The sequence below is a fragment of the Scardinius erythrophthalmus genome, assembly GCF_964197995.2.
Source record: "Scardinius erythrophthalmus genome assembly, chromosome: 9".
Classification (NCBI taxonomy): Eukaryota; Metazoa; Chordata; class Actinopteri; order Cypriniformes; family Leuciscidae; genus Scardinius; species Scardinius erythrophthalmus.
This window is the reverse complement of record NC_138229.1, coordinates 43,081,437-43,153,525: the sequence shown is the minus strand read 5'-3', so window position 1 is coordinate 43,153,525 and position 72,089 is coordinate 43,081,437. Positions and strand designations below refer to the sequence as shown.

Here is a 72,089-nt window from a genome sequence, read left to right as displayed (position 1 = left end):
GGTGGACGAGCAGATGCTGAGCGTTCAGAACAAGAACAGTAGCTACTTCGTGGAATGGATCCCCAACAACGTCAAGACCGCAGTCTGCGACATCCCACCACGCGGGCTCAAAATGTCCGCCACGTTCATCGGCAACAGCACGGCCATCCAAGAGCTGTTCCGCAGGATTTCAGAGCAGTTCACCGCCATGTTCAGACGCAAGGCTTTCCTGCACTGGTACACTGGCGAGGGAATGGACGAGATGGAGTTCACAGAGGCCGAGAGCAACATGAACGACCTGGTCTCCGAGTACCAGCAGTACCAAGACGCCACTGCGGATGAAGTGGGCGAGTATGAGGAGGACGATCTTGAAGAGGAGGAGGACGCTCGTCATTGAGTCAGCTCCCGAAGCAATGCTCGCTGCAGAGCCAGATGACGTCCAGTAATGGGTGGAACTCGATCTAGTCCGGCTTCACCTCTGTGGAGCTTAACCGAATTAAGTTTAGGGATAGGGTTAGGGTGTGGCTGGACCTTCAAGCTCCACCCATTATGTCCAGAGAGATGGATCTGGACGTCAAGCTCCACCCATTGGCTCTGTGGTGAGCAGCCTCTCCAAACAGCTGATAGCCATGTGGTTTCCCATGTAGTTTTCAAAACCTTTGCATCTAGTTTATCTAAAAAAATTCCATAGCAATGCAAACAGTGCCGCTATATCATAATTCAAAAGGTGCTATTGTGTTTAATTGATGTTCAGAAAAGATACAAGTGAACGTTCAGTGAACAGCGATCAGTCCATCTTAGGTAAACTTACAATATGTTTTGTAACATATGCTTCAAACTGCAGTTGCCATGTTAAAAAAAAATAAAGAAGTCACTAATAAAGATTACTCAGTCTCTTGTCAAAAATGGTTTGATTCAAGTTTACACATTCATTCATTGCTCTCATTTGTGAAACTCAAATATAACAAATTCAACTCAAATAATTTACGGAAGAACCGGTTTACACAGAAAAAAAAGTTTAGCTCCAACTCACCTGGCTGGAAGTTTCTAGCGATCCAGAAAACCTTGATTAGCTGGTTCAGGTGTATTTGTTTGGGTCTAGAACTAAACTTTGCCGGAAGGTGGCCCTTCAGGAGCAGGATTGGACACCACTGTCTTAAGCTAAGAAAAACCTTAGTTATGTCACGACAACTCTTTGAGTGCTTAGCATGGTAATGGACAATTGGAATGTTTGGTCTTGGTGGAATAGAGCTGCTACTGCCAATACTTACACCTGTCTGCTGTGAGCAAGCAAGACATGCTGTTGAATTCCCCATAGCAGATCTATACAGGTGGAGCTGGGGAAGGTGGAGGGTTTCTGAAAGCACACTGCAACAGCAAATGCTGACCAGTATTTAAAGGTTGAGCTGCAAGCTCATTGGCTACTGATACAGAAGAACCAATCAGCTGTGCCTTATAGGGAATGACGTGATTGACTGCGCCATCTAGTTTCATGACAAAACTTTGTATTTATACTTACATTTTTTTAACCAGGTTCAGGTCCAAGCTGAAGGTTGTTACATTTTTCTTCAATTCCAGCATAATATGCAGAACTACCAGTTTGTTGACCAATGGCAAAAGGGGGAGGTTAATGGGAAAGCTCTTAATACATGCACACACCATACATTCAACTAGTTATGAGTTTCCCTTTTTACTGGAACAAAGTAGCAGTTTTGGTTTACCACCATATTATAAAATTTCCAAGTGATAAGGGCGAGGATTAAAATACACTATGACTTTCACCCAGATTTTCTGCCCCGTTTACAGTATAGAGTCGAAGGTAGAGCCATTCTGCAGATTTCGGCCAGTCTGAATTGACAAGATTTCAAAGAAAATCACAGTTTATGTTGGATACCATTTTTTTAGCTTCAGACGGCTGCATTCACATTGCACAGTTTAAGTGACCCAATTCCCACTTTTTCCTCCAATGTGGCACAGATCGGATATGGCCCATGAACGTGTAAGCAAGAAATATAGCCAATAGTGTACCAATTGAGGCTGCACAAAGGTAAATGGGATTTGGTCCAGCCTATGGAGGATTGCTATTGTCCTGACAGCTGACGAGCACCAGTAACGTTTGTTCTAGAAAGTTCAATTCAACTGTCTGAACACAAAACAAGGTTTGTTTATCTTGGTCCATTTATGCACATAAGGGTATAATCTCTAGAACGACATGTAAAAAAATGTAACCACTTTTTTTTTTTTTTTTACATTTGGATCACTAGATCTTAGAGTAAGTTGAAACCCAATACTTTCTAAAAGTGTTATCTGGCATTTTCTCTAAAAGAAAAAAAATGCTGTCATCATCAGCTCTCGATGAATCTTGGGATGGTCTGCTCTGTAAAGCATCCACTCCTTCTGTCCTTCTTGGCCCAGGAAACAAAGGATGCATTTGTAGGCTGCATTTAAAGGAGCCTTTGAATCGGGCCAGTCTTCATCACGCCACTGTGACGCACTCGGCCCGGGAATGCAGCCTTCGAAGGACGCAGCCTCTGAATTTGGACACAGCTATTGTTTATGTTATGCTTCTCCTAGCAACACGGCACATGCTCCTGCAGGAGTTTGTGTTCACTTAGGCCCTGTCTACATCTGGTATTAAGATGCATTTTGGTTGATCCGATCACAAGACGATGAGAGAGACACATTCCTGCTTACATCTTTTGTTTTAATCCGTCTCTTTTATCAATACGTTACCATTGACAAAATCATCTAGTGTTTTAAAATCTGATTTTAAAAGTTGTGGTGAATTTCAGCATTTTGACCAGTTGTTGATAGGATTGTGAAAAGTGAGCGTTGTACACCTAAATGAAGGCAGATCTGAATGTGATTGGCTCGACTGCAGATGTCAGCCATGTAGTATTGTGAGACCAGTAACATGCATTAAGAAAAACAACAGTCAATATCCATTTCACGCTAACTTTAAAAACACAAAAGATCTTTTTTTCTCTCTCTTTCAAACTTTATTGCATTGAAGTGAAGAAATCAGTCTTCAAGTGTGTAAACATGGATTCTAAAAGTATTTTAAACTCTACCAAAGACATTCTTGATTTTCTCAATATAAATATTCAACATTCAAGTGGAAAGTTTAACTAAAAACCCATTTCATGTTTTGCATTAAAAGAGATGCAATTAATGCATAGTACGTAACATCACTCAATTATGATAAAAGTACAAAACTGAGCAATTCTAAATGTGAAATCCAGCCCAAGACGAGATTGTTTTAGCAACAATATAATGGCAAATCAATATCCACTTATATTAATATTTAAAAGCTACATTAAACATTGCTCCTCTTAAAAGTGCTTTATGAACTAATGCAACATTCTCAGCCCTCACACACATCACACAATCTGACTGTTGTGTTCTTAAATTATTCTTGTTATTTCTACAATACAAAAAAACACATTGGCCACTTTACATGTTTGTCATTATGAAATTCAGAAGTGGAAAATGATTGTCTCGGAGATCAATTTGATCCAGCTAAGCACACCATGTGTTTTATTGAACCCTAAAGCACATCAGAGGAGCAGCAGGTGACAGGGATGAGGGACGACCCCTGTGACGCTGGCATGAGCAGTGGAGTGTGTCTTCAGTAGTGTAACACTGACGTACCGTCGTCAGATGGGGCTGTTCTCATCTCGGACCAGTGAGATGACGCTGCAGTCTGTAGAGCAACGGCGCAAACGTGACTTGCTCAACATCTCAGCGCTCTGACACTTCCCGTGGCCTCTGTGGGACACAGAAAACACATGTGGAGTTACAGTGGATACTTGCTCACTCACACAACACTTCTCCAACACCATCCTACATTCTCCAAAGCCATCATTTGGTCCTGTCCCTGTTCACACACTTGAGAGCATGTGTGTGCGCGAGTGTCTGTCTCGGGTCTGAAAACACCAAAGCTCAGAGCTCTTAACACACACTCTCTCGAAAATACCACTTCAGAACGGTATTTGAAGCCAAGCGTTTCCCATCATTCTTCATGTTCAGGAACTCCTGTGCCTCCAACACACAATATTTCAAGGACAACTTTCTAGTGTGCATTAAAGTGATTATGTTTTAACATATACTTTATTTGTAAAATGTAGTGTTGCACAATATATTGCTGCAGAGATGTGTATTTTGTAGGGCTGTGCAAGGATTAATTGTTTCCAAAATAAAAGTTTGTGTTTACATAATATATGTGTGTGTACTGTGTAGAGTTATTTTGTATATATAAATGCACACGCATCTGTATATTTAAAGGAGAACTCGGCAACTCTAGCGAACTCTAGTCACTTCTTCGCTGATTTTCCCTTTTGTTGTCGCATGTTTTCCCCACGAGCTCCCCCTACAGCTGTGGGGGGGCGTATATTTCACAACACTCACTGTCGTAAAAAACTCACTTGCGGCGTCCTCCTCCCTGGAGCTATGTTGGTAATCTGGTAATACATCATACATGCGTGTGTGTTTATGTCGAATTGCCGTAAAGCAATTCGTGTTTCGTGCTCGTTCTCGCTTCTCACAAGACTTCCAATTTCTATCTTGCCGGGACGGTAGTCCCAAGTTGCAAGGTTGGTTTTCCGCCTGGTAACGCTGGGGGGAGCGGGGAAAGTCACCAATATCACCAGAACAGGTTGTTTAACCATCCAAATGATTTCTAGACAGTTTTATTAAGTTAAAAAAGTTCTGCTCTAAGAAATATTTGCATTTATATATACAAAATAACTCTACACAGTACACACACATATATTATGTAAACACAAACTTTTATTTTGGATGTGATTAATCGTTGCATAGCCCTAGTATGCACCATAATTAAACTGAGTTGTTACATTAGACCTACTGAACACGTCCAGAAGTTTATTTGAACTTTATCAGCGTTTTAAGTTGCAAACACCTTACAAAAGTGAATTTTGCACAATAGGTGCCGTTTAAAGCTCACACGAGTACCTGCTCTCTGGAATGAGGTGTAGCGTGCGGTACAGGTCAGCAGTGGAGGGCACCTTCACCGGCACAGATTTAGGGGTGGAGAACGCGCTGTAGGACAGGGACTTGGTCTGGAGGGGTGGAGTGGACTGCAGTTTGGCCTCAGGCTCAGCACCTAAACACATTCAGATGATTCAAGATGATGCTAAATGAATGAACTTCAGGAACGGTCTACAAAATATCGGACGAGCTTCACAAGCAGAAAAGTGAAGCCGTGGGTCATTCTCACAAATCAATCAGTTGTTCACCTCGGAGGAAATATAGGACATGGGAGGTTCTGTCGGGAGATACTCACTGACTGATAAAGCACTGTGCGGCTCAGGCAACGCAGGTCTTTTACGGTCTACAAATGGAGTCATGTTCAGAAACTGGGTCTTCAGCCACGCAGCTCGATCCTCCTCGAACGATTTCCTCTAAAGAGGGAACACACAGCAAGTAGGTTAACCCTGCTGTGGCTAAAAACAGCAAGATAAAGTGCAAAAAAAGAGGACATGTGCTTTTTTCCCCCCATGTTCAACTTCATTATAATAATTGATGCTTTTATTTTTCAATACAAATTTGATTTCTGAAACACAGTATGTTTTTAATAGCACAATGATCTCTGATCTGTCAAAAGATTAAGGAAAATAAGATTTCTCAATTCATGACTACTTTAATGTTTTACTGTAATAGTTAATGCTTTCTGTTCAGTACCTCGTGTCCCAGGCGAATAGCAGCTTCAGTGAAATTCCTCCTCTCTCGCTCAAAGTTTCTTTTCTGCTCGTTGAAGAGCCTCCATTCCTCTTTGAGCCGCTCCTTCTCCTCCAGCGTGTAGCAGTCGTTCAGCAGAACTGCGGTCTCCTCGTCACATGGCACGCTCAGCTGCTGCTGTAAACACACACCGCCATCAAAATCAACACATCCACACATCTCACACAAGAGCAAACACACAATGTGATCTATGCTTTGGCCCAATTTATGGTTGGGACTCAGGTCTGATATTAGTAACCTCAGGTAATTTAAAATAAAAGTGGTTATACCGAATGACCCGTATCATTGTAAAATATGATCTACGTTTCAGCCCAGTTTATGCATGGGGCCAGACACTACAGGTCTTCACAGGTCTACTTGGATCTGAAAACCCGAGAGGTTCGGGTCCAAAACTTTGACAAATGGCTTGGACATGGGTCAGGTCTGATATTAGTACAGGGTTCCTACACAATTTTCATTTCAAAATACCATACTTTTCCAAACTCAAATTTCCAGACTTCCCCACAGATACTAATAGAAACCTCAGGTAAATTAAAATAAAAGTGCTTTTAGCGAATGACCCGAGGATACCCGAATTATTTTAAAATATGCCAACTTTCCACTATTTGTTTCAGGTGTTTAACAATCGGATCTAGCTGGGGTCGAAAAAAAATGACTTGGGTCTAACTTTATCGGGTTGGGTTTTTCTTTGGGTAAGGGTGCACACCACTAATGTTAGCATTTGCAAACTCTGCACACTAGTTACCCCCAATGAAAGACGATAGAATTACAGCGGCTCACGCCACAGCGTTCAGAGCTGAAGTGTGGACGCATTTTACGCTCCACCATAAAGAAACCACTAAGGAGATCGAGAACAGTTGTGTTGTTTGCAAAATAAGCCATTCCAAAACTCAAATCTAAAGAGCTCAATTAACATCCTGACGCCGCAAGATTGACGTTTAGATGAATATGTTCATATGTTCTGCGTGCTTTCTTTTCAATAACAAAATAAAACAAAAATAACAGCGGTGAGAAACAGCAGTTCAGAAAGCATCTGATCACAGCGATGTGGAGATGTCTGAACCAGCTTTACAATTCAGCACTCCAGTCAAGTCATGTTTATACAGCACTTTTACAGTATTAAATATGAAAAACAGCGTAAATGAGCCATGGAGTGGACTATGCACGTCAACTACCCCACTGTTCTGATTAAATAAGAAACTTTGCTCAGGTTTTATGCACTTTTATTAGTGTTAGATGTTGTTCACCTGCAGAAGCTGCTGCTGCACGTGAATGAACTCTTTACACTGTTGCAGCTCCAGCCGTATCCGCTGCATCTCCTCCTCATGATCCTTCCTGGACATCAGCTCCTCGGCCTCACGCTCCTGACACGCCACCAGTGACACTGCAACACACACGCAGAGATATTCATCAAGACCCATTACTGAAGAACTCACTCTGAAGAATGTTCAAGAACAAGAACAGCATTTACAGTGCCACTCCACCCGTTTACTCTCCCTCATGCCGTCCCCCATGTAGAAGACTTTCTTTCTTCAGATGAACGCAAACTAAGATTTTTAGCTAAATAATCAATCTCTGTGAGTCTATATAATGCAAGTGAATGGGTGCCGTATGACAGTAGACTGGAAGGAGTGATTTATAGTTAAAAAAGGGTTTAAAAAAAAAAAAGTATTTTTCCAACACACACTTGACTTCAGATGATCACATCCACTGTGGTTGTGTGGATGACCGTCATGAATGCGGTGTGTGGTTTTTCAAATGTGTCAACCAAGCGGCAGCCATTCAACAGCAGTATATGAACTCGCAGCCGTATACTATGTAACTTTGTTCAAAAGTCATCAATCCTACATCAGTCCTTCTTCCAAAACGTGTTTGTGTCTTACCCTGATTCACTATAGTAAGTCTATTATAAGTGTTTATATTTTAGACCTCTCAGGATGGTTTTGGCGGGAACTACATGAGTACAAGTGTACATGCGTCACTCGCCCGTGCACATCTTCTCATATCCGTAAATAGAGTAAAGTTGCTCCGGCTGCTCTGACGTGTGTCTGGAGTGTGTGTGTGAGATGGGTATGAGGTTTAGGGGTAGGGTTAGTGTCTGTCTGTCTGTGAGTGTGAACAGAGGAGAGAATTCTGGAGAAAAGACAACGAGACAGAGCTCGTAATAAAACAAGAATCAACATCAGCTTGGCTTTAGGAGATGGAGAGAACTGAGGGGTTTGAACTGTCGTAAAAATGACACGAATATGATGGTGTTTTATTACTCACCAGGAGAGTAAGTGTTTTATTGAGCAGATAAACTGTCATATGTATCTCTCTAACAGAGTAAAGCATTATCTATTGTGAAGATCATCTTATGTTAGTTGTGCTGGAGTTCATTCAAGGAAGTCCAGTGTCTATTAATGGGTAAAGCTACAGTAATGTCTTCAGCCTGAGATCCTTTCATCTAAACTGGTCATTTCTCTGAAGCCTAGAAGTGAATGATTTATGAGCAGCAAGATAACCATATTCATCTGCAGTCACACAGAGCCGAAGCACAGCCAGAACAACCTTCTTATGCAAAATGCATGCAGTTTTGTTTTTAAACCACTAGAGCAGGGGTTTTCAATTAAAGTTTCAAGAGGTCCGGTCTCTACATTTCCTTCCCAGCGGAAGTCCGGATAATACTTTTAGGAACATTTATACATTTCCATCAAGGCAGCCGTAGAACTTTATAAAAAAACAACAACAACAACACACTAAACACTCAAATAGTCATTAAAGATGAGAATCTTGGGTCAAAACAATGATGTCTAAGAATCTTTACCAAAACTTTATCCCAAAAAAGTAAATATTTCTTCCAACTGGATATGAATATAAAAAGGTTAGATCAGATGTTTTAATAGGCTATTTTTCTATTTTACATTTAGACACCTTTGTGTTCGGCCCAAAGAAGGCCTTGGGACTAAGTATGGTAGTAAAATAATGCCAAATGTTCTTGAAACAAAAAGCCTGTTGAATTGCACTACTTGAAAAAAAATAGGCATTGCATTAACCATGCTTGCATTTTAATAGGCTGAAATTCAGCATGGTTGAATATTTAAGCTGTGAATATTTCAATTCAAAACATTTCAAACACATTTTCATTATTAAAAATTCAATAATCCATATTCACCTTTCATATTTCACTTCCAAAATATTCAAACTGTTTAAAAATACAACCTATAATATTCAACAGGCAATTTCCGGTCCATTTTACTTCACTTTGAAAATTCGCTTCCACAAATACAGTGGTTCAAATTCGACAGTAAATTCAACATTGACATCCAGGAACTGCAGGAAAAGCAGTAGATTGCCGAGTATACTCTCCATCTGCTGTTAATCGACCTCACCAGCAGGAGGTGCAAAAGCACGTGTTGTTGACGAAGACCAGCAACAGTTAGAACAAGCCATTCATTCATAAAATGAAAATGATTATCTGTGTCAGTATATGCGGAAAACATGATAAAGACACGAAAGCTGTGTCTATGTTTCATTCAATAACTTCATTGTTACTTTCCCTGTGTAGCCTACATGTTACCAGCTTTCTCTACCATGAACGGATTATAATCGGTTTCGTTCCCTCAATACCTCATACTCAAGGATTCCCCTTCCGTCGGGACAAAACACGTAGCTTAATGGACTAATACAGTGATATAAAAGTGTGTGAGTGAGTGAGTGAGTGAGTGAGTGAGTGAGAGAGAGAGAGAGAGAGAGAGTGAGTGAGTGTGTGTAATGGACATAACTGATTAAAAAAGTATTTATTTTTTGCCTACTTTTTTACTTGGCAGTTAAATGATAAATCTCATATTCACATTTTATGCAAAATCAGTTTTTTTTTTTAACTCAAGGTTGGGAACTTCATGAAAACTATGTCAGTGCAAGTATTTTGTCCTCAGAGGCGATCGCTGTGGTTGCCAATGTTAATTTGACTCCGGCTCAAACACACATGACTCTATCGCCGTGTCCTAAACTCGCTCGAGTACGTGCATACGTGTGTACCTTGGCTGTCGAGTCTCTCCATGTGGCTCTTGAGCTTCCTCCACTGCAGGCGGATGCTGTTGGTGAGCTGCTCGCGCGCCTGTTCACACGACTGCTCTAGCGTCTCTCGACTGGAGTCAGCAGTGTCCTCCTCGCCCTCAGACACAGCCTGAGGACACACACACACACACACACACACGGAGAAACAGGCCATCACTCACCTGCATGCCCTTCCAAAACAATAGACTTTTCACAACACCTGAAAAGTTTGTGTGCCTCCATTAACAGTTCATAAAGTCATTGTCAAAGTAATCCATATGAATATAGAAAATGTATTTTATATTTCTAGTTTTCATGTTTAGTTCAGTAATTGCAATGTGCTTTTGTCATTTATTAAAATATTGCTATTTTAGGTTTAATTCAATTTTTATTTCAGTTTTAGCTTTATTTCCAGTTAATAATTTTAGTGCTTCAACTAACTTATTTCAACATTTACAATAAGGTGCATTAATTAACATGAACTGATAATTAACAACACTTCTACAGCATTTATTACAGTAATAAATGTATTTGCTCACTGTTAGTTCATGATAGTAAATACATTAATGTTAACAAATGAAACTTTATTGTAACTAATGTTACTGCAACATTTCTATTATACGTTACATTTATTTTAACAGTTTAAGAGGACAATAATAGCCCTGATTCAAGTAATATAAAGAGACATATTTGCATTTGTTTGGAATTATTGGAGAACATTATTTCCCACCAATACACACACACGTATATATATTTTAGTCCCTGTGGTGAAAATCCAGCTTTTAATGTTGTTTATGTGTCTATGTGGTGTTTTTAATGTGCTTTAAGACAAACCATGTGTAAATTCATAAGTCGACACCATTGCTGAGTATTTCCTCCTTAAAACTGCAGTGAACCAAAGACAGTCTCAAAAACACGCTTTGAAATCGCTGGTGTTTCTGACTTCACAAACTACCTTGTAACCAATCAGATCAACGTGTGATCGAGTGGAGGCGGGGCTCATTTGCATACTAAATGAGGCAAGGGTATCGAGTAACATTCAAGATATTTTAAGGCACAAATAAATCTTTTTCAAGGAAAAAACTTAAATATGTAATATTTAATTTCTGTGATCAAAGATGAGTTAAGAAATAAAATGATTGACTACAGGGGGACTTTAAATATAAATGAATAGAAACAAATCTTAAATATATTTATTTATTTAAATATATTTATTTAAATATATTAAATACTTTAAACAATGCATTATTTACTTTTATCCTGCCAATAGTTGACAGTAGTTTAATGTACAAAAGTAGTCTGCCTTTTGTCTTTTTAAGCATTGTTTTTAAAGTTGTTTCAGTGGTGGAAATAAATCTTTAGTATATCGAGCATTGATGAATTTTGAGTTTCATAAAATCTTATATATTTTTAAAGTTGACAGACTCTTGTGACTGACTGAGCTCAGACCTGCTCTAGGCTGTCCTCCGCCGGCTCCGCCTCGACGCAGAGGCTCTTGGGACTCAGGATGGCCATCATGTCCTTCTTCATGTGCTGCAACACTTTCTTGAGCTCGGAGTTCTCCAGCATCAGAGATCTCTGGCGCGCCTCATAATCACTCAGCAGAGCCCTGTACATCTCACCCTCATGTCTGACAACACAACAGCAAACGCTCACATGTCTGCAGTGTAAGAGATGACACTGGTGACACACACACACACACACACACGTGAGCGTTACCTGGCCTCCATCTTGCCCGTCTTCCAAAGGCCTCTCTTGCCATCGGACCTTCCCACATAGTTGGACAATTCAATGGCTGAACACATGAGGACAGAGAAGAGAGAGATGTTTCTGGATATTGTGGATTAATTTACTTGACTTTTTTTAATTGTTAGGTACTTATTGTGTTGATGTTGTGTTGTCTAACACTTGCGCTGCTATTGAGGTGGATGCGGGTCAGGACAGGTTTGGTGGTATGGGGAGATTTAAGGGTGGGTTAAAAGGGAAGGGAAGGTCAACAGTGTCATTATAGCTGGAATCACAAGCAGGTCATTTTATATTTTACTTATATTATAAGCATGTATGTACACAAGTGCATCATATCAAATGATTAATTTAAATGTTAGTACAGAGTAGTTAAAGACACCTAATATAAAGAGTGACTGAAATCTCAAAGCTATAATTTCTTTCAACAAGCTAAATTGATAGATGATACATTATATTACACATGGAATATATAAACAGGCTCTAATTTTTTTTTCTTCTGATATACATTTTTTTTTTTTTTTAAAAATCGAATAAAAGACTTGCTGTTCTATTATGTTATTTACAAGAGTTTCTGTTATGGTTTTGTCAGAAGGTCTTCAAAAGTACTGGACCACACCAACAGAACCACAACTTATACAGTAGAACTCGCTATAACAGTTCCTTGTTTATAGATTTTAAGTCAGCTTTTAATACAATTAAGATTATCACCAGCATGTTTTTGAAAGAAGTCTCTTCTGCTCATCAAGGCTGCATTCATTTGATCAGAAATACAGTAAAAACAGTAATACTGTGAAATATTACAATTTAAAATGTATATTTTGTATGTGAATATATAGTAAAGTGTAATTTATTCCTGTGATCAAAGCTGAATTTTCAGCATCATTACTCCAGTCTTCAGAGTCACATGATCCTTCAGAAATCACTCTAATATGATGATTTGAGGATCAAGAAACATTTATGATTATTATCGTTGTTGAAAACAGGGCTGCTTCATATTTTTGTGGAAACAGTGATGCGCTTTATTTTTCAGAATTCTCTGAATAGAAAGTTCAAAAGAACAGCATTTATTTAAAACATAAATCATTACATGTAACATTATAGTCTCACTGTCAATCAATTCAATGTGCCCTTGTTGTCAAAAAAAAAAAAAAGTGTGTATGCTTTATTATAGGAGGAACTGCAATTATCAGCTGCCGGTTGTGAGGAGCTAATAATGGCAATATTTTTCATTTATCTTGTAAATGTCGTCTCTAAAGCCCAATGTATACTTCTGCGTCAAACTCCCGCTGTCGGCTGTGTGTAGCACACGTCCCCTTCGCCGTACCCTGACGTGCACCTCTCCAAAAACGTAACAACGCATCAATTATGCACGGACACAAGCGCTGTGATTGGTCTGCTAGAGCCCCTCCCTCGGGTTTGTGTGTAATTGCACATCATTGCGGACGCGAGCAGAAGTATAAATGAAAACCTAAGCGTAGTTTACAGCGTAGAGGCTCCAGCGTACAGTAGGTCCGACACAGAAGTATAAATCAGCCTTTAGTCTGTAATTTCTGCACTACACGCATCACTCAACAGAATGGTGAAAACTATATTCAAATATTAAGGCCAAAAGAAAATAGTCGCTAGTGACCCGAGGTATGCAAGTATATTTTTCTGCCCAACAATAATTGAATCTCTGACTTAAATTAAACTCACCTTTATTCCTCAAGGAGGCAATGCACTATGATGACGTGATGTTTCACTCATAATTACGGCAGGCAGAACACAAAACATGAAATGGCTCAGCGATTACTGTAGAGCGAGTACTGAGCGAATCATATATTAGTGGCGCGGTCACTTGATGGAGAAGCTGTCAGCGATCAAAACACTGATTTTGAAGAGAATCTGTCTGAGACGGTGAACATGAGCCAGATGCTGAACGTCCTGGGAAATGAGCTCTGACGAGGACAGTGATGATGGGAGAAAGCATCTGCTCAAAATTAACTCCTCCGAGTAACAAAAGGGAACAAAATATGCTTTATTGTATTATTTTTTTAATAGTTATTAAAATATCAGGAGAGTTATTATCGCAACAGTTAGAGATCCATCTGTGTTAGATATAGATCCGGGGCACTAAAGACCAGAATATTTAATAAGGATTGGCAAAACATTCATGCATTTAAGTGATATATAACCTTTTAAGGGTTCCATCAGGGGAACATTTTATGGATTTAGCTTGAAGTATTTTGTTTTATTCCATTTTCAATTTGAATTTAAATCTGAATTAAACAGCTGGTAAACATACTTTATCACTAGAAAAATTTAACTAACCCATTAAATATGAAGGAATTATGGAATCATTAAGACATTTCTCTTTATATAGAACCTTTTTTGGCATTAAAACGTAATGGCAAGTGTTAAGTTTAAGTTGTTTGCACTAGGCAAACTAGAGCAGAAGTGCAGAAAAAGAGAAACGTTAGAAAATGTGTTTGTAATATAGGCTTGGGCGGTATTGGAATTTTGATACCGTCAAACCTCCTCCCTATTTTACCGGGGTATACGGTATTACCGTGACTAATTAAAAATTATGACATAATGGGCTCAGATGGCGTCACCAAACTGTTGGCTTGTGCCTACACCGTTCAGAAACTGAATGCCAGATCAAAAAAAAATAAAAAAAAAATAAAATCAAGCCGTGCACGTTGTGTCTGAGTCCGGTCGACGGCATTAACTGTTATGAGCCCGAGCCCACCATTATTCAACATAATATCTGTGTGCGTGCAACAAGCAAGAAGTGCCTTTGTAATCCGGTGACGCGTGTCCATTGGTTTTTATTAATAAAACTTTTCTGCAAAGATGGAAGTTGACGATCGCCATCTCTGTAGTGAACGCGCCTATAGAGAGAAATGCACATCATTGATCAATCAGATTTATTTTCGTTTTGAATTGTTTCGTTTAAAGAAATTGACGATCGCCATCTCCATAGTGAACGATAGAAAGAAATGCACATCATGGATTACAGAGAGTAGGCTAGTCTATTTCTTTTCTTTTCGTTTTGTATGGTTTTGTTTTCTGAAATTGATGATCGCATCTATGTATGAACGCACCTAGAGAGAAATGCACATCATGGATTAAATAATCAGAGTGGGCTTTTTCTTTTCGTTTTGAATTATTTCGTTTAAAGAAATTGACGATCGGCATCTCTGTGAACGCTATAGAGAAAAATGCACATCATGGATTAATCAGAGAGTAGCCTACCCTATATTTCTTTTCGTTTTGAATTGTTTTGTTTAAAGAAATTGACGATCGCCATCTCTGAGTTTCGGTTAATTTATGAGATTTCAATGCAAGTGACCGTGGCATGCCAGCGCCCATCATGTCATGATTATATTAAATCCAGGCAATTTGGTTGATGAAAAATTGATTAAAATTAAGATACAATTTATACAAAACGAAATTCGTTTTAAAGAGGCCTTTTACAAAACGAAATTTATTGAAGTGGTCAAATCGTCTGACTCCCGATGCATCCCATCTTATTTGTGCTGTTCACTTTTCATAATCAACAAAGATGGAAACAATAACATTATAATATTTTAACAAATACGAAAGTTAATGCGCTTATTTAATGAACTCGAGAACAAAATGCATCCTGGCAGTAGTGAGTGGGTGGTAGTTTCGGAGATGCGACTTTAGGTTAGAGGTGTTTACATCTCTCGCGGTCACCTTAATGGCACAATTTACAAATTGCCTCGTCCGTATTTACCGCCTCTCCCTTCTCATTTGGCTGGAACCAGAAATATTACCAAACTGCAACCACACAAGCATTTTTAGGCAATAAATAAATTATATATATTATAAGTGCCGGTAATGACGGTATTGAAACTGATACCGGTGCTATTTTAAGATCCCGCGGTATCCGATATTACCGTAATACCGCCCAACCCTATTGTAATATGTCCCCATGTTACTGTAAAGTTCAAACTAAACTTGCATTATGTTTTTCTTTTCCAGATAAAAAGAGAACAACACAACAGGTGCTCACCGAGCTTCTTGTCCCTCTTGTCCACGAGCAGCTGGTTGAGCCGCTCCTTCAGCTTGGAGCACTCCCTCTCTTTCCGCTTGGCATCATGGTTGTACTGTGTGGCTCGACTGGAGATGATGCTCTGCAGTTTCTGCACCTGCAGAATATTAAACACACACAGTAGCAGTGAGGCGTGATTGTGAGTCTAACAGTTTTCAAACGAATGAACAAATCAACCAACAGACAAAAAACAAATAGCAGCAAAAATGTACTTCACAAACTTACTTTATAAACACACAACTAGAATATACCGTGACAGTAAACAACAGTTTTAAGTTGAAAACAGTAAAAAGCTGTGCCAGCATTTAAAGGGGACTAATAAGCCCTTTTACGAAGTCTTAATTTTGTTTTTGGGGTGTACTAGAATGTTTTCATGCTTGACTGAACAAAACACATTTTTCACATTATTACAGCTCCTCTCTCCCCAGTCTGGTTTAACACGTTGATTTCGATGAAGTATGAAATATGAAAATGTGCTGTGATTGGCTAGATGACCCAGTGTGTTTTAATTGGCAGCACTTGGCGTGTAAATTGTCCCACCCCTTCATAAACACAAGTTCTTCTCTAATGTAAATATAAATAACAATGGCGTCAATTTCAAACCATTTTGCGCCTGATTCAGACCCTGACAATGTTAACGGACAAGAGGGTCGTGCATAAAAGATTTCATGCACAGACTTTACAAGCACGGATTTCAGAGTGGTATGTTTTTTGTAATTTTATTATACATTATAGATACGGTGTTATCCACTAATGATGCGCGGGTCGTCTCATAACCCGCGGGCCCCGCGGGTAGCCCGCGGGTCGGGTTGGGGCGGGTAAAGAAATTGTCACTTTATTTGCGGGGCGGGTTGGGGCGGGTCATTAAAAACAAAATAAAATAAAAATCCATATATGTTGCATGCAATGTCCAGCCCATATTAAATATTTGGGAATATCAATCTAATCATATTTTTTAGTAGGTTCTTTGATAACGCCGTAGCAATGCAACTTGCGTGATTTCCCCAAACCTTTGGCGTCACGTGACACAGCTCGCGCAAAGCAGCTCGCGCCAAGCAGCTCCCGCCGCCAGCCACAACAACAAAGACGGAGAAATAAAAGTGAAGATGGAAGATGAGGTGCGGGAGAAATTGAGGTCGGGATTTTACATAATTAAAAGAAAAAAAGGTGAATGATGAATTAGATGAATACAAACGCTGCTTTGTAAATATTGAAAATGTTTAAATCATTATCTTATTAATATGACCTGATTTATGGTTCATATTCAGAATCGTCTGTTATTGCCAGTTGGCGATGTTTCCAAGCACTTTCAGGCTGAAATAAAGGCTGTTTTCATTTACATTACAATGCCTAATATGTCTATTTAATGTTCGCGGGTGCGGGGCGGGGCGTGTTGTAAAAATAGATACAGTAGTGCGGGGCGGGCTGGGGCGGGCCAAATAATTTCATAAAAGCGGGACCCGCGGGTTGGAAAAAAAGCCGACCCGCGCATCACTATTATCCACCATTTAATCGTGATATTAGTCGAAAAACTATGGCAATACTACGGTGGCCGAGAAGTGCAATATAAACACGCGAATCGACTTTCTCCTGCCGCAGTCTGCTGCACTTTCTGCATGTCTTGATTGACAGATGTCTCGTCCAATCAGCGGTCAGTATTCCATTCGCCACATATACCTACCTTTTCCGTTTTGTCTGACTTGCTAATTTGTTTTCAGATTTGTTGTTGTGTTTTTTGATTTGTTATGTTTTTGAAATTGTTGTTGTGCTTTCTAACTTGTTAATTTGTTTTTAGTCTTTCCATTGCCTTTATAATTTGATGTTTTGTTTTCGGAATTGTGATTTGTTTTGCACTTCTCGGCCACCGTACAATACTAACAGTAATCGATTACAAAACCATGGTTAATTTTCCTAAGGAGGTAAAGTAATTTTCCTAAAGCTACAGTAAACAAGCTGTTCTCCATAAAATGTGCTGATAAACGTTGATGTTATAATGTTCAGGAACAGTTTAAAATAAAGGTTAACCTCTCTAAGTTAGGAAGGTCAAACAAATGAGTTTTGGGAATGTGGAAAAAACAGCATCTCTTTGACAGAGACAACAGTGTCTTCTCTAATGCAGCTCATCCAGGCCTCCTTACTTTTTAGCATATTCCGTGGGCGGAGATTATTTAAATGAGTAACATTATGACTTCATAAGATCCGGAAAAATCGCGCTGTAGTCCAAACGAGCCGTTCGCTGTAGTTCTTGAAAAGCAGATTCTGTTGAATAAAATATCTCCCTTTGGAGTGGATTCTGAGCTTTGTAAGCTTGCAGATCTTTTAAACGCTCGAACAGCAACACACTAACTAAAGTTGTAAAAGTTAAAAAGCATAATAGGACCCCTTTAACTATTAATGATTCATTTAATAATAGAGACACATTACAATGCAAAGAAATTTGAATGTTTTGCATCCCATTTTCACCTTTTAAGCACTGAACGGTATGGAAGCTCGTTTCAGCCCAAAAAAAAAAAAAAAGGTTAAAGGTGCCGTAGAATGGATTATTTTATTATTTTATAATGTTTCCTGGGGTGCCCTTATAATGTTAGTATGTTTATTAGATCAAAATTTGTTATAATTTAGAAATAAAAGGCATATTTCCTAGCCTGATTTCATACCCTGATCTGGACACTCTGTTTGAAGGGGCGTGTCTGCTGTGAGACTTCAGTGTAAACGCCCACTGCTGTGATTGGCTGACATGCTTGCATATGAAATATCTGGCATTACATGTAGAGCTATCTGGAAAACATTTACTATTACAGCGATTATACGTTTTTACTATTACAGCTATCGGGATTAACGAATCATGGTAAGTTTTTTAAGTATTTAGATCTATTCCAGCATTGAGCAGATGACAGCCTGTCGATCGCGTGAATGAAGATCTTATCACTGCAACGCGATTTACTGATGCATAAACAGTGTTGAACGACTTTGAGAGAAAGATTATCTGTCTGGACTTGAACAATTACACATCAGAAATTCACATAACCCACTGGTTCTCCAGAGGCTCGGATGAAGGAGCTAAAAAAATATTTTTGTGTTCATTTGTAGTTACATCCAAACACTGAACAACTGCCATGCTTCGTTCGCTCGTCTGCAAGCCACGATGTCTCTCGAGGAAAAAACAATATCGCGCTGGATCTAGATAACACAGTGTAAATTATCGTTAATAAAATCACTACTTACCGCTTGCGGGAATATAACGTTAGTTGAAATTGCCCCCTTCGTCCGTTTGATACGCCGAGAGAAGCCTGGCCGCTTGATATTATTCCAGGTTAGAAAAACAGTCCGTGGTGAAATGGGCAGAGCAACTAACAACTTCGAATTTAACTGTAGCGGTATCCGATTATAGATAGATTATAGATAGATTATAGATAGATCTGCCATTTTCTCTATGATCCTCGCTTGTTTCTTCACCTGCAGAACTTCTGATGATTCGGCTGTGCAGTTTCGCCTGGCACTGAGCATGGGCTGGCATATGCAAATTTTTAGAGGCGTACATATTAATGATCCCAACTGTTGCGTCACAGTTGGTGTTATGTGGAGATTCGCCTGTTTTTTAGGGGTGTTTTTCAAAAACGAGATTTAAATAAGAAAGAGAAAACTATGGTGTTTGAGACTCACTGTATGTCATGTCCATGTACTGAACTCTTGTTATTTAACTATGCCAAGATAAATTCAATTTCACATTCTAAGGCACCTTTAACTTATGTTGATATTTGAGATTTTTTTTCCTCAGAATTGAGAGATACTTCATAACTCACGAGTTTACATCTCACAATGCGGAGGGGGGGAAATAATTGTAAATCGCAATCGAATTCTGAGAAAAATACATACATTTTCTTTTGCAATACACTGATCATTCAGTTTGGCATTTGTGTAAAAGATGAAGGATTTTGTTTGCTGGGGGTTATGGCGTAAAACTTAAACAGGATAAAAAACGAAAAGTTTCTTTATAAGAACAAAAGCGTGATGGGGTGCAGTCGTGACGCCTGTCTGAGCGCGAGCATGTCTTACTTCCTCTTTCTCAGACTTCAGGCAGTTCTGTAAGGTTTTGATCTTCAACTGCAGCTGTCGCTCACCCTCATGCAGGCCTGAGTTCTCTCTCCTCGTGTGCTCCAGCTGATCCTGACACACACACACACAGAGCAGAACCATTAGGATTTTACATTACAACCATTTCCTCCTACTTCACTCAGAACTATCTTCTTTTTGAACGAGTAAATAATTAAACTCAGCACTACAGCAGTGTGCAGAATAGATCTCAGATATCAAATGTTCACATGTAAATGTGTTACTGCTCCAAAAAAATAAAATAAAATACATCTCAGACTATGAAAACCATTGATGTTGAAATAAAATATAAATATTATTTGAAAAACTGTTTATTGCCAAGGCACAATTTCTAATTTTCATTTAGTTTAAGTTGAAGCACATGAAGTGTGTGTGTAGTAGAGTACTTTGAGTCGACAGTGGCTGTGCTGCAGATGCTCGAGGTCACTGGTGTTCTTCATCTGCTGGTTCTCCAGCTCGTGATGGGCGCGCTGAGCCCTCCTCTGCAGCTGCAGCACCTCATACAGCACGTTCAACACCGGCACCGCGCTCAGACCACCCGAGGTACACTCCACACTCACTCCAGACAAGCCCAGCGAACACACCTCCTGAGGAGAACCAGGACAACACATATGATCACCACAACAATCCAGTTAAGAAGATGTGATGAACATGTACAGTACTTAAAGCTGCAGTGTGTGATTTAGAGCGGCATCTAGTGGTGAGTTTGCGAATTGCACCCAACAGAAGTTACAGTGGCAGACAGGAAGTGATGTCATCGTCTGAGACAGCAGAGAGTAGCCGCCAGTTAAGCAAAGAGGTTTCTTGATGATTCAGTAAAACGATGTTATTGTTACTTGTTCATCATTGTGTCAGTGTTTTATTCGCTGACTTTAGCTAGATTCTTATCATGAAGAACAACATAGTGACGAAACGCGTTTGTCCGCTCAGGGCCACTGTAGAAACATGTCGATGTAAGCGGACCCGCGGTGTGTGTGGAGAGAAACGGCTCATTCTAAGGTAATAAAATGGTTCATTAAGTAAGGTCTTTATACTCCACTGAAAACATAGTTGTGTATATGATATTGCATTTCTGCCAACAGATCCTCCTAAATATTACACAGTGCACCTTATTGAACAATATTGATCTGCCTGCACTGACACCATTATATGAGAGCTGAACTGAGCTGGACGATGACATCACTGTTTTCTCCAGAGCGGCTATGAATTAACTAAATAACTTTTTTACAACGAAAATGAACCATCATTGAACTTAATCTGGACTATGACACTATTTTCTTCTAGATCAGCTGTACAGCAGAAACTTGTTGCATTATCACCGTTTATAAAGGTCATTCAGTCATTGTGTACTATGTACCATGTAGACTCCAACATTCAAACTCAAAACTAGCGTTCTCTCCCACCCAGGTCATTCACTGGCACACAAGACATTTTGCAGTTTTTTTAAATGTACTGCGAATGTGAAAGTGCTTTATAAAATCAGAAAACAGCATCTAATGAACCTATGAAAGAACATTAGCTCTCAACATGTAGAGTGTGTTACGCTGCCTCAAAAGTACATGTACACCATGATACAAACAGCAATGGTGTCAAACCTACGCAAGTTCGAACAGGAAGACAGAAGTTACTGATGACTCGTTTCACAAGACAATTACTCAGTTTTTTCTGCACTTTGAGCTCTGAAACTTTGCAACCTTTTACATTCACAAACAGCTTTATTACACACTACATGAAAGGTGATCTGAAAAAGAATATATTGCAACACCAATACTCGCCAATAGGGGTGTAACAATACCCTCATGACACGATTCGATACATTTACGATACGATATTACGATACTCCAAGACATATGATAAAAGGTTAACAATTTGTTATTGTTGATTAAAATGATAAATTTGGTGTTTCATTGTGTGTGTAAATGAATAGTCTTGGACTCGGTGCTGGAAACCCAAAGCACAGGACAATAGAGACACCAGAATAACAATATTCATGATCCTGAAGCTGAAGATACAGAATTACTTTAGATGAATATGCTTGCACTCTTTCACTGACTTGATATATTTAAAATAATGTAGGTCACTTTTTACTGACATTTGGCATTGTCAGGACCCACAAATATTCCACCATCGCATTATTATATATTATATTCAACAATATATATAAATATATATATATATATATATATATATATATATATATATATATATATATATATATATATATATATATATATATATATATATATATATATATATATATATATATATATATATATATATATATATATATATATATATATATATATATATATATATATATATATATGTATATACAGTACCAGTCAAAAGTTTGGAAACATTACTATTTTTAATGTTTTTGAGTATGAGTAAAACGTTAACAGCATTTATTCATAAAAACAGCATTTATTCAAAATAAAAACATTTCTAACAATATAAATCGTTACCATCACCTTTTATCAATTTAACGCATCCTTGTTGAATTAAAGTACTAATTTCTTTAAAAAAAAAAAAAATAGTTATTGTTCCCAAACTTTTGAACGGTAGTGTATATTGTTACAAAAGATTTCTATTCTAAATAAATAGTTATTTTTAACTTTTTATTCATCAAATAATCCTGAAAAAAGTATCTCAGGTTATAAAAAAATTATTAAGCAGCACAACTGTTTCCAACATTGATCATAAATCAGCATATTAGAATGATTTCTGAAGGATCATAAGACACCAAAGACTGGAGTACTTGCTGATGAAAATTCAGCTTTTCATCACCAAAATAAATTACATTTTAAAATATATTAAAAAAGAGAATCATTATTTTAAATTGTAATAATATTTCATAATATTAGTTTTTTTTTTTAACTGCAGGCTTGATGAGCATAAGAGACTTCTTTCAAAAACATTAAAAATAGTAATGTTTCCAAACTTTTGACTGGTACTGTACATGTAAACTTGAATTTTTCATTTTGGGTGAACTATACACCATACAGTTTGTCTCTATCCACGATACATATTATTGCATTTTTGTACTCCAATATATTGTGAAACCCCTACTCATCAATCATCAGATAAACAATAGTAATAGTTTAAACGTTTACACCACGTCTAACACATGAGCAATGCTTGAAAACACCCTTTGTGATGTACCTGGTTGATGTATGCGATACACTGGGCTATGTTGTCCTCAGTGCAGAACGCACTCAGCACGCTGTAGGAGGCTTTCGGCAGAGCCATGGTGGAGTGCAGCGACTGGGCAGAGTTTCGCCTGGAGGGAGACATGCTGAGCCCAGAAATACTGGAGAGCTCTTTGGTGTCTGCACAGAAGACAAAAGACAAGGCAGAGCCGGTTACTGGAGCCCGCCTTGACATGCCTAACATCAGTGCTTTAACATGATGTCGAGCCGCTGCAAAACAGGTAAGCAAGTAAATAGGTTTAAGTGCAGGAAAAGCTCAACAACAACAGCAATAATATAGATGCAAGCAGCAATTATGGGTCCAAGCAAGTTTCAACACATTAGGCAGTGGTGTTGCCAAGATATTGGAGACAAATAAAGTTTTAAATAGCATTTCAGGGTGTTCTGACAAGGATCTGAGGAAAATTAGGTGACAATTTGGTGAAAAACATATTCAGAAATTGACTGGGAATTTAAACTACGCTATGAATTCGAATTAGAAGGGGAAATAAATAATCTTTCCAGGCCTCACGGTTCAAAAGTTACGAGCCTCAAAGTGTGTGCAAATTTGACCCGTTGGAAAGACATGAGGTGGAGAAAACGATGACAATTTTCTTCTTGGGGTAAACTACTCCTTCCAACTCATTACAGAAAAAGTACAGAGAGAAATACATTAGTTTCAATATGATGCAACATTACACAGATTAATTATAAACAATCCTTAAACAATCCTTAAATTAGCTCAGTCTCTCAAGCCCAACGCTCACACAAGTCCCAGACACAATCTTCCCATGTTTGAGGCTCACCGAGAGACGGATCTGGCATCATTGCTGGAGTCCACCAATCTCCCATCATGTCCACATTCGGCTCGGCCGGGACTCTTGGCTGTCCCGCTCTCCCAGAAGCAGGCTAGCACTCGGCCATCATCGCTCCTGAAATAGCACAGTCGTCAGACTGGATTACAGGATTCCTCTGAAGCCGGATTAAACAGCAGGATTACAGAGCGGGCTGAGGAAACATGGAGAGCAGGAAAAACAGGAGGATCGAGGTGGAAAACTCCTCAGGGATGGGTAATGACTTATATTACGCCAGCTATACACTCATGCAGAGCTCAACTTAATCAATCCAGACATCATCTGAAGAACACCAGAGTACAGTCAGGCAGAGCTGTGACATAAGAGAGCTGGTATAATCTGAGCTGGGTCATGTCTAGGCTAATTGTCAAACAACAACTAGGCTATTATTCACACGGACAACAACTGATTTCATTATTGATTAGCTGGGTCTGTGTGTCACCACTGAAAAATGGATTTAAGAAATGTGAATGTGAAATGGAATCAATTGGGGGAAAAAGAAAAGTGCAACAATTTATTAAATTGTAGAAAGTGTGTGTAGCAAACTAGCTTGTTGCCCAGCCCTGCCCTACATCAGAGGAGCGGTGTCGTAGCGTTTATGTCGACACTTTAAAATAATGATGTGCACGGAGAAATAATTTAATAAACAATGCAACACTCCATGAAAAAAAAGTAGGAAATGTCAATTTTGACTTTTGAAAGATTAAACAAACGACTGAAATATCAGCTTGAAACGGCAACGGTCACATTTGAAGAGAGTAACAGTGATGAATGACATCTTCTGGATTTAGATGAACAACATATTAACCTCCCAACACCAAGACTGATTTTAGTCACTCTTATAGAAATGCATCTAAAACGGCTCAGTGAGATTCCCATTAAAATCCTCTTGGCTTCTGCAGATCTTCGTCTGCTTTACATTACTCAAACACAGATCTCTAAACACACGACGTCCTCTGCCAATCTCATCCTAATCAAGAGTTGCAAATTCTGTCTAATAATTTAACACCTTTCACAAATATCAGCACAATGACTAATGTGATAGTGATTATACACAACAGCTCAGTAAACAAGTTAAAGGGTTAGTTCACACAAAAACTAAAATTCTGTCATAACCGACTCACCCTCATGTCGCTCCACACCCGAAATACTTTTATTCTTCACAACACAAATGAAGATATTTTTAATCAGATCCAAGAGATCTGTGTTCCTCCATTAAGAGCTGCACAACCACCATTTTGACACTTCAAACTAATCAAAGAGATTGTAAAACTAATCTCTGCTAATACGAGCTGTTTACAGCTGATTTTCTGAAGAGACACGACTGCTTTATATGACGAACAGATTTAATTTAGGATTTTATTCCTGTAAACAATCATCAACTCACACATCAGGTGTGGTAAAGGGAAGCTGACGCATGTGCGCTTGACATGAGAGAACCAATCAGGTTCACTCTCGTGTTACGCATCACGTTTGAGCTTCAGCAAGAACCAATGAGGTTCACTCTCGTGTTACGCATCACGTTTGAGCTTCAGCAAGAACCAATGAGGTTCACTCTCGTGTTACGCATCACGTTTGAGCTTCAGCAAGAACCAATGAGTTGGTTCTTATGTGTCAAAAAAGTACGGCTGAGCTTCTGTTTATGGTCGCTGATGTTTATATGTGAATAAAAGCCACATTTTTTTTCTTCATTTTTGGCTGAACCAACCCTTCAATATTAAGTGCGTTTCATTTGGACATAAATGTTGTCTTTTTTGCTCCGTTTAACAAATCTGCATTTTTGGAAAGAATCGTTTGATTGAATCATTCAATGACTCATTCATAAAGAGTCACATGCTTCATTCCAGATTGAATAAGCCGTTTGAATGAATCATTGAGTGAATGACTCACTCATTATGGATGGAGACTTGCTGCGACCTACTGGCTTTTTAGGGTCATATTTAAAGCATAATTTGATATAATAACTTCAATTTTATCTTTAAATCTAAGGTTCCACTGGCTTCTGGATTATTACAGGAAATACGCACTGCAACCAACACTGTGTTCATGGTGCAAGTGTCTAATAATAATTATTATTTTTAATAAATGCCTTTTCTTTCAGCATGAGCTTATCTAGATAGTTATCATGACTGCATCAATTCTACTCATTGTGTTCAAAGCCCTCGGCAACATCTGTAGTCCCATTTAGCCATTTGTTAAACAGCGTTTTTCAAGACACAGTGTTTACGGCATAGCCTACAGATAATGGGCATGTATGAAACAACAAGTTAATAATTAATCATCTATGCTTGGAGTCATTTCATGTTTTAAACTGTACTTTGCTTTCAGTATCTGTCATGACGTAAAACCAAAAAAATAAAGAGTTGCTCAGAGAAAGGCTAGGGAGGTTTTATCAAGAAGATTAAGGTAGATAGTTGAGATTTTATTCCCACATCAGCAGCTGACACTATTCTCATGGCAAGAGCTGTTTTACAGGGTTCATTTTCTATTAATTACATATTAATACACATGTATAAAAATCCTACAAAGTTATGGTAAGATCTTATTAAGCCAGTCCTTTAATAAAGCACACCAAGTAAAATCGTCATCTTAACTGCCTCATAATCTTAAAACAAAATAAGAGATTTCTCATGTCCGATGACGTGTTTACAGGCGCGAGGGCGGGGCTACCTGTCACTCACATGAGATCCACCAATAGCAGATCACAACCAATCAATTCCTCACAGTCAAAATCAAATGAAAACAAAGATTACATTCTTGCAAAGAAAACAAACTCAATCTATGTATGGCAGAAACGCACGGTGTGTGGAAAAGCTTCGAGTAACTAACTCAATTTCAATACATTTGTATTTAAAAACACCATTGCTTCAGAAATGTTCATTTGTATCAACACTAACTTATCTGCAGTCGTCCAGTCTGATTCAATATTCTCAGTTCTCACTGTCTGCAACATTATTTACTAGAAAAATAACATGTTTATTTTCAGTGAATGACCGTTGGCTGGCGTTCAGTGGGTCTGTCTCAGTCCTCGACCTAAACAGCATTTCTAGGCGGGTTGAAACACATCCATTCGACCCTAGACACGCAGTCTATGTAGGAAACACACGACATTAGAGACACAGCCCGAGCTTTAACTTTAGCACAGCGCTAATAACACAGTCAGTCACACATGTTGACTTACATCAGATGCAGCTCCGCGTATTCAGCCCGTCAGATCAGCATGTGCTCACGTGCTTCAGATCAGAAAGATCCCGAGCGAGTGTGTGAGTGTGTGAGAGACTGCAGTGCGAGTGTTGTCGTCCACCTGCCCTGGAGCGCAGGAGATGTTTGGGTGATTTGAAGCGCACCTCCGCTCTTCCAAATAAACAAGCGCGACGCTCATTGGCTAGCCTGTTGTCAGGCAACCAGCATCTCGCCATTCCATTGGCTGGATTATCTCCCCTACCTGCCTGTAACTACACGCAACAGGTGTTCAGTGTCTGCCTACAGGGAACTAATGCATGGAGAAGACATGAATCATTTAAAAAATATTGTAGCAGTAAATAATAATAAAAAAGCTATTATACAAACGTACATATTTTAATATTTGTATATTTTCAAGTAGCCTACAACGATTCCTCAATTTATTTAAATTTGTATATAGCCTATTTCATTCACTCTTCTTTGTTTAAAATATTTCCTCTATAGGCTATGGTCCAAACATGTAATTATTGAAAAACAAATTAAGCAACAATTAAAATAAATAAAAATGAATTTATCCAACGAATATTGTTCCTGATGAACTCTAGGCACTAAAAAGCCTTCAGTGTGGAGTTTGGTGACGAATGACGAATCGCTAAATATTTCTATTTAAACTCTGTCTATTTCTCTTAATTAGCAAGCTTTGAAATATTAGCCATAAAATATTAGCTACCCTATTTTCAGTGTCTTTTGTAAAGGTGTAATTAAAGTCATTCAAATTATAATAAGGGTGGTGATTGTTAATTTTTTTTAAACATTTATTTCCATCAAAACATACCTGTAACATTTCGAAAAATACAAATGTCTCACATATATAGTATCATAAAACATTAATAACATTTTTAACATTAGGTACTGTAATGAAAGCTAAGGATAACATTCATAGCAACGATATTAAAGAAAATGTATTCACATTTTAAAGAGTAAGTAGAAGGAAAAAGAAAAAAATAACAGAAATGGGTAAATGTGAATAATCTAGAAAAAAAAAGAATTGAATTCTTTGTAAATGTCCATAGTTCTGATTGCTTTGCGGTTTGAAAGTCCTCGTAAGGTTTTAAAATAAATCTTCATGTCACACAAGACACAACATGATGTGAGGAATTATACAAATGCACTTTGATTCTTATGTGATACAATAGCCAGTTACATTTGACACTTTATGAGACTTTAGGATGACTTTCAGTTTCAGGAAAGAAAACATTAGCCGTTTTATGTTGTGCACTTAATAGGACTCATAATGGACCGAGGATTACAAACCTTAAAATAGAGAAAATAAAGCGTGTGGACAAAGCTATCAATATATAGTGTAAGTGATGCGAGATTTACTGTACTTGGCTCTGTCTGAAGCCACGGTAAACACTGACATCTACTGGCTCTTTTGAAGAACACATGTAGACTAAAGTCTAACTAGATCCCAGATAAACCTTTACATGCCTTAGCCAGAAGGTTTTAATACTTAAGAAAGAAGTGTATCAATTTGTCCTTGAAAAAAATGGCTTTTTAAAGTGAAAATGACTTGTAACCAAACATAAATAATTTCTAAAGCGTTTGAAGATGGTCTCAATAGACTATGAAATGCTTCCTCGGGTCGAGAAAAACACTTCTGCTCATGCTTCCTTAACCTCACAGAGATGTGAAGTCAACCGCATTCTGCTCAATTCTGAAGTGTGCAATAAATATGACAATAAGACAAGAAGCATAACTGTTTTTATTGGACAGGGTTTATTGGAATGTCCTAAATAACAGATTTGGGACAGGGCCATAGAAATGAATGGGAAGTGTTGTAAATTACCTGTCACAAAATTAACAGTGACTTTTAATACAGCAAATGTTTTCCGTGTTAACACAATATAGCTCACGTCAAAATGTGATGTGATGTGTTTCTTCACAAACACAGTTCATTCAGTGTACTTCACCTCTCCTCCACTGACATCCATTCAAAAACTGAAACGTGTTTATAGCACTTTATGCAATAAAGATGGTTTCAAAGCAGCTTCACGGTAATAAACAGGAACATGATGATCAATGATGCAAACTTCAATAATAGTGTCTTTATTCATCTGAGGTCAGTTCACTGTTGATTCAGCTCAATACATGTGGAAAGTCCATCAGAACTGAGTTTCATTCAGCTCTACAGAAGACTATAGTGTTGGTATTGACCGAGTCAGTATCGATGTTGAGAAAATCAGTATGAGAAGTAATGATGGTGATGGATTTTGTGTGTGTGTGTGTGTGTAAATTCTTATTACTGGACATGGAAAAGGGAAGAGGCAATGAAAACACACGTTTCTCAGCAGTTTTACACACCAGAATGTTGTGTGCATTCAGAGTAGATCCAGACAGATTTCAGCCGAAGAGTGAAACTTCACTGGATGGCCAATTTCACATGTACTTTCAAAATATAAATATATTTAAATACATTTATTTTGATTTATTTCAACTGAGGTATTTTGCATTTTTATTTTAAATACATTTTCATCTATTTATGCCCATCTTTGGGAACCGGATATAATAAATTCTACATAATAAAAAACACATGAGTAAGTTGGGACACTAACATTACATTGAAAAAGCTTTTGGCTCCTCCTTCTCAATCTTTCAGCCTTTCATGTCAATAACAAGAGTTTCTGCTGAGCTTCAGGAGCACCAGAGGCAGCAGGAGGAGGACTCTTCATCCGTCATGTACTTCCCCGAGTCCGGTGTGTCCCTGCACTCAGCGAGGAAGGCCTGCAGTTCTGATGCCGGTTCTCCTCGAGTCTGGTAATGCTGCGGTTACAGAGAGATGATGAGTATTAGCATCGGCGGCTCAGTGTGTGAGACTGATAACTGTATTCTGCTGCTGTGTGAACAAGGCCTGTGAAACAGCCAACTCTTAAACTACAGCACACAACATGAATAATCCAATCATGCGCCCAGTAACAAGTCAGCTAGGCTTTCAGACGCAGCCCGAGTTTCAGTGAGTGTGTGTTAGCAGCAAAAACAACTCGCCACTAAACCACAGCATTGTGGTGACAGGCTTACAGAGGCAATCGCCACACACAATACATCCGGGAAAACATCCAGTTTCACATGCAGTCTCTTGCTCTGCGGTGTTGCTGAGTATTATATGCGAGTAGCAAGCTTTAATAAACTCACCTTGATGGTTTCATAGGTGTCTGTGATAATGGCGATGAAGAGGCTCAACACCATGTATGTGAAGAGGGAGATGAAGCTGTAGATGTAGACTCTGCTGAACAGCCACACCACGTAGGTCTTGCCCCGCAGCTTCTTGAAGGAAGAGTACACTTCATCCCCGTTAATCATGGAAAACAGGCAGTCCGCCGCCAGGTTAAAGGTCCGAAACTGTGAAGAGATAAGCTTTATTCATTACGCTTAAAACTACTTAAATGGGTGGCTGATATAACATACTTTTGGGAAGTTTAATATGCGATTGTTACTTTGGGATAAAGGGAAGGAAGGCACGGATCTAAGCGCAAGGACTACTTTAACAAAAACAAAGCAGAAGCAAAGCCAAGAACACGAAGGAGCATGAGTGACAAACACATCTACAAACATCAACGGCTGACAGAGGAAACACAAGAGCTGTTTATACACAAGCTAAACCTGCTAAACAACAGGAAAACTACAAAGAACTACAAATATGGCACTCGAGACAGGAAGTACAAAAGTCAGCACAGGAAATGTGCAACAGCTACTCCACCCATTTTTTCTAAAGCAAGTTAGTGTTTCCAAGGACAATCTTATGGGTACAAAACGTATTTTGCTTATTCCTTCAAATTATGTAATATATTGTGTAAAATTTCTCTGGCTGTACAAAGCGCATGAATATTGAATTGAGAGTTTAACAAGCAGTTTATCATTTTGCCTTCACACAAATGATGCTGTAGCGCATCAAATTAATTTGTGCAAACAGATATTTCATTAATTCCTCAGTTAAGATGGGGCCATACTACATGTAAAGGAAATGTATTTGATGTCCACTACCCATGCATACAATAAGGATGAACAACACTATACATATAATATGATTATACACTCACCTAAAGGATTATTAGGAACACCATACTAATACTGTGTTTGACCCCCTTTCGCCTTTAGAACTGCCTTAAAGGGGCCATGTGTCATGTCTGGCAAAAAAAATCAAGTCATACTCCACATTCCATACCAGATGGGGGCAGTATACCTCCAGAAAGTGAATTGGTCTACTCTAGAGTAACAAACGAGAAACGGCATAGTCTCTATGCTCCGCCCCTACCTTCTTAGCTGCACATATACAAGTTAAAATAGGGACAACATCTATTTAGAGTGTTACGTATGCTGCCCGCCTGAAGCTAATTTAGCAGCATATATCAAGTTTGATTTTCATTAGCAATACCACTTCTAGCTAAGTTATCATTAGTCACCAAAAAACATTAGGTCTCATTACACCTTGCAATGTGTTCCGTTACGTTTCGTGCCTCCATGGTGTGTAAAACAGAAGCAGCCTGGCCAGCGGCGGAGTATGCGCGATCCGTGAGTGCTGAAGACGTTCTGCACGGCTTTGATGGGTGCGCAGGAGGACACAAATGAGCGGCGACAGCTTCTTCCAGTGGCTGGAGCTTTTTCCTCAGCACCGTCAACAGATAGATCTTTACTAAAACTGTATACACCGCTGCCGACTTGGGCTGCAAAGAAGCTCTGGCCGCCCTGTCAAGGACACTTGTCAAAAAGTACGGGGAAACTTGACCGCTCTGAATATAGTGAGTGAGTGCGTGCGCGCGGCCGGGGCTCGCTCTCGCTCTCTCTCTGCTAGTTCTTAGAGGCAGAAGAGCGCTCGCGCGCTTAAAATGTCATATTTTGGCATGAACGTTCACCCGCCAGTGTGGCGGATAGCCTTTTGAGATTTACTCGCCAAACAGAAAATCTACCCGCATATGGCGCTTGGCGGGTGTTAGTTTTGGACCCTGCGTGCGTCTATTTGGGGTTCATTATCATCGAAGACATTTCAAGCTTCTTAGGTAATGCTACATTTTAGCATCAGCTTGGTAGAGACGGGCTCTGGTAGATAACAGGTGAAAACCGGATCGGATCTGTGGGTAAGTTAGAGCTAATTATCAAATGCAGCTACGGTTAGCCATCGCTAACATTAGCACGTTTATCGAACAGCCTTCAATACATTTCTATGTTAACTTCCCGAAAAAACTACACAAACATATAAAACAAACTTCTAGCGAAACTTCTTGCCAATCCAAAAGAAATGTTGCAAGTTCGGAGTCGAACCTAATTTCTTTCATGTCCATCAGTTGTCTCCAGCGATGGAAAGCAGGGTTTACTCGGGTTCGGCTCCTTTTCTTATCTGATTTTATTTGTGCTTCAGAGCGCGGTTTTTCCCTGCAGCGGCCGGGTGGTGGTAGGGGTCTCTTGCCAAGGGCTTCAGCCATCCTTCCGCTCTCTTCTCTGAACTGAAACGTAGTAGTGAGCTGTACTTTCCACACGATTGACATCAGGTTCAAGTACGCCCACAAGCCGTGCGAGTTATTCGTGTATTGCATGTTTGGCTGGTGTTTATGTTGCCTGTATACCGCCTCCCATGGCCGAAACTGGTATTACGACACCTGTCGGGCCGTGGCTAGTAATGCTAATGCTAATTAAGGTTGATATCTCTGCAGCACTATAACTTGACATTTTTTTAATGACATCATCGCCCTTAATTCTTTTCATTCTTTTGATGCGTGTAGCTCATTTTTGGGATATTTTTACCTCAATTTTTTCACATGGCCCCTTTAAAGGAGAACTCTGGTCAATTTTAACATTGAGCTAATTTTTTTGTACATTTGGAGTGCTGTCAATACAGAGAACAACGACAAAAATCGGTGTTGCCTACACCGAGTTATTCTATTTTTAAAGTTTGCACCCTGTTGACTTCAATGGGGCAAGTACTAAACCTGCTTTTAGCCTCTTACGCCGCCTTCACACTGGCAGTTGAAATCAGCTCCGATACGGCAGCGAAACGACCGGAAGTCATTCATTTCCAATGGAGATTCGCAGACCGCATGCGAATGGGTCCGAACCAGGTGCGAACGAGTGCGATGCGAAAAAAATGGTGTCCGTTGGCCATCCGGATGCGTTCAAAAAATTGAACTCTTGCGAAAGGCTACGGACGGTTTCTATCCGAAAATCCCAACGGAAGTTAGCGTTGCTATGGTACTGATAAACAAACCTGGATTCTTAACTTTTAATAAAATAAATAATGATTTTATAACGATTAGTTGTCATGTCATTTTTTTATTTTCATGATGTTTTAACGTTATTAGGGCAGTTAATACAATTAAATATTTAAATATATTTGCTTCCGAGGCTTCCGCCCACTGATCTATATAATGACATATATATATATATATATATATATATATATACGTGTCCCAAGTTTAGTATATATATATATATATAATGTCATTCTATATAGATCAGTGCTTCCGACGCTTTTCACCGTTGTGTACGACATCCGCTGGGGGCGTATTGCGTATTATGGAGCTGATTTCAACTGCCAGTGTGAAGGCGGCGTTAACATCCTTGATGTGCTAAACCTATGCTCGTGAACTCGGCAATCGACTACTTTGGACTTCACCCGAAAACAGGATGTAAACACAGGTATTTGCGCTGGCTTAAATAACATAATTTTTATACATTTTTTTTCACATCTACTGCAGTCAGATTCACTCGTGTTCACTCTGAAGGAATCACTCACATTTTCTGTGCACTTGTAATGACACATCAAGGATGTTAAGAGGCTAAAAGCAGGTTTAGTACTTGCCCCATTGAAGTCAACAGGGTGCAAATTTTAAAAATAGAATAACTCGGTGTAGGCAACACCGATTTTTGTCGTTGTTCTCTGTATTGACAGCACTCCAAATGTACAAAAAAAATGAGCTCAATGTTAAAATTGACCGGAGTTCTCATTTAATTCTACATGGCATTGATTCAACAAGGTGCTGAAAGCATTCTTTAGAAATGTTGGCCCATATTGATAGGATAGCATCTTGCAGTTGATGGAGATTTGTGGGATGCACATCCAGGGCACGAAGCTCCCGTTCCACCACATCCCAAAGATGCTCTATTGGGTTGAGATCTGGTGACTGTGGGGGCCATTTTAGTACAGTGAACTCATTGTCATGTTCAAGAAACCAATTTGAAATGATTCGAGCTTTGTGACATGGTGCATTATCCTGCTGGAAGTAGCCATCAGAGGATGGGTACATGGTGGTCATAAAGGGATGGACATGGTCAGAAACAATGCTCAGGTAGGCCGTGGCATTTAAACGATTCCCAATTGGCAATAAGGGGCCTAAAGTGTGCCAAGAAAACATCCCCCACACCATTACACCACCACCACCAGCCTGCACAGTGGTAACAAGGCATGATGGATCCATGTTCTCATTCTGTTTACGCCAAATTCTGACTCTACCATCTGAATGTCTCAACAGAAATCGAGACTCATCAGACCAGGACAGATCAGAACATTTTTCCAGTCTTCAACTGTCCAATTTTGGTGAGCTTGTGCAAATTGTAGCCTCTTTTTCCTATTTGTAGTGGAGATGAGTGGTACCCGGTGGGGTCTTCTGCTGTTGTAGCCCATCCGCCTCAAGGTTGTGCGTGTTGTGGCTTCACAAATGCTTTGCTGCATACCTCGGTTGTAACGAGTGGTTATTTCAGTCAAAGTTGCTCTTCTATCAGCTTGAATCAGTCGGCCCATTCTCCTCTGACCTCTAGCATCAACAAGGCAGTTTCGCCCACAGGACTGCCGCATACTGGATGTTTTTCCCTTTTCACACCATTCTTTGTAAACCCTAGAAATGGTTGTGCGTGAAAATCCCAGTAACTGAGCAGATTGTGAAATACTCAGACCGGCCCGTCTGGCACCAACAACCATGCCACGCTTAAAATTGCTTAAATCACCTTTCTTTCCCATTCTGACATTCAGTTTGGAGTTCAGGAGATTGTCTTGACCAGAACCCCACCCCTAAATGCACTGAAGCAACTGCCATGTGATTGGTTGATTAGATAATTGCATTAATGAGAAATTGAACAGGTGTTCCTAATAATCCTTTAGGTGAGTGTATAAGGACATTATAATAATGTAAGGATATTGTAAAGAGGTAAAATCAGTAGATTTATTATATTATAGTTACAAGGGCTTCTTAAAATGAAATATTTTCATTGGGTACATTTTTTGATACACTACCAGTCAAAAGTTTTGGATCGGTAAGATTTTTAATGTCTTTAAAAGAAGTCTCTTCTACTCACCAAGGCTGCATTTATTTGATTAGAAATACAGAAATACAAAAAGTCAATTTAAAATAACTGTTTTCTATTTTAATATATTTTAAAATGTAATTTATTCCTGTGATCAAAGCTGAATTTACAGCATCATTACTCCAGTCTTCAGTGTCACATGATCCTTGTTAATGATTCCACTGGAGGCAAGATGTAGCGAACCCGAGTGCAACTTTAATTATCAAACATAAAACAAAGGCTGGAAACTCGAAACATTCACAGCAAGACAAAGACACATGGCACACATGAGGGCTTACATACACAAGACTAACAACTAGATGAGGGACACCTGTGAACAATAAAACAATGAACCAATGACAACATGACACATCAGACAAGGGAACACATGGCAGGATCACATGACTTGAACAAGGGATCACATGACATACATGAAACAGGAACAAGGAACACAACCCACAATGTGACAATCCTTCAGAAATCACTCTAATATGATGATTTGAGGCTCAAGAAACAATCATTATTATTATCAATGTTGAAAACAGTTATGTACAAATTTTTTTTTCAGGATTCCTTGATGAATAGAAAGTCCAAAAGAATAACATTTATTTCAAATAGAATCTTTTGTAAAATTATAAATGTCTTTACTGTCGCTTTTGTTCAGTTTAACTCATCCTTGCTGAAAAAAAGGTTTGATTTCTTTTATTTCTTTCCCCCCAAAAATAAAATAAAAATGATTAGGCTACTGACCCCGAACTTTTGAACGGTAGTGTTTAATGTTACAAAAGCTTCTATTTCAGATAAATGCTGTTCTTTTGAACTTTCTATTCATCAGAGAATCCTGGAATCAAAATTTAATTGATAAATAATCATAAATGTTTATTGATCCTCAAATCATCATATTAGAGTGATTTCTGAAGGATCATGTGACACTGAAGACTGGAGTAATGATGCTGAAAATTCAGCTTTGATCACAGGAATAAATTACACTTTACTATATATTCACATAGACAGCAGCTGATTTACACTCTAATAATATTTCACTGTTTTACTGTATTTTTGTATTTTTAATTAAATAAACGCAGCCTTGGTGAGCAGAAGATACCTCTTTTAAAAACATAAAAAATCGTATCGATCCCAAACGTTTGGCTGGTAGTGTGTTTGCTCACGTTCTCATGGTGCGGCCCCAGAACGATCCATCCGCAGAAACAGTAGCTGAGATAGATCATCACAGCGCAGATGGAGAAGCAGAGGGCGTTGGGAAGAGCCGCCTGCAGTGTGAGGATGAGGATCTGGAGGCCAAAACACACTCGTTTCAGAGGAGAAGCAGACTCGTGGTCGTCTAGCAATAATCACGAAGCAGACTGAACTTCTGTGTTTTGCTGGACAGTGAACGTGGAGGAACAGTGGCAATAGAAATAGACAGCACAAGCACACTTTACAAGCAGAAGGTCTGTTAGGTTTGAAAACAATACAGTAGAATTACTGAATTTGGACACTTGTCCTTAGTTAATGTGAGGAGTCTTCAACTGAATACACACCAAAAACTGAATAAATGAGTAGCTTACATAATATTTCTGAAAGAAACTCAGATAACGCATTACTCCAATCCACACAAGCATTGTTGCTGTTCCCAGTAAAATACTGCACACATCGTAGTTCGTCAGCTCCTGAAGACAAGACAGTTACTGAACATTAGCGCATACATCTAAACACATGCTTTTCTGATGAGGAGACTGAGACTTATTTCCTTTTAAAGTGCCCCCATGATGCTATTTTATAGGTTCCTAATTTTGACCGATACTCTGACCAAACCAAACGCCTATTCCCATAATTGAATTTAACTATCCCTCAGCACTTGACACACAGTGATACCAACAGTAATGATGGTCTCAATCTCATCAAAGTGGATTTTGGCGGCAGAAAACAGTGTCTTCTTCTCGACATGAACAACACAAGCCAGATTCTTCCAGTCTCAGATACACTACAGTGTTTGAGGGTCCGAGCAGACCCTGCTCACCGGCAGCCAATGAAGGCCATAGACTGGCATTATGCAAATTTGTTATAAAACTACGTACGTTCGAACTGAAAGTGAGACTGGAATTACTGATAACTGGTTTCAGGCAGTTCAGAATCCCTTTTGGGAGACAAAAACTCTATTTATCTCTGAAACTTTACGGATGTTTTACATTCACAAAGAGCTTTATGACACACTACATGAAAGGAGATATTTGAAAAGCATAATCGGGGCACTTGAAACCTCGGTTTGTTCTTGCTCACCTTGCTCTGTATGCATATTTTGAGGACTGAACCTGCAATACTCAGCGTATCACTGATGATGATGAGAATGTACCAGCCGTTGATAAACTCCATTCTCTCAGACCAGGAAACTGATTTATCGTGGTGAATGGACACAAACTTGGTGTACTCCTGCAGAAAAAACACATGACATGCTAATAACATAGCTATTACTGTCAACATTTTGTTACACACCCCTGCTCCTGATTAGCTTTTGTCTTTAGTTTTAGGATGGAGATTAGTAGTAGTTTGATTACTAGATGGATTCATGGCTTAATTAATGCTTTTTTGAATTATATTTGATTTGGAGAGCAGATTCCATTTCCTTTTTTGATGTATATACACTGTATACACACTTATTGACATTGCATTGTAAATATATAGACATTAATATGGAGTTGGTAACCCCTTTGCAGCTGTAACAGCTTCCGCTCTTCTGGGACGGCTTTCCACAAGATTTTGGGGTGTTTCTGTGGGAATTTTCCCCCATTCATCCAGTAAAGCAGTGATGAATTCCAGTTCATCCCGACGTTCGATGAGGTTGAGGTTAGGACTCTGTGTGGGCCAGTTCTTCCACACCAAACTCATCCAACCATGTCTCTATGCTCCTCTATGCTCCTTGCTTTGTGCAAAAAAAAAAGGCCTTCCCCAAACTTTCTTTTCCACAAAGTTGGAAGCATTGCATTTTCCAAAATGTCTTGGTGTTCTGAAGCATTGAGATTCCCCGTACAGGAAGAAAGGAGTCTAGCTTAACCCCTGAGCAACAGCTCTGTACCACTGTCCCTCCTCCACCAGACTTTACGGCTGGCACAATGCAGTCAGGCTGGTTCTCCTATCATCCGCCAAATCCAGACTCGCCCAGCCGACTGCCAGACAGAGAAGCGTGATTCGTCACTCTAGTATGCTTTACAGCAATCTGACGCCTGGCATTGCACTCGGTGATGTGAGGCATGCATGCAGCGGTTTGGCCACGAAAATCCATTCAGTGAAGCTCCCGCCGCACAGTATTTCTGTGCTCATCTTAATGCCAGTGGGAGTTTGTGTAAGGGGTGGTGCTTGTAGTAAGTGCACAACGAATAGTGATACCCAAAAGAAGTCTTTAATCACAAATCACAGGAGACACAGAAAAAACATAGAAAACCATGCAAACTGAAACAACACAGAACAATGACCTGAGGAAATTAAAGGTGATGATACACAGGGCAACTTTTTGAGCAGTGTTGCTGGATCATGTTGCCATCAACGGGCAACCAGATGAGACACAGGGCCCACGACCGATCTAAAGGATCCAGATAGAAATGTGCTGCCCATTCTCAATAGGAAAGTGCCCAAGCAACATTGCTTGACAACATTGCTCAAAAAAGTTGCCCTGTGTATCATCACCTTAAGAGCTGAAACCCACAGGGAGAAATGAGGTAACTAAATGAACAATAGGTGAACATAATCAGTAACTAAGGGAACTATAGCAAACAGAACTCAGTTAAAGTGAGGTAATCAGTTGCCTCTAAGTTGCTAACTAGCTATAGGACACTTGCATGTGCTATTAACTCATATTATACCTTAACTTATATTATTATAACTTAACTTATGTTATAATAATTATAATAATTATGTTATACATATAAATGACTAGCAATGAGACTATCACTACAACAACTCCTTTCATTTTAATTTCATCCTTTATTATCAAACATTACTATTTTATTCTCATGCACCTAAACATAAAATATAATAGAATTCTCAGGGTTATGTTCTGTTTTGTCTTTGTTTTCACTGAGTCCAGTTTCTGTTTGCCTGTTTTTCTTAGACCTAGTTTTCCCATGTGTTTCATTGATTCATCCTATTCACCTGTCCCTCGATAATTAACTAATCAGCTCCTTTGTTTGCCCCGTGTCCTGGATTGTTTAGACTCCCATGTTTTACGTCAATGTCTATGCGGTTGTGTTTCCTCATTATTGTCCTGTTTATTGTTTTGATTCTTGGATTTAAGATCTATTTTGAGTGTCTCCTATATCGTGTGCTTTATTACAGCCACCAACTGTGACAAGAAAAGAATAGAGTAGAGTAGAGTAGAATAGAATAGAGTAGAGCAGAGTAGAGCAGAATAGAATAGAATTAAATAGAGAAGAGTAGAATAGAATAGAGCAGAATAGAGAAGAATAGAATAGAGTACAATAGAATAAAATAGAGGAGAATATAATAGAATAGAATAGAGTAGAATAGAATAGAACAGAGTAGAATAGAGTAGAACAGAATAGAGTAGAATATAATAGAATAGAGTACAATAGAGTAGAATAGAGTAGAGTAGAATAGAGTAGAGCAGAGTAGAGCAGAATAGAATAGAATTAAATAGAGAAGAGTAGAATAGAATAGAGCAGAATAGAGAAGAATAGAATAGAGTAGAATAGAATAGAGTAGAATATAATAAAATAGAGTAGAATATAATAGAGTAGAGTAGAATAGAATAGAATAGAACAGAGTAGAATAGAGTAGAATAGAGTAGAACAGAATAGAGTAGAATATAATAGAATAGAGTACAATAGAGTACAATAGAGTAGAATAGAATAGAGTAGAATAGAGTAGAATAGAATACAGTAGAATAGAATAGAATAGAGTAGAATAGAATAGAGTAGAGAGTAGAGTAGAATAGAATAGAGTAGAGTAGAATAGAATGGAGTAGAATAGAGCAGAGTAGAGTAGAATAGAGTAGAATAGAATAGAGTAGAATAGAGCAGAGTAGAATAGAATAGAGTAGAGTAGATAGAGCAGAGTAGAGTAGAATAGAATAGAGTAGAATAGAGTAGAATAGAATAGAGTAGAATAGAGCAGAGAAGAATAGAATAGAGTACAGTAGAGTAGAGTAGAATGGAATAAAATAAAATAGAGTAGAATAGAATAGAGTAGAATAGAATAAACTAGAGTAGAGTAGAGTAGAATAGAATAGAGTAGAATAGAATAGAGTAGAATCGAATAGTATGGAATAGAGTATAGCAGAATAGAATAGAGTAGAGTAGAGTACAATATAATAGAATAGAATAGAATAGAGCAGTGCTTTTATGTGCTTGATTTGCTCAGTGGACTTGCTGAGTAACCCTTACTGCGCCAGACGAGGAGACTTACTAACTGCAAGAGAAGGCCTGTGTAGACTGAGCGTGTGCAGAGGACGAGCGAGAGCAAGCAGGAGCAGATGACCACACAGTCAAACAGAACAATGAGTCGGAAGTGACTGTCTGCTGGAACAAACACAGCAAAAGAGACCTTTAGACAGCAATATCAGTATGGCACATACTAGTTAGCTGCTACATGGATAGCAGGATAATTTTAGGTGACTAAATATGTATTCAATGTCCTAATTTTTATTTCTTAAGCAATTGGATAACTGATCAGATTCACGCGTTGGGTAGGGGGTATATTCAAAAGTATTTGGACTTTTTTGGCCGTCAAACATTGTGGAACTGGCCCAGTTACTGTGACGAATGAAGCCTGAGATTATTCTGCTAGAACACCTGTGTGAACTTTAGAGGAACTAACATGTAATGGATACATACAGCCACTAAAAATCCACTGGACAACAACAACAAAAGATCAGAAAAGTAGAGTTAGCTTGAAGAAAAGTTCTTTCAGGCATTATTTGCAGATTGGTTACTTGGTTTGATATAATCATTCATATATATATATATATATATATATATATATATATATATATATATATATATATATATATGTGTGTGTGTGATATGTGATGACCGCTGATTTCGAAGAGAGGAAGTGTTTCTGATAAATCAACTTACTTGAGTCTGAAACATTCCAGTCCTTGCAACCCTTTATCTGTACATCACTGCTTAAAGATATCTTGATTTTTCCACTGTGTGCACTGTTGTCAAACATGATCTGTAAGCAAACACAGCAGATTACCCACTTTATCCAGGGAACTTCAACCTGGCCTAAGGAATTCCAGCATCGAGTCAGTCACTATCTAGATGACACTGAGGAGTAAAGAACTTGTCAGCTTTTGACAAAATGGTATGACATGAACAAAATGGTTGGAGAAGGAGAAGAGGAAGAGGAAAATGCATAGCTTTCATATGACAAAACGTGACCTCAATTAGCCAATCCTGGAAATTGTGAGATTATGGCAAGTAAAAACTTTCACAAAAATTTTCTTTTTGAATTCTAAAGCAGAAACCAACTTTCTTTGGATGTTAAGGAAATAAGAGAAATGTAATTTTATCATTGAGACTTTATACAAGACAAAAATGTATGAAATGTAACAACACTTACATTAATGTTGAAGTCATAGCAGTCAGGAAGCTCTTGATGTCGTACAGTTTGAACATTGATAGCCTTTATTTTAAAATAGATTTTTACGGCTAACAACCTGGGAAAGGATCACAAAAATATAATTTCATGAATAACAAACTCTATCAAATAAAACTGATGAATGTATTTCAAAGAAGAAAGTAGTGTAAACACCTTTGAAAATCTAAAGTGAGGTTCATGTCATTTTCCAAATCATCATTCTTGTAGGGTGAAATGGGATATATAGAAATACATTCTGAAATATATATAAAAAAATATTAAAAAACTAATATTTAAATATAAAATAAACACAAAACAGTGAGCTATAAATCCAGAGACCAAAACACTTCAAAGAAAAATCTATTAAAATCCCCATGTGGTGTTTGACTTTTCATCTAATAATGTAACAGTGGGTTTCTGTGCATAATATCTGTATTTTTCACAGTAATTTTGATAAAGTATGGTGCAGACCTGTCTCTACATGTGGGTCGATATCAAATGTCTCAGTGGCGGGTGAGATGTTAGCGTGTCGATATAACTCTTGACAGAGGGACAGAGGGGTGAACATGTCATCGATCTTCTCAAACGCGTGATTATCCAGAGTCAGGTTCTGGAGGTGAAGATACTGCCAAACAAAATCAGATAATTGATCAGATGCAAACAAGAAAGCAGTTTCAGTCACTCCTGTGAAGACATTTAAAATGTTAGCAGCTTGATATTTAGTTGTGCTCAAATGAAACCCAGCCTTGTATAGTGCGTTATTAAACACATCCATGAGGAATCAAACAGAAGTATGATGTTGCTACAGGCTGGTTGTCGTAAAAAACACACAACGAAGGGGTCGAGGGAAAATCTAAGACTAAGGCTATGTTTACACGGAAACGATCTGAAGAGAAAACGCAAAAGTGGCGTTGCGTTATCACTTTTTTATTCTGCGTTTAGACGAGCGTTTTTTGGGGGGGGGGGGAATCTGCGTGCATATGGTGACGCAAAAGTGTGTGAAATTCGATGTAGTATGCACTCCAGGCGGCTAGGTGGCAATGGACCGGTGATCGGTGCCTTCACTGTCTAGCATACTTTTGCGTTTAAGCGACAACCTCGCCGTCTCTCTCTCTTGAAACCAACACGGAAGTGAGTTAAACTGCAATTCATTGACTGGCCGCTTGGGCTGGCTGCAGAAGTGAGTCAAATCTGTATCTCCCCCATGTTAAAATTACCAACTTTACAGCAGAAAAAAACATGTTTACAGCCTGGATCTCTATGTGGCTTTGGTCTATACAGCTAATTTTGCCCTTCATAACAACTGTGAGGGGGGTGCATTTTTTATAACTCATCCGTTTAGTTGATTAATATTTAAATTTAAGGGTGTGGCCACTTGAGTGACAGGTGGGTTGTCACTGATGTCAATGCTAGCCGTTTGTCTGCTGTTCACCTCAGCAAATGTTAGCTGCTGAACTTGCCTTCTCTGCAGTGTTTGTGCTTTTTTTTCGCGATTATTTCATACAATTTAATACACCCATTACAAAGCCCACGGTTTAGGATTCCGTCGTTGTCGTCGAGTGTCGTTCGAGAGAACAACCAGCGCTGTATTTCAGTTGTTTTCCTATGTGAACATGCACTAATGGATGTCTGGCAATTTCGTTGCTTTTTGGAGTTTTCAAATTTAAAAACGTCAATAAAGGCTCGTTCGTTCTGCTCTCACGGAACAGATGGATTATAATATGTTTATGCCGTCAGATGAAATCCTGCAGGCATCGGAGCTTTCTCCGTCCGTGCTATAAGTTAAATGCACATGAATGAGCGCGGATTTTCTAGCGCATTTACTTGCACTTCAAAGGCAATATATCTATGGTTTAACCCATTTGAGAGGCGGCCAAAATCAGAATTTAAAATGGACTGAATAAGCTCTCTACGAACTTGAGCGATGCCGCGCTGACAGACCATAAGAAAGAGTGACTGACATGTATGCACATAAATCACTGTCACACACACACTCTCGAAGTAATATTAGTGCATAATACATTTTCAACTAGCAGAATAGTCCAGAATCACGATACACAGTCTCACTTGTAGCCATGTCTTTTAACTATTATAATATTTCGAAGGGCAAAAATAGGAACTTTTAATTGGCTTTACATAATCAGCTAACTCGATCACGTCGAGGCTCGAGCTAGTGATTTCAGATAGTCAGGCTCATATATGGCCAGGTTCCTCAGCTCCACCAAAGCCCGTCACGCCCCGCCTCTTTGCCCATTTTCTGTTATCCGGGAGTGGCGCAAGGCCAAGATGGCGACGGCCGGCTCCGCCCACTTTAGGCTTCAAAAATCATAGACAGTAAAAGAAATGGACACAGCGACCCCATTGGAACTCAATTGAGACAAGTGAAGCCCGTTTTCAGCGATTTCTTAGCACTTCCTTTCCTGACGTGCAGACTCAAACCGAGCAAAGCGTTACACGGACCACGTGAGCAACCCGTCTGTCTTCTAGTAGCTGTGCCAAGAGAAATCTGAATCATTCCCTTCCGAATCTTGCAGAGACGGAGAGCGTGAGTAGGAGCTGTCCATGAGCTTGGAGCAGGAGCAACTTTTGCTAGGTATTCTGATTAATTATATTGTCATTTTGCCTCCACGTCCCCCCGATTGCCCGCGAGCTTTTCCTCCCGTCCATACGGTAATCTCTCTAGTGTGCGACAGAGAGTCGCGTGGTTATGACGCAATCGTTAGCCTACTTTAACAAAAACTGCTTCTATGAGGCCATAACATAAGCTACAAGTGAATGGAGCATTTTATACATTGTCGTGTATCTTTAGAAATAAATAATGGACAAATGGATTCTTTAAACGCCTCAGATGTAAAGTTATTCGCTGTCAGAGTGACGCCAAAATGAATGGGAGTCAATGGGATGCTAACGCAAGTGAAGTTCTGCTACAAGATGGCGGCACCCGGCCGACTTCAACTTCCGGTCGACTTCCTTCCCGCTTGTCAAAAATGCTCTTCAGAAACCTACGGGTGACGTCACAGACAATACGTCCATATTTTTTTACAGTCTATGGTTTTTATCCTTTAGACGGGAACGCAACGGTGGAGCGTTTTTAAGATTTCCACTCTGGAGGGTGGTTTCACTTTTTTGCGTTTTTAAGCCCCAAAAACGCCGTCGCCGTCTAAACGAAAGGCACGTCTGATAAAATATTTTTACGTTTTCACCCGGGAGCGTTCTCGTGTAAACAGGGCCTAATAATAATCCACAACAGTGAACTAATCAACAATAACGGACAATGAACTAAACAGAACAGTTTAGTTAAATATATAATATACTTATATATGATATATTTATAATTTTAGCTTTAGTTAAGTATAATTACACTGGCTTAAACAAGGGAACACAGGTGAACGTAATCCGTAATCAAGAAGACTAACTAGGGCAATCAGAATCAGAAACTGAACAGAAACAGAACATACACGTTACAGATGTGTGTGTGTGTGTCTGTGTGTGTGTATTTGTAGATATATGATAGACAGGTACAGGTCATAGAGCAGCACAAAATTCTCAGGGCATAGAAAGTAGTAGTTCAAGTTTCTATTTTGCGTGTTGCTGTGTGTCAGAAGCATGAGTAAACACATGCCGAAATTCACTGGTGGACAATAGTCCATGACGTCACAAGTGGAGCACCTGTGGTTATAAAAGGGCTCCTGTATTACATGTCATCAACTCTTGTCTGAAGGAGAAGCGCATGGCAACAAGACGCAGTGTCTCACTCCCCTTCTCAGCGAACCGGGTTGCATACGCAACCTGAGGTGTTCCCTTTCAAAGTGGAACCTCGACGCTGTATCTTGGTGTTGACGCAATAGGAGTTATCCATACTGTACTTCAAGACCCAACAGTAACTGGGGAGGGAGGTAAACGAAATAGAGGGTCACTCCATTGCCCACATCATTTTGTTTACCCAGCAACCACTTCAGGAGACAGTCCCTGCTCCTGATCTAAATCCCCTAGCAGAGATGACGGCTGCGGTCTCACCAGCCTGACATATGCATATGTGTTACCGTTCAACCGCAAGGGAGTCTGAAGCGGTTTAGATGGCAAGACCGGAGCCTTTAACGAAGAAGCCTCACTCTGTGAATGAATGAATGAATGAATATTACGCTGGCGGTCCAAAGCATATTTTGGAACTGCCACGTTATTTTTGATATTCTGTTTTGTTTCATTAAGTTCCTGTTTCCCCGCTCTGTTTAGTTTCTGTTTCCTTGGTAACTGATTATGTCCTTGTTCGTTTCTATGGATACTTATGATTTGCACCTGTTTCTCTTTATGTTTGCCTTGTATTTATATTCCCCGTTTAGGTCAGTTCAGTCCCTAGTTGGTTCTCGTTTGTAATTTGTTGAGGTATTTCTGCTATGTGGATTCCTATGTTCCCCTGAGAGTTTGGATAATAATAAAGACTGCTTTGTGAGGGTTTACCACCGTGTGACAGTAACCCAAAGGACTTACCCTTCTGACTGCATACAGCATGTGGTCATGGACCTCAGGTCTTGTGTACAAAGCATAATCTTTATTGCTGTCCTTGTAACCTTTCAGGAATAAATGTTTGAAGGCGATGAGATTTTCCTCTTTAAAGGTGACCATCATCTCGTTGCTCAATCCAAAAGAGACCAACTGTGATACAAATACAAAAGGTAACACTTTATTTCAATAGTCCTCTTTAGACATTCAAGTACCTTTGCAACTTTAATGTACACACTACACTGTAAAAAATTTGCTGTAGTTTTGCAGCTGTTTGCCAGTAACTTACTGTAGATTTAAATTTATGTTATTTACTGGCAACAGTTTGTTCAAAGTTAAATGAACATTAAACATTAACAAGTCTTTGTCTTTAAAGAATAAAATTATAAAATAACAATCTAATGCAAAGCATTCTGGGAACCAGAAATCTTCATCAACCTTTTTCTGTTTTTTTCCTTCAGATTTTGGTTCCCAGAATGCTTTGCATGAGGATGTTATTTTAGTTTTATTCTGTAAAGATAAAGACTTGTTAATGTTTAATGTTCATTTAATTTTGAACAAATTGTTGCCAGTAAATAACATCAATTTAAATCTACAGTAAGTTACTGGCAAGTAGCTGCCAGTAATACTGTAATTTCTACAGATTTTTCTAACAGTGTACTAACTAACTCAACCAGGCCCCGTCCCTTTATTCTGTGTATTAATTATTATAATGAGGAATATTGTGACGTGTTCGTTCCCGGAAGAAACTCAAGACTACAATGGAGGCGTTTCAGGAGTTCAGAAACACTGACACTCATATAGAGAATAACTTTTTCATGCTCAAACAGCAACAGTACACGCTTAAGACAGATTAAGATGGAGAAAAGCAGAACAGGTGCTCTTTAAAAGTATTTGTGAAAGACTACATAAAAAAGTATTTTTAATTTAATTAATTTATTTATTTAATTTGACAATCAGTATAGTTCTGGGGTAAATTAAATCACATACCTGAATGGTAATAATGGCAATCTTGAGTATCTGCAGCATCATTTTCCATGGTTTACGACCTCTTGCTCTGTATTTCTGGCATGGACTCATGAAGAAATATTTCAGCTTTCTCCTGAAGTTTTCCACAAACTGAGGGTCCGCGTGTGATTTAGCCATCCCATTGCATGCCAGGTGATTATTTGAAGCACTACACAAACAAGGTTCCCTGTCAGACATCTGTCCTAACTCACTCAGCAGTCGGAGCATCTGAGTGACTCGGCACTTAACACACACTGGGGTTTCCTATGTTTGAGGAACTGAAGCTGTTGTCTTGCAGTTTTTTTTAAACTGGCATAACCAGAGCTCATCATCAAGTTGAGTTAGATGAGTGCTGATAAAAGTCAAAATCAGACAAAGACACATGTTTTTACAGTAAATCAGCACATGCCGCATAGCAGATGATGCACAGGCTAGAGAGATAAACCATTTCTGAGCAGGTTGTGCAGCATTCACTACATTTGTCTGTCACTCTTTATGAGTGTGGCTGAAAAGTATCAAAAATATGAAAAGGCTGCGATAACTTGTAAGTCTCCTCCCTCAATGAGAGATAAATAACTTAAAATGAATGCTTGAATCAGCCAGAATCTGTTCCCTTAATACTAAACTTTTTATAAGTCAATCAAGCAGAGAATGAATTCTTAAATTCAACTCATCAGTGACACATTATGTAATTCAAACATTGTACTGACTGAGATTTCGCAAGCATGGCTACCGGCAAAACACATATTCAAAATTCCAAGCTGACAGTTTCTTAACATTTTGTTGACAGTCCATGAAAAAACTGGGCTGCACTTTATTTTACAGTATGTGTAGTTACCTAAGAAAGTACTGGTAATATAAGGTAACTACATGGGTAAAGGTTAGTTTTAGGGGTCCAGGGTTAAGTACATAGTTATTACCCATTTATTTTAATTACTATAATAAGTGCAAAGTATGTACATGGGGAACAGGACTGTAAAATATAGTGCTACCGAAAACTGAGAGCTGATTCTTTTTTTTAGAACTTTTAACAACATATTTTAGCATCATTGTCAAATAAGTGTAATAAAACGTGGTGTGATGTATACAAGTTAATTTGGCTGTCAGTATGAAAGATGATATTTCTATAATGTCCTTGAGGGAGTAAAGTCATTTAATATGTGTATAGAGATTAATATAGTACCTACAGTCAGTTCCAATTCATTTCAAATTTGAAATCCACATTTTATATTTTCATGAAATCTAATTTTTTTGTGAATGAATACAAATTTTATTATGAAAATGCATTCCTGACAGTGTAAAAAAAAAATCACTTTCTACTTTTTAGGGGCGGGACATTTCCCAAACACACTTGAAGCACTCGATCAATCACAACACAATGTTCCAGCCGACCAATCAGAGCACAGTGTGCTTTTCAGAAGGAGGGGCTTCATAGAGACAGGAAGTAAACAGAGCATTACTGACAGACTGGGAAGAGAGGAGCTGCAACAATGGAGAATATGAAGAAAATAATCAACATTCAAGCAGGAAAACCGGTTCTAGTAGAGCACGAAAACAACAAGACTTTGAAAAGAAAAAGGGCATAATAGGTCTTCTTAATAATTATGATCATTATCATCATGAAATCATTTACTCTAGTCTTTATGAGCAGCTCTCTGACATATGTGCACATATTCAACAGCAGCTCGACAGGTACAGCTACAAGAAACAAAACACGTGGCTCTCAAAGTGTAAAACATAAAGGAATGATAGCATAATATCCAAACTGCTCGTCTTCAAACAGTGGAAGTTCAGTGGTTACTCACACGAAGCTATCAATGTCAAAGTCACTTTTATTTGTATAGCACTATTAACACAACACATGTTGACCAATGTGCTTTACATCATCTCAGTAAGATAGACAAAATAGTACAATAGTAATAGAATAAAAATAATAAAAATGATCATCAAAAGGATAAATGGGCCATGGCAAAAACAAATGTGTCTTAAGTTGTACTTTAAAGACATATACAGAGTCAGCCTCCCTAACATGTAATGTATACCTATGGCTACTGTGAATATAGAGACCATTAAGATAACATACAGATTCCTGAGTTTTCCTTTAGTATCCAAGATATTACAGCAGTCATATGGACTTGCATGATATTTTCATGCCATGTTTGTTCCTTTATGACCCTGACAGTCCCAGGTCTACATCCACTTGCATTGTCTTTAAGAGAGCAGTGTGAAGATTCTTCAAAACTTCTCTTCTGCTGTTCCAGAAAATGAAGAAAGTCATACGAGTTGGGAAAGATTTATAATGTACCAGTTGAGCAGGCAAAATTAACAGCATGCTCAAACTCAAGCAATAACCAGCTATTTCAAGGGTCCTCAATCGTGCACTGTAAAAACAAACCAACAGAATCAATAAAACAGGTTTTTGTTTTAAGTAGACTTTATCCCATGTGATGAGTAAAGAAAATTTAACAGCTATAACACAGAAAATGAGGTAATGTCAACCTAACACTTGCCACAATGGGCGAACAATAAGTAATATGAACTCCTGTTTATTGTTGTAGATTATCTTCTGTAGCTGTTTACAATGAACATGTAAGAAGTTACTCATCTCTGCACTGATTTTAGTACAGATATCGCTCGTTGAGTGGAGCAAATTACACTATAAACTTTACTCATATCCACCCACAACCTCTCCACACGCTTCACTCTGCACACCAAATAGACCACAGAAACTTCAGCATTAAATGTCAAACTCCATGACACTTCATTTCAACATTTACTCTCCTGATCCAAAGTAAAGCATGCAGAGAGCTAAAAATTAACCGGGGAAAAAAAAAATAGATTGGTAGACCCAACACAAAACTTCAGTAGATTGTACACCGATTTTAACTTTCCCCACCAGTGTTTTATTTTTAAGTTTCCAGCCAGCACCAGCATTTTTGATTATATTCACAAAACTTTCATGGCCGCCTGAATATTTTCTTGCACTTATTTGTAAACAGTCAATCAATATGTTAGGGATAATCCACGGCTAGCTGTGCATTAAACAGGGGAGGCAAATAACCAGTTGCCTTCGCGGAGGGCATTCAAATGGTTTAATTTTCCCGCTTAATAGCCTCTAAAAATGCTGGGTTGTTTCAACCCAGGTTTGGGTCAAATATGGACAAACCCAAACGTTGGTTTTAATTAACTTAGGTTGTTTGGTTAAATGGTTAATTTTAAACCAACGTTTGGGTTTGTCCATATTTGACCCAAACATGGGTTGAAACAACCTCACATTTTTTCAGAGTATACCATGGTCATTTGCCAGCATTGACAACTTAAAAGCTGTTATTGTTGTTTGTAGCACAATATTTGACTGGAAAGGTAAAATTGACGTTATTTTCAATGGATCTAGCTAGCATTCTGCCCGCTTTGAATCAAACACAGAGTTAAAGCAGTGCTTAAGATTACATTTATTTGAATGAAGAAATTATAGCATTTATTTGAATTTATTATTAACCGAGAGAAAGAGAGAGATTAATTATTTCAAAAACTCATTACAAATAGCAATATTATTATTAGCGAAATTATTATTAGCAAAGCTATTTTATCACTAATAAGAGTCGCAGGGCAGCGTTGATATGTTTCTGTGCTCCTCAATGTTTCTGCATGTGCGCAGGGTGTATTATGCGTGTGTACGCATCAATTAAAAAAGTGCATTAATATAGAACGGTGATTAAACTGACCGGAACTACTTTATTACACTGTTTTATTGCACACTTTCCAGTCATTCACTGTAGAGTATCCAGACAGACCATGGTACAAATCAAAAGAAAAAAACAGAACCTCTGCTTTTAAACAACAGCAACAAGAACAAAACATTTTATTCTAGCTTCATTCATTATTTTTTAGCAAAGTTAGTAAGAAAAAACATGAATTTTCGAACAAAAAGCTGAAAAAAATTGTGTGTTTGTCAAAGACTTTGTCCATAGATGGAGTAGATTGAGTTCATCAACACTACCAAAGCTTCAAAAGCTTCAACATTTCATTCAATAACATTAGGCAGTTTTGATTTATATGCCGTTTAATGTTTGATGATCACGTTAGCTTACACGTGTGTAAACAACTTCTATCCACTCCTTCTGGTTTACACAGATCTTCTTCTTCACTTGTGAAGCGCCCCCTACTGTATTACAGATTTGGGATTGTGCGAAAAACTCGTCAATGGCGGGGAAAGAGTTAAGCAGGTACAAAACGTTCAGCGATTGTGTTGCTTTAACTCATTTTAAGCAAATTTAACAACCAGCAACACTTTTTTTGTAAAAGTGTGACTATGCTTCGATTGGTGAAAGACGTTTGAAAGACATAACAGACTATTGGTTTGTAAAATGTTCTGAATCTCACACAGAGAGGGAATGCAGACGCTTGCGTTGAAAGGTTACGCTACGACATGTGCGGAGACAAGGAGCGCGAGCGCAGCGGCTGGAAGTTGGCGTCTCCGCTACTTCCAGCGCTCCCACAGACCGCGGCGTCGGCGTCCTCCGTCTCCAGATCATCGGGAAGAGCCGGAGCTCCCGGTTCTCCGGGTTTAGGCAGGCTGGACGAGGTTGTGGAAGACACGTTCATGCTCCCGCTGCCTCCACACACCGACATAGCCTCGTTCCCTCGACCCGATCCGTAGCGCAGGTTAAAGGATCCCGTAGCCACCGAGGCGGATGTGCTTGCCTCTCCTTCAGGGTGATAACATATAGTGGAGTACTTGTCATAGTCCAAGTCCATTTTTGAGAAGTCATTGGTTGCACTTTTTGTGCATGAATAAGTTGAATTGGCTGAGGACCCCGCTGCAAAACATGAACATATGGGGTTAATATCGTTATGTCTGGAGGCCTTACATGATAAACAAAAATCATTGATTTTAAGAAAACCAAGAAACTACTCCCATCAAACTATCAGTTATGGATATTACTTGTGAATTAAAGGCAACTTCTTTTATTGACCACAGTCTATTTTCTCTCCTGTTTTTGACCCTCTCTTTCAAACACTTGTTTTTATGGGCGTCATTACACATTGATTTGGTAATATTTTGCATATTAAAATGGTTTTCAGCGTCACTGGCGCCATTACACATGTGGGACTCTTTTGAAAACTTCCGATGTTGAAAAATGGTAACCAGTGAAATTCAGCTATTCATCAGAAGAAAACGAACCTACACATCAAATACAGATGATACTCCAGTAAAAAACAGTTTGGAAATGAATAATCTTTATTTATGTTTATTCCTTATGTTTTAGTGAGGTGTGGCACAACGTGGCTTGTGTTTTGAATACATGTTCCCCTGCACTTTAGGAAATTTGCACACATTTGCTCATCTTGTGACTTGACATCTTGTGTTGTGATATTCTGTTCTAATTTAATTGTTTATTTTTTCAGTGCATCGATGTTGTGCTGTACTTAGAGCCTGCTCGCACAGGTAATTTATCCGATTTAATTTGATTTGCATGTGAAATGCAAATCCTGTCTGCAGTGTGGCCTTTCTGGAGTTATTTCTTAGTTTTATTGATCCAAAATGTTTTTATACATTTTCTTCTATATCTTTGTGTGATTTTCTGTACTTCGCGGCTTTGAAATGTTAAAAGCCCTGCCCCCAGCCCCACCCCCACACACATGATTCGATAATTAGGCGACTATAGGGATCTCCCAGTCACGTGACCCCTAGCCACGGGCGTGTCAGCCATTTTGATGGTATATATCCATCAGCTACTCAGTGGCAATGTATCTATTATTAGGGGTGGGTAATATATTAGGAAGTATATTATTATACTACTAATAATATAATTATTAGTATAATTATTTTATAATTAGCCTAAATATTGCGAATAATTTGCGCAACAGTATTGATATAATTGCGTGCGCAAAATATCTCGATACTGAACAGAGTCGATTTTTTCCCCCACCACTATCTATTATTAGCGCAGCAGCTGTCAGCTCTTCACGTCATCGCACTTATTAGCATCACAAAAATATATATATACATAGAGGAAGATAAAGGAATTAGGAATCATAGATCCATATGAAGCACCACAAGTTCTTTTTACAGGCATTAAATGTGTAGAAAAACTTCCTGACATTGAGTTCGGTGACATTTACAGCTACCTTATTCACTTCCCATCACGCTACACCGGATCATTAAAAGCATACAAAAGCTTAGCAGGCTCTCTGTTGTCATGGACATATTACAAAAACTGAATAGACGTAAAAAGTCAAGTAACCTTGTATAATTTAATCTAAACTTTATTGTATATTTTACATGCACTTTTATAATTTGTTTACATTTTACTTCTTGTACCTTATATCACAAACAGTTGGAAGCCAAACACCACAATCAGCGTTTTGCCTGTTTATTGCCGCTAACCACTTGTTTCTCCGTTTTGTTTCTTTTGGGATACAGTATAAAGATATTCCTTTTGAACGATCACGTATCTGATCGCATCCAACTGCACAGCATTGCTCTGGGATGATAGGAATATTTCGCGACGAGCTGTAGTATCACTGTAGTTCATATACTGTCTATGAGAATCACCGGCAGTTAAGCTATTTCTATTCCGTCAAGATGGCTGCTCCAAATGGTGTGACGTCACGCAGGACATCCCTATAGGCAAGACTTGACGATTCTGATTCTGATTCGGGGACACCCCTAGTGTGTTTGTGTGCTTGTAATATTTGACAGAGGAAAACTTTACTGTACTGCAAAATAATTTTTATAAACTTAAACCTCTATAGTTTTTTTTTTGGTTTCACTTTTTAAACTTTTTTACTTCAACAATAATCTGCCAAGGGTCTTCTTTAAAATGAGACCAAACTTTGCAAGTCTGTGCTCCCAAGTTTTTTGACACCATGGACCTATGTGTAACTTTTAAGGGTTAAGTTTGCAATGATCTGTTACCACAGTTAAAGTTGACAGGATAACTTGTGGTGTTTCATGTAAACCAATTATTGTCACACTGTCATCCTTTTTGTTTAAGGGGAGGCTTTAAATAAGCCCTTTTGGGTTTTCTGCCTCTCCCTGCACAGTATTTGGATTGTATTTTCTTGCTCTTATTGTATACAGTATATTTAACATTTGTGCAAATAAAATTAAACTAAACTAAACTAAACAGACATGATCTGACTGGAACTTTGTTAAAAGAAGAGTTCATCCGCGCTAACAGAATGGCAATACAACGACTGTGTTATTCCACAACTTCGCCCTTCAAACGTCTCGTAATCCTCAGAAGCATCTATAACGCAATCCTGTGTTTACGTCTGTCTCGTATTTACTACAACATGCGTGGACCGGTGTTTTTGGACTCTTACTGGATATGTCAAAAGGTCAAGGAAAATTTGATTTCTCAATTCATGAACCCTTTAAAGTCACCAAGAAATCAAAATTGACAAGTCTTATTTTTATGGAATATTGTGGTGTTTGTTATAAATGATTATTAATGACACAACGCTACAACAGTTGAACATGTGACAATATTAATTTCTCGATTTTAATCTGTAATGATATGGTTTCTTGAATCTAAAATCTTTTAGTCTGTGCCGTTTTCTGTTGATGTGTGAACAAAAACGCTAAACATTTGTAGTGCGCCTGAGATCCAATAATTGTAATAAGTTTTGTGCTTTATAACTTTAATATGAAGCAAAGTCTCAACTTTTAAAATTCATACTATAACTGTTGTTTTGTGTCTCTTTAATGTGACGAATCGCTCTAGCGTCTCAGCTGAACCGATCATCTCTTCCTCTTTACTACTAGTTACAGCAGCAAATAAACATCAGTGAATATAAACTGAATGATAAAACTGAAATGAAATGAATCGCTCAATCAATGTTTCAACAGGGGAAAGACATCAATAAAACAGCTTGTAGGCTCTACAATGTTACTTAACCTTACATTTACCTCAAGAAAGCTTTTCAATGTCCATAAACTCATTAGTTAACAAGAAAAAACAACTGTAGAGAAGAGCATTTTTAGAATTGTTAGTGATGTCTTCATTATCTGATGCATGTTCGAATAAATCTGTTAGAATAAAAAGTTATTGCAGTTTATTGTCATTTAAATGTTTATATTTCCCCGAAAAACTGGAGTGGAATGATTCTGTTATTAAAAAGTTTTTATTAAAAAACTGCCATTTAAACATTTGTACAACTCAGTTTTAGCTATTTGAGTGCTGATTGTTAAATAAGTACAATTAATTGATTATTTATTTATTTTATGTTTTCGGCCAAGTGCATCTGGAATTGGTTTTGGCCCAGAATTTTCGTTTCGGTGCATCCCTAATTTCTTTTCCTGGTAATCTTGAATCAGAATAACCCTCTTCTCTTCTCTGATGACGAGGGCGGTGCAACCTGTCACTCACATGAGATCCATCAATAGCAAACCACAACCATCCAACCATGCAATCAATTCCCCACAGACAAAATCAAGCCCCGCCCACATTTGTTCTTGTTCCAGAAGCGTTTCACTCAGATCCGGCTCACTAGAGAAGAAAAGACGAGCGCAGCCAACTTCCATTTCATGATGACTATAAAAAACCCTTTGCATGTGAAATGAGAAACAATGGGCCCTATTTAACGATCGGAAACGCAAGTATCAAACACGAAACACAAGTAACTTTGTGGGCGGATCTCAGGCGCTGTTGCTATTATACCGGAGGGATAAATTACTCTTGCGCCCGACGCAAATCTAAAATGTGTTGGTCTGTAGTAGCTTCATTATTCATAGGTGTGGTTTGGGCGTAACGTGAAATAAACCAATCAGAGCGACATCTCACATTCCTTTTAAGAGCAGGCGCGCTTTTTCCATGGCGGATTGCTATTATAACAGCGGAATTGCCAGGCGCGGTTCACAGCCGAGGAGACCGACGTTCTCGTCAGGGCCGTAAAACACAGAGAAGTGACATTGGGGATGGAGAAACACACCCAAATTAGCTTCGGTTAAACAGGTGTATAATAATTTGGGTTAATGTGTAAGCTAGATTTATGCCTATTTTTTCACATCTTCATGGACACAACAATGATTTCCCTCGTGTGTTAATATTTTTCCTTGCAATGATGTATGGTTTGCAGTTTGCACAAATGGGAACTGCTGTGTCTGTGTGTAGACGAGAGAAGCAAAGTGTATGTGCGTTGTGCACACGCTACATTATGGCCAAGCATGCGCCCTTAAAATAGCATCAGAATAACGCGCCACTGACTTTAGACGAGGTTTCTCCTGGTCTGTGGCGGAATTGTTTTCTGAAACTGCAAAATAGCACCAGGGAACGTTTGCACGGGAACACGCCTCCTCTTTTCGCTGCACCTCCCCCGGGAGCGCAAGTTCATTCCCTAATTTACCGATGTGCGTTTGTGGAGGGAAAAGTCCACTGTGCGTCGGGTGCAAAATACGAATGATACATGCGTCGCTGTACAATTGCGCTAGGTGCAAGACAGGGCCCAATGAGTGAATGTCTACAGCTCTGCTCACAGCCTCACACACAAGCTTTTGCTGTTGTGTAATACAATATTTACCTTAAAACTGCTTCATGTGGTAAAATATTACCTGGCTTTTATAACTTTTTTACACTGTTGTCTACTCTGATACATTCTTAATCTTGTGAACTCAACTACTATAACGATCTATTCTACGATGAGATATAAATCTGAAGACGTAAATAGCTAAATTATACATTAAGAACAAATACACCCAACTGTTAAAGCTATAATACAACAAACATCTTTTCAAGCTAAGATTTAAATCTGAACTAATTATGCTGCAAAAAATAACCATTAACCATATAAAGCTTTGGGTTATCCCTATCTTTAAACCCTATCTTTGATACGCAAATTTCTAAGGCCTCTAAATGATCAACATCAAAACTGCTGATAAACCTGTCTCACTCAATCTCCTCCAGTCCTTCTATCGCCTGATTGATCGTTCACTCTGTTTTATCAAGTAAAAGTCTTTCAGTATAACTGTACATGCGTCCTCCTTCAGCTTGTGCTTCACGTGTCTTTCTGCTGTCAAAACTGCACTGATTTATATCAAGTAAACCTTAATAACTTTGATATTGTTAGTATAATTTCAACTGGACTGAAGCAGCTTCGGTTTACTTGATTATCCAGACATAATTTTATAGAAAAATCATGAGTCTCAAATATGATCATCAAGCTTTATCAAGGTTTATTCGTTCATCTCTCAATTTTTCTTGTATTGCAATAGGCTACATTACGTTTTGATATACAGAGCTTTGATCATAAAACTAAGCATTCAATCATCTTATAAGACATATTTTTGAAAGATATAGAATGATGACTGATATTTACGTGCATTTCATGCAAGTATCGGCATCTGCACCAAATGGCATATTTTTGCTCAGTTTGTGCCTCTGAATAAATCTGAGGTTTTTTTTCCTCCTCCAGTTTGGGCTTCATATTTTCACCATATCATATACTATATGAGTCATAAAAGCCAAATACTCAGAATGTAAACCGTTCACCACTGCCACTTCATCCCTATGGTCAAAAACAAAAAAGGCTGAAAGTCTTTTTTGAGTCACTGTTTTCATCAGCATCCGCTCATATTTTATTCATGTTTAACTTGCAAAAATAATGAACTAATTTCAAATGCAGCAAATAGATCTTGTTAATAATAAAAATCATATATCATACTTCAGTGTGAATGCCGTTAACTATTAATATGGAAGGAACATTTGGCCCTATTTACATACGCTTTGGTCGATCCAATCACAAGTGGACAATGATAAACACAGATGTGCATGGGGTCCAAAACATTTTGAACTTGCCCTTAAAAATGTTTGACATATAAAAGGTAATTGTTCTATAAAAACTAAGTTTCAGACCTTAAAACCTCCTCCTAGTATTTGTTCAAACCAAACCAAAATTACAAATTTTCACCTTCCACCACAAAAGGCACTAATTTTCATGAGTCGGAACGAATGCAATCTGATTCGGTATTCTGAACATTATATATATGTATATATTGACCCTAAACGTTGCAATCCAATTGTCATCAGCAATCCCATGTCCATGTCCATTACATGTGTTGTTCAGAACAAACTTCAGTCGTGTGTTCAGAACCGCAGAAAGTCATGCCAGAGTAACTGTTGTTTTTGCAAATCTAAAATCAAAGCTGACTTTTATACATATGTATGTATAATAATATATATATATATATATATATATATATATATATATATACACACATTATATATAATAATATATATACATTATATATATATATAATATATATATGTAAATATACGCATCATGGCACTGCAAAGTAGTATCCATACCTTCTAGTCAATCCAAATTTCATTCAGATCGAGCTCAGTGGGAATGAATGCGATCATATTTATATGAAGGCTTTTCAATCCAGCTGATTCCCAACAGATTATTTGCTTCCATGTAACGTCACTCTGAGGACGAGGGGATCTTTTTATGATTTGGTGCGCAGTTTTTAGACAGTGTGTTTGTGTCTCTGCACAAGTGGATGATTTATTTCTAACAATAATGTTAGTCATATCAGTGGCCATTTACTGACGAGTCTTAAAGGTGATATAGAAATTTAAAAATAAAAGAGTATTCCTTGCAGAGGATCAGAATGAGGGTTGAAAATTATTTTGTTGTAAATATATGAGTGTTCTTGGTGCAAAAAATAACTTTTCTACCTTTTTTAATGATAAAGGCATGTCACGCCTGACAACTTGTGGTCAAAATAAACCCAAACTTATCCTAATACATGTGTAAATGGGACTTTGAGATTGGAAAGTGGTGTACTTTCATCTAATAGAAAATAAGGAAAATTTTATATATCGTCGCTGTCGGGCGGAAACCTCAAATGTACAAAACTGCTACTTTTCATGAAATGGAATAATGAGTTTTTCAAATATTTAAACACCATATTGTCAAAGTTGAGGTAACAGCTTTATATATGGTCTGACACTTATGTGTAAAATTAACTACAATATTATTTAGATTTTACCAAAATCAAGCTCCAATGGAGTCACAACGTTTTTGTCCAGGGATTGTCGGACATGTTTTGTACATCATTAGTTCAGCAGTAATTACATTGCATAAAGTTTATCATCAATTTACAGGTTATTAAGTTTACTGTAGCTACAGTATGTGGACACTTAGTTTTTCCTTTCATTTGGTCAAAATCGATATTATGATATTAAAGACGAAGTGCTTTACACAGGGTATTTAATACAGTATTGACTGTGACTCGACAACAAATTCCAGACTAAGACACTTTTCTTCGCTCCTCAAATACATAAAACATTAGCCGCCTATAGGCCTGGTTTCACAGTCAGGGCTTATATTAAGCACTGAAAAAAATGATTCGTTGAATTTAATAAAAAATGTTATGGTAAGTGGTTGCACACAATTGATTTTAGCTACATTTAAACAAATGCATTAAGTTGAACTAAAATTGATTAAGTTCAACTTAATGCATTTGTTTAAATGTAGCTAAAATCAATTGTGTGCAACCTCTTACCATAAAATTTTGTATTAAATTCAACGAATCATTTTTTTCAGTGAGCCAGGATTAGGCCTTAGTTCAATTAAGACATTTAAGTAGCTTTTATAAACATGCCTTAGAAAAAAAAAAACATTACTGGTGTGCATCTTGAGACAAAAACAATGGCACGGACATATTTTAAGATATGCTTTCAGTTAAAACAGCTCAAACATGCTCACAGACTAGACTTAAACCTTGTAAACGTTGTAATTATTCAAACAGCCAGTTCATTATTCACCCTCGCACTGCAAACAAGCAGAGACGCTCCGAACTGCATGCAGCACTATATTCACGATAGAGGGGGCGGAGTTATGAGCTTTGACTGACAGTTTGAGGAGCCAATGGTGTAACAAGGTTTAGTCACAAGCTCTTTTTAATACTTTTCATTGGTTAGATATTTGCAAAACCCACAGACAGACACAAAGGGTGAACAAAAGTAATGATAAATGAAAATAAAAATGACAAATTATGAAGATACAGGGTTTCCACTTGAAAGCAACGCTTCCACTTTCAATCATTTATGTTCTTTCTTACCTTTTAAAGCCTCCAGTCGCTCATTTTTCACGCGCTGCACCTCATCTGTGATCTTTGCGATGATGAAGTTGAGTGTTCGGCCCCACTTGATCGACTCGATAAGCACGTCTAAACCGCGTGGGTTTTCTGCCAGGATATCCAGCAGTTTGCTAGTGCGTTTCCCTCTGGTGGTTCTGCAGCTGATCTCCTCCGTGTCTTCTCTGGTCAGGATCTTCTTAGAGCGCAGGTAATCAAAGTGCCGCTCAGCAATGATCTTATCCACCAGGTATGGTCGTAACCGGTCTATGGCCTACCATGAAAAAGAATCAAAGTGAAATACTTACAGGCTGACATTTACAATCATTCACATCTTTCTTTAGTGTGTAATGTTGCTGTTTGAGAGTGAAAAAGCTCTGCAAAGCTCCAGTTCTTCTCTATATCAGTGTCAGTGTTTCTTAACACCTGAAATGCCTCCATTGTAGTCTTGAGTTTCTTCTGGGAACGAGGGGCGGGGCCTGGTTGAGTTAGATAGTAGTGTGTTAAACTGACGGTTATGGAGCGGGACATTTCCACACTCAAAGCGCTCAACCAATCACAACACACTTAACCATTGGTCAAAGAAATGAAATCATGATATTTTAAAATAGTATGTTCTATAAAGCAGTGTGTTTTAAAGTAGAACTCCGGGTGTAAATTTTAAAAAGAGGATAACACGGTGTAGGCAACACCGATTTTTGTCGTTGTTCTCTGTACTGACAGCACTCCAAATTTACCAAAAAATGAGCTCAATGTTAAAATTGACCGGAGTTCTCCTTTAATTAGCGAGACATCTAAAACATTCTGGTATCCTGAGGACCGGAGTTGAAAAACACTATCCCTGCCTCTGAATATGCCAACTTCCAAACTTTATTCTAACGAAAAATATTATGTAAGCCAAGAGGCATGTCCAAATTCTAGGACTGGTCCGAATACCATTTTTTGAGCTTCGAAGCTTCGGTAGAAATCAACACCGAATATGTGTGTACTATATGTGTACGAATGCTAACACCGAGTGCAGTGTCTCATTTGGAGCAATATGAACACACGTTCAGAACTAAAGGGGTGGTATAATGCCCTTTTCACAAGAAGTAAAATAAGTATCTGATGTCCCCAGAGTGTGTATGTGAAGTTCTAGCTCAAAATACCCCACAGATATTTTTATATAGCTTGTTAAAGTTGTCACGTTTTGAGGGTGAGCAAAAACGCACCATTTTTGTGTGTCCCTTTAAATGCAAATGAGCTGCTGCTCCTGGCACAGGGGGCGGAGCTCCAAGAGATTGTGTTTGTGTGTGTGTGTCACACACACACACACACACACACACACAAAATCTCAAAAACTCCGGAGTCAGACAAAGATGGAGAGACTCAAGAAGTGACAACATGTGGAATACAACAGGACATTTCTGAATGGTTAGGCTAGTTGATGAATTTATGTAGCTGATGTGGAGTTAACTAGGCTATCTTCTAGTCATTGATTAGCATATTCTGTCATGATAATCTATAAATAGCGTTCCCGGGGGGCGGGGTTTATGTAAATTTTAGGGTTTGTGATGTCACTAACCCGGGAGGAAGCTCAAGTAGACCATATCTCTCTCTCATATTGTGCCCTTCTTTCTGGGTCAACATACTATATCTGCATGCAAAACATGTCTCTGCTGCTGATGTGGCTGCCATTCCTGACATAACTGGACACATTACATCAAATATTCCATTTATGACAAAATTATGAGTTGAACATGCCAACCATAAATCGTTGAGGTCTTTTGCTCAAAATGGCCACTGCTCCTCGTGTAATGTAGGAGAGTAGACCATATATGGCAGAAACTAAATAAGTGCATAGCATATGCTTAAAATAATCTATTTCCATCTTTATTTTATGTGATGGGGTTGAGTTGTTAAGCTTGACAGTGCCCTCCCTGACTAAAATATGCCTTAAAAATATTAATAAAAAGTGTGATACTAGTGACCATCTTCTGCAGCACTGTTAGAGACCTGAATGGTGTCATTTTTGGGAAATGATGTCACTTATGGTTTGAGTCTAAATTATTATAGCGGAGAGTGTTTGGCATGATGGGGTTGAGTTCAGACTGAGGGACATAACCTTATATAGCTTTCATTTAAAAAAAAAAAAATCACAAATAAATACTAACAATATTGCCACAAAAATTATAGACACTGTGCACATTTTGTTAGATTTTCCATAGTAAAAATTCAGTGAAGTGCCTGGTGTAAGATAGAAATAAGGCATTATGATAAGAAAAAAAATTATTCATTATAATGGACACCAAAGTATTGAGAAAAGCTTTCCATGTTGGTGAACTACTAGCCTATTTTAAAAAGTCTGGGGGACTGAAATATTACCAAATAACAGGAATGCAAGTTTACTCAGACATTGATTTGATTCTCACAACTATTTTAATGAAGCAGGAGGAAAGCTACTCCTGAATAAATATAAACATTTACTAAAATAAATAAATAATAAAATAAAGGTTAACCTTTGTTATTGAAGTGTCCTGAGTTACATACATAAACAATGAAGAATTATTATGTCTAATATCTAATCTTAGATTAATATCTAATTCATCGCGTACAGGCCAATATAATATACAAGCATTCCTGAAAGTTCAAGTGTGCACTTTAAATGGTTACTGTTTACAGCTCACTGCAGCAACTCAATGAAAATCCTCAAATATATTTCGATCGGGTTTATGATCAGCGACCGACCGGCTCACGCCGCTTTCACTTCCACTTTATCGAACGCGAAATCTGCCAAACTCGCCAACAGACAATCTGTTTAACGCACACTTTCATCCACATGATAGCTACTCACTTCCTTCTTTATATCGGCCATTTCGTCCTCCGTCAGGTGAGTAACCTCCATCCTCCCTGTTATCTGCTCTCAGCTCGTCTGAGTTCTCGACTAGTTACGGTGAGAAAATATGACCACGAATTCAACGTCAAAGACGGGAAAAGAATGAAAGGACTATTTATAAGATAGACTTTTATAAACATGCGCTGGCGAAGCACGAACTCAATACTTCTGTTGTAACTGAACTATCTGATAGTTCTCTAAAGTTAAGGGGAACTACCGGGATCTCCAACTTCCTTATTTGACGCATAGAGGCGCACGACGTCACAATCCAAGCCCTGATATTTGCTCAGTGTGTAATATCTACATCTGCATTAACTGTGCTGTTGCACATCTTCATCTGCGGCTGCCACATGGGAAACCACTGCGGATCATTTCTCTGATTCTTCTGAATGGTTCTGTTACTTTATTGATGTTATTTCAGGATTCTCAATTAGTTTGTTTCTTGCAAGGTTACACTTGATTTGGTAACACTTTATGTTACAGTGTCCGTTACACTGTAATGACTATAAATTATGCATAATTACAAGCAACTAAACCAAACCATAACCTTAAGTTAGTAAGTAGCCTAAATGAAGTTAATTAATATTACTCAGTATTTAAATGTATAATTTTAAGGTGTTCATGCTACAGTGTAATTATTCAATTAAGTAGTAATGTTATTGGCTTGCAATTATGCAACATTACAATAGTTGCTATGTAACTGTGTGTCATATCTTAATGTAGCCTATATTTTATAGTTTAGTTAATTAACCCTTTAACTGTCGCCCCCCACAACTGTCACAAAAATCTGAACAAGTTCTGTTCCAAATTTTAGGTTATCTAAAAAAAATTTGCTTTCGGTAAGATTTTATTTGGGCGCAGTACCAGACTTCTTCACTAGATGGACAGCCAAGCTTCCTTACTGAACATGTAAGGGCGCCTCCATTTTTATATATGTTTTGAGTGATCATCTGAACCACGTATTTCTATAATTTTCATACAATTTATTAAGTATACATCCTATTCAGAAATAGTATGGGTGGTTTGGCAGTATTTGATTTGATTTAAACCTTTTAAACACGTAAAAAGAGCACATATGTGCGTTATAGCTCGTTGCTGCATTACAAATCAAGAATCCATAATATTTTTCTTTATATTCAAAATATTTTCAGACCTTTTTTTCTCATAAAATTGAATTGGTGTTATCTTTTGAACTATTGGCATGAAAACAAACTGAGGATTCTACCAATCTTTCATGATTCTTCATGTTTTTTGCTTTTGCTATGTTTTTTTTTTTTTTTTTTTTTTTTTTTAAATAAAGGCCTAAACACGAACATGAAATATTCTAGTTGCAAATTGATAAATTACTGCTCCTCTTTAATTTATAAAAAAAAAAAAAAAAATAGCCACCAAATATGAAAACTAGAGAATGTAAGCTTTCAAATGATATATAGTTTGTCAATATTACTTTAGGTTTTTACTAAGATATTATTGTTCTAAATATATATGGGCAAGGTTTGACGGTGACACTTAAGGGGTTAAGCAGAGTACTTGAGCATATTATGCAACCTTGGCGCAAAAGTTCAGATGTCATATACTGGCCCGGATCTACCATACAGGCAATCTGGGCCCTTGTGATGGGAGTTTTTTTTTGTTTTTTGTTTTGTGCTACATAAAAATAGTATACACAAGGCTTGGTCTCGATCTTGATAATTATCCAATCAGAATAAAAAAAAGTTGTTTACAAAAAATTAAGTACTGTGATGTTCTGTTTATATGTCAGTTGTAATTAATAATACATAAACAAAAACAACAACAACAAAAAAAAACACACCACCGTTATGAATATACGCGCGACTGCACATTTTAGGCTACTTTCGCTTATGAAGTATCAGCAATTTGGATGCGGCAATTGCTTGAATGGTGAGTTCATTATTATTCCTAATGAAAAACACAACAACAAAAAATGACAAACTCGCTTAAATAGGCGCTTTTACATTTCTCTATGAAAATAAGTCTTCCTCATATGGCACAATGTCGAAATGTCATGGCTCCAGTCAGACAGAAGCTGACCAGAGGACAATGGCTCCCCCTTCTGGGTCAGGGTTCATCCCAGTTTTTTTTTTTACTTAGGCATCCCATTAAGCTGTGTACAGTTTCTTACATCCTTTCAAATTAATGTGCAAACTTACTAATAACTGTAATAATACTTACAGAATAATTATGTCCTATTCATTACTTACGTAACCTCGGTTCCCTTAGAGATAAGGGAACGAGTACTGCGTTGCAAACGCTGTGGGAAAACTCCTTTTCTCGAGAATATTGAAGCCTTTATTTTAAAACGCATTGCTGCAGCACAGGCGAGAGCACCATGCTCGCACGAGCGAGCTGATAGGCTGTGCTGTGGGCAACTGCACGAACCAATGGCGGATCGGCAGAGGCGCGAACCAATCAGGGCGCTTGGCACACTGCCAGTGTCAAGCGCGCAAAACTGCACGTAACCGTAGAATATAAATATAGAGAATAATCCGCCATTTGACAGGTATAATCGACTGAAGCGAAAAACACCTGACATAAGAGAAATAGCACGGCAAGGCAACGCAGTACTCGTTCCCTTATCTCTAAGGGAACCGAGGTTACGTAAGTAACCAAATACGTTCCCTTACGAGAACGTTCTCTCGTACTGCGTTGCAAACGCTGTGGGAACGCTATTTAAAACGCCGTGCTATAATCTTATGGCCGCTCTGACTCACCAGAAGTTCCGGGAAGTTACAGAATAGCCAGGATAAACGAGACCGAACCTCGGGCCCAGAGATTATCCAATAATTAAGATCTAAGCCGAGGGCCAGATTAACTTAACCACAATTCAAAGTGACAACCGTGTGTCCAATTTCAAAACTAGTCTGGGTCCACAGAGCCAGGGTCTAGATGGAAAAAACTTGTGTCTGCAAAGTCACAAATGCAGAGTCATTTAAGTTGTAAAAACTCACAAATGTGGACGGAGCGGACCAACCGGCCGCCACACAATTGTCCTGGATAGGAACACTCACGTGTTCAGGTCTAAAGTCAGACTGGGTCTGCAGAGCCAGGGTCTAAACAGAAAGAACTTGTGCCTGCAGAGCAGGAATATCTAAGCTGTAGAATCTAACATGTGGACGGAACGGACCAACCGGCCGCCGCACAAATGTCTTAGATCGGAAAAACTCATGTGTCCGAGTCCTACAGTCAGTCTGGGTCCGCAAAGCCAGGGTCTAGACAGAAAGAACTCGTGCCTGCAGGGCAGGAACATCTAGGTTGTAGAATCTCACAAATGTGGACGGAACAGACCAGCCGGCCGCCGCACAAATGTCCTCAATAGGAACACCACTCGACCAAGCCCACGAAGAGGCGACACCTCTCGTGGAGTGAGCTCTAATACCTATGGGACAAGAGAGGCCCAGTGAGGTGTAAGCCAGAACAATGGCGTTAACTATCCATCTGGACAGCGTGAGCTTAGTAACAGGAAGGCCCTTGGTTCGGCCCCCGAAACAAATGAAGAGCTGTTCAGACTGTCTGAAAGAGGCCGAACGTTCCAGATAAATTCTCAAAGCTCTGACGGGGCAAAGCGTGAGAGAATCACTGTCCTCTTCAGAGGAGGGAAGAGCTGACAGAGAGATAACCTGGGCTCTGAACGGAGTTGAGAGCACCTTAGGCACATATCCATGTATTGGCCTAAGAATGACCTTGGAGTCATTAGGACCAAACTCCAGACAGGAAGCGCTAGTAGAAAGCGCCTGCAAGTCCCCTACTCTTTTAACTGATGCCAGTGCTAGAAGCAGGGCGGTTTTCAGAGAGAGGGGCTTGAGATCTGCCGACTGAAGTGGTTCAAAGGGAGGTCCCCTAAGAGCCTGCAGGACCAGAGAAAGGTCCCAGGCCGTTACAGACGGTGGCCGAGACGGGTTAAGCCTTCTGGCGCCCTTAAGGAAACGAACTATAAGGTCGCTTTTACCTAAGGAGGCTCCGGCTTCCAATACGTGAAAAGCAGCAATGGCTGCCACGTACACTTTGAGAGTGGAGGGGGAGCGACCCGCATCCAACATCTCTTGCAGAAAAGAAAGCACTTTAGGCACTTCATAAGTGTGTGGGTCGAGGTTTCGAGCTAAACACCAGCTGGAGAACACTGACCATTTAAGGTGATAGAGGCGTCTAGTAGGCGGAGCTCTAGCCTCCATAATAGTGTTCAGGACCCCCTCTGGGAGATCCTGGGGTACCCGTTGAGTGGCCATACATGTAGGGCCCACAAGTCGGGACAGGGATGCCAGATTGTCCTGTTGGCCTGAGCCAGAAGGTCGCACCTCAGTGGAATTGGCCACGGGTCTGTTACAGACAGTTGCATCAACTCTGGGAACCAAATCTGGGTCCGCCAGAGAGGAGCCACCAAGAGAACCGCGCTTTTGGTGTTCCTGATCCGTTCGATGACCTGAGGGAGCATCGAGACCGGAGGAAACGCATAGAGAGGAAGGTTGGGCCAGTCGTGGGCCAACGCATCCCTGTTCTTTGAAAAGAAGATTGGGCAGTGACAGTTGTCTTCCGAGGCAAAAAGGTCTACTTCTGCCTTCCCGAAGACCTCCCAAAGCAGGAGAACTGTCTGTGGGTGGAGAGATCATTCCTCTGGGGGAACTCTGCCCCGAGAGAGCATGTCTGCTCCTGTGTTCAACGTGCCTGGCACGTGAGCTGCCCTGAGCGAGCGCAGGTTGGTGTGAGCCCATAGTAGGAGCTGCGTGGCTATGGCAAACAGGTTGCGGGACCTGAGGCCGCCCTGGAAATTTATGTAAGAGACCACCGACATATTGTCCATACGGACCAGCACGTGGTGTCCCGCCAGGTGTGGGAGGAAGGTTTTTAGGGCTAGAAAAACTGCTCTTATTTCGAGGCAGTTGATGTGTAGGCGTTTCTCCGAGCTCGACCAGAGGCCGGAGGCAGGCCTGCCCTCGTACAGAGCTCCCCAACCCGAGTTGGAAGCGTCTGTTGAAATCACCCTCCTCTCTGAGACCACCCCCATGCTTACGCCCTGCTGGTACCAGCTGGCGTCTTTCCAAGGGGCCAGGGCTTGAACACAGCGCTGGTCCACCTTGATAATCAAGTGGCCTGAGTGCCAGGCGTGGGGTGGCACCAGAGGTGCTAGCCACAGCTGAAGAGGACGCATACGCAGTAGGCCGAGTTGGAGTACTGATGATGCAGAGGCCATCAGGCCAAGGATCCTCTGAAACGTTCTGACGGGTACATAAGAGCCCTCTGTGAACGATGCTGCGAGCTGCTGAATCGTTAGAGCACGGGCCGGTGTGGGCCATGCTCTCATAAGTACGGAGTCGAGAACTGTTCCCAGGAACGTGATACATTGGCTGGGCAACAGAATACTCTTGGCAAAATTGACCCTGAGCCCTAGACATTCCAGATGTCTGAGGAGCCAGGCTCTGTGAGTATGTGACTCCGCCTCTGACTGAGTCAATATGAGCCAGTCGTCGAGGTAGTTCAGGATGCGCATGCCCCGCTGTCTCAGGGGGGAGAGAGCTGCATCCATGCACTTCGTGAATGTACGAGGTGCCAGTCCAAATGGTAGGACTGTGTACTGGTATGTCTGCCCCTCGAAGGCGAATCTCAAGAATGGCCTGTGGTGGGGGTTCACTTGAATGTGAAAGTAAGCGTCTTTTAGATCTATTGAGAAAAAACAGTCGCCTGGGCGAATTTGCGCCAGGATGTGTCTGGTCGTGAGCATTCTGAACGGCCGTGACATGAGAGCCTTGTTCAGATGTCTGAAATCTAAAATGGGTCTCAGGCCGCCGTCTTTCTTTGGAACAAGAAAGTAGCGGCTGTAAAAACCTGCCTCGCTCTGAGAAGGGGGGATCTTCTCGATGGCCCCTTTGGCCAGCAGACTTAACACTTCGGTGCGGAGGACATGACTCAGTGTGCTCCTTACCGTGGTTTGTATAACCGCGTGAAAACGCGGTGGTCTGCGGGCAAACTGAAGCGAGTAACCGCGCTTTATGATGTTCATTACCCATTCTGAAACTCCGGGGATAGTTTGCCAAGCTAGAGCCCGCAGAGTCAGAGGCATTATCATATCTGGAACGCCCGTAGTTGGGGGTTCGAACTGACATGTATGTGAGGGAGAAATTTTGCTCGATTTGTGCTTTTTGTGGGTCGCTGTTAAAACAGCGTTTGTGTGCAGGGGTGCGTGACAAGTGACGGGCCCATGTACTGCATTTAAAACTGCTCCAACCGCCTGAACTGAAGAGGGGGCTGAGAGTAGCACTCGAGCGATCTTCGGGGCTGGTCCGGTCGCGGCGGGACAATGACCCCTCTTTATGCCGGTTAAGACGGCTTCTTGGGCTCGTGATCGAGCGTGAGCTTCGGCCACGGGCCCTGGCGCTTAGGGAACGGGAACCGCTTTGCATGCTTCAGGCGCTGGCTGGTCTCAGCCACTGGGCAGGGCTGGAGGACCTGTGAAGCTACCCTCTCAGGTCGCGGCGTGCTCTTGGGGCGCCGTTGGACCGAACTGGAGCGTTTTGGTAGAAAATGCTTCATAGCGCTGGAAGCTTTCTGAGCCTCAGTGAAGCGTTCTGCGAAGCCGCTGACAGATGGGCCGAAGAGACCAGATGCTGTGACTGGAGAATCGAGGAAGGCGGTCTTGTCTGCGTCCCTGATTTCAGTCAAAGTCAGCCACAGGTGGCGCTCTAAAACAACCAGGCTGGCCATGTTGCGGCCCAGGGCTTGAGCGGTGGTCTTTGTGGCCCGTAGCGCCAAATCCGTCGCACTTCTGAGGTCCTTAAAAGTGTCTGGGTCAGGGCCTGACTCGTCCATGGAGCGGAGGAGCTTCGCCTGAAACACTTGAAGGGTCGCCATGGCGTGAAGAGCAGAGGCGGCTTGACCGGCGGCAGCATAAGCGCGGCTGGCAATGGCCGAAGTGGTTCTGCACGGCTTGGATGGGTGCACAGTCTTAGACCTCCAACTTCCTGCAGTGGGAGGGCATAAGTGTGCAGCGACCGCTTCCTCCAGTGGGGGGAGACACACATAACCTTTTTCGTCAGCGCCGTCAACAGTGGAGAGCGTTGAAGAAGCAGATGAGCGCGTTCGCGCTGAAAAGGCCTGTTGGCGCCCCGGCAGGTACCACTCGTCGAGGCGGCTTCTGGCAGGCTCGGCTGGGGAAAGCCAGTCGAGCCCCAACTCGTTGACAGCGCGAGACATGACACGGAAGAGTTCAGCGTCGATGTTCGCTCGAGTGTCAGAAGGATCATACTGAAAGGGGGGGCGGGGTCTGCGGAGCCCGACCAATCCTCACTCTCAGATGCCGCCACAGAAACTGCGTCGTCCATATCTTCAGCAGATCCGCCAAAAGAGACGAGTCCCGCCGCTTCAGACGAGGGGCGTTGGTCGCTCTGAGAGAACAGAACTGGAGAAGAGGGCGTGGGCGAAGCACGTGGAGAAAGGCCCGGCGTGCATTCGCTAAACTCACCGCGTTCAGGACGCCTCTGATCGCGCCGCTTCTTCCTACGGGGCTCGCGGGGCGCCGAAGATGGAAGATGGGCGGAATCACTCACCGACGAAGCGAGCGCGAGTCTCGAGCGGAGAGTAGAAACAGGCATCCCGTCGCAGAGAAGGCAGCCGCCTTTAGTGAGCACTGACTCGGCGTGCTCAGGGCCGAGACAGGCAGCACACTGTGTGTGTCTGTCAGACACATGCAGGGGAACCCCGCAGGATTCGCAGATAGAGAGCGGCATTTGCAACAACGCCGCGCGCTGTGAAAACAGCGATTTTGCTCTTTTAGAAGAGAGAGAAAAAAGGATACTTGTCGGATGCCACAGGGAAACGCTCAGCTGGCAGATGCCAGGATGCGAAGCTGTTCCGCTGGACGGCTGTTCGACGACGAGCTGCTTCTTATCCGGAGAAGATCAGCGACGAGGTGAGTCGAGAGCTGAAGGAGATTAAATCTGGCAAATGGGGGATTATTCTCTATATTTATATTCTACGGTCACGTGCAGTTTCGCGTGCTTGACACTGGCAGTGTGCCAAGTGCCCTGATTGGTTCGCGCGCCTCTGCCGATCCGCCATTGGTTCGTGCAGTTGCCCACAGCACAGCCTATCAGCTCGCTCGTGCGAGCCTGGTGCTCTCGCCTGTGCTGCAGCAATGCGTTTTAAAATAAAGGCTTCAATATTCTTGAGAAAAGGAGTTTTCCCACAGCGTTTGCAACGCAGTACGAGAGAACGTTCTCGTAAGGAAACAATGCTTTTAACAACATAAGATGTAACATAAATCCCTAATGTATAAATAACTAAGTAAAAAACAAGTAATACAATTTAAAACCATCAAATGTGGGTTGCCACACAGTGAATTCTGGGAATGTCAGTTTACATATTTTCTAAATTTTACAAATATTAAATGCATAATATGTAGGGCTGTCAATAGATTAAAGTGTTTTACAGGACAAGTTCGGTATTTTACACTTAAAGCCCTGTTTACAGATCTTTTCTGATGAAATAGAACGGTTAAGATTAAATTTTGGACAAATGCTGCTGTCCTAAGAATTCTAGGTTTCTTTCGCTTTCCCCCCCACCAGTAGACTGGGTGTATAGGTGCACTCGAACACTCCTTCCTAAAACACATTAAACTTTCGTTTACAAAGACGTGAAACTCACCGAGCGGTCAGGGGTGTCCACTGATATGCTCACACAAAAATCGCTGCAAAATATGCTTATATATGGGACTAATATTAGACAGTAAAAGGCTAAGGACGCGCCCCCTTGGCTCTGAACTGTA

At 39.6% G+C, this 72,089-nt stretch overlaps 4 protein-coding genes across 10 annotated transcripts in view; 1 reads left to right on the top strand and 3 right to left on the bottom strand.

Annotated features, from left to right (window-relative positions):
- tubb2 (tubulin, beta 2A class IIa) overlaps window positions 1-880 on the top strand; it is a 6,129-nt gene extending 5,249 nt beyond the window's left edge. The window contains exon 4 of the mRNA XM_081374843.1: window positions 1-880. This exon is cut by the window's left edge and continues 697 nt beyond it. Within this exon, the coding sequence (XP_081230969.1) occupies window positions 1-376 (376 nt within the window). The 3' untranslated portion in view covers window positions 377-880.
- A 1,784-nt stretch (window positions 881-2,664) lies between these two features.
- Window positions 2,665-27,144, bottom strand: ssx2ipa (synovial sarcoma, X breakpoint 2 interacting protein a). 7 transcript variants are annotated; one of them, XM_081375078.1, is made up of 15 exons: window positions 26,917-27,127; window positions 26,633-26,824; window positions 23,688-23,813; window positions 22,856-23,022; window positions 20,080-20,280; window positions 19,637-19,747; window positions 15,542-15,677; window positions 11,494-11,569; window positions 11,224-11,404; window positions 9,757-9,904; window positions 6,984-7,120; window positions 5,680-5,853; window positions 5,282-5,399; window positions 4,951-5,101; window positions 2,892-3,747 (listed from the first exon to the last, which is right to left on the bottom strand). In XM_081375078.1, exons 3-15 carry the CDS (start codon window positions 23,734-23,736, stop codon window positions 3,636-3,638), a joined length of 1,761 nt encoding a protein of 586 aa, XP_081231204.1. In that variant the 5' UTR covers window positions 23,737-23,813; window positions 26,633-26,824; window positions 26,917-27,127; the 3' UTR covers window positions 2,892-3,635. The 7 variants fall into 7 exon arrangements, with proteins under 7 accessions (XP_081231202.1, XP_081231201.1, XP_081231204.1 ...); XM_081375077.1 differs by having other exon boundaries at window positions 23,688-23,889; window positions 26,730-26,824; window positions 26,917-27,058; XM_081375076.1 differs by lacking the exon at window positions 26,633-26,824 and having other exon boundaries at window positions 2,665-3,747; window positions 23,688-23,889; window positions 26,917-27,093.
- A 1,544-nt stretch (window positions 27,145-28,688) lies between these two features.
- On the bottom strand, window positions 28,689-47,489 carry mcoln3a (mucolipin TRP cation channel 3a; the record flags this gene model as incomplete). The annotated part of the gene is made up of 12 exons (XM_081373840.1): window positions 28,689-29,741; window positions 30,111-30,317; window positions 36,416-36,538; window positions 36,815-36,916; window positions 37,527-37,676; window positions 40,665-40,777; window positions 41,336-41,435; window positions 41,826-41,922; window positions 42,018-42,099; window positions 42,315-42,468; window positions 46,332-46,496; window positions 47,334-47,489. 12 exons carry the CDS (start codon window positions 47,487-47,489, stop codon window positions 29,613-29,615), a joined length of 1,578 nt encoding a protein of 525 aa, XP_081229966.1. The 3' UTR covers window positions 28,689-29,612.
- Window positions 47,490-49,167: 1,678 nt separating this feature from the next.
- Window positions 49,168-63,561, bottom strand: bcl10 (BCL10 immune signaling adaptor). Its single transcript, XM_081373695.1, has 3 exons — window positions 63,275-63,561; window positions 60,427-60,715; window positions 49,168-52,171 (listed from the first exon to the last, which is right to left on the bottom strand). Exons 1-3 carry the CDS (start codon window positions 63,323-63,325, stop codon window positions 51,774-51,776), a joined length of 738 nt encoding a protein of 245 aa, XP_081229821.1. The 5' UTR covers window positions 63,326-63,561; the 3' UTR covers window positions 49,168-51,773.
- Window positions 63,562-72,089: the final 8,528 nt, after the last annotated feature.

Bases quoted from the DNA above. Each gene is read 5' to 3' on its own strand.
- bcl10 (XM_081373695.1), bottom strand. From the start codon at position 63,325: ATGGAGGTTACTCACCTGACGGAGGACGAAATGGCCGATATAAAGAAG. The intron at 60,716-63,274 runs GTGAGTAGCTAT...TTTTCATGGTAG, and splicing joins TGGCCGATATAAAGAAGGAA to GCCATAGACCGGTTACGACC. The intron at 52,172-60,426 runs GTAAGAAAGAAC...CATGTTTTGCAG, and splicing joins GCGACTGGAGGCTTTAAAAG to CGGGGTCCTCAGCCAATTCA.
- ssx2ipa (XM_081375075.1), bottom strand. From the start codon at position 23,736: ATGATGGGAGATTGGTGGACTCCAGCAATGATGCCAGATCCGTCTCTC. The intron at 23,023-23,687 runs GTGAGCCTCAAA...TCTTCTGTGCAG, and splicing joins GATGCCAGATCCGTCTCTCG to ACACCAAAGAGCTCTCCAGT. The intron at 15,678-19,636 runs GTAAGACATGCT...AATATTCTGCAG, and splicing joins TGAAGTCTGAGAAAGAGGAA to GTGCAGAAACTGCAGAGCAT.